Source organism: Haliotis rubra, unplaced genomic scaffold, assembly GCF_003918875.1.
Source record: "Haliotis rubra isolate DU_JTF1 unplaced genomic scaffold, ASM391887v1 Scf911, whole genome shotgun sequence".
Classification (NCBI taxonomy): Eukaryota; Metazoa; Mollusca; class Gastropoda; order Lepetellida; family Haliotidae; genus Haliotis; species Haliotis rubra.
Genome location: NW_025767648.1, coordinates 299,501 through 371,589, shown reverse-complemented (window position 1 = coordinate 371,589; position 72,089 = coordinate 299,501). Strand labels below are relative to the sequence as shown.

At 40.2% G+C, this 72,089-nt stretch overlaps 1 protein-coding gene across 3 annotated transcripts; it reads right to left on the bottom strand.

The window, feature by feature from the left end:
• Nucleotides 1–13,632: 13,632 nt before the first annotated feature.
• LOC124264180 lies at nucleotides 13,633–70,518 on the bottom strand. 3 transcript variants are annotated; one of them, XM_046698921.1, is made up of 9 exons: nucleotides 70,262–70,518; nucleotides 56,451–56,537; nucleotides 56,053–56,221; nucleotides 54,971–55,072; nucleotides 44,911–44,928; nucleotides 34,243–34,380; nucleotides 32,526–32,646; nucleotides 14,899–15,028; nucleotides 13,633–14,044 (listed from the first exon to the last, which is right to left on the bottom strand). In XM_046698921.1, the coding sequence occupies exons 2-9, from the start codon at nucleotides 56,520–56,522 to the stop codon at nucleotides 13,949–13,951; spliced, it is 846 nt and encodes a 281-aa protein (XP_046554877.1). In that variant the 5' UTR covers nucleotides 56,523–56,537; nucleotides 70,262–70,518; the 3' UTR covers nucleotides 13,633–13,948. The 3 variants fall into 3 exon arrangements, with proteins under 3 accessions (XP_046554877.1, XP_046554879.1, XP_046554878.1); XM_046698923.1 differs by lacking the exons at nucleotides 34,243–34,380; nucleotides 44,911–44,928; nucleotides 70,262–70,518 and adding an exon at nucleotides 60,010–60,089 and having other exon boundaries at nucleotides 32,526–32,622; nucleotides 54,935–55,072; XM_046698922.1 differs by lacking the exons at nucleotides 44,911–44,928; nucleotides 54,971–55,072; nucleotides 70,262–70,518 and adding an exon at nucleotides 60,010–60,089.
• Between the last annotated feature and the right edge of the window lie 1,571 nt (nucleotides 70,519–72,089).

The window sequence follows — 72,089 nt, the reverse complement described above, 5'->3', positions numbered from 1 at the left end:
TCATGTTCATCAATGAACTTGCAGGTGAATTATGTAAGTCATGGAATCATGGGATATTCGTCACCCCAGAAATACAGGATCTTTTTTTCCTTATGTTTGCTGGCGACATCGTTTTATTTTCAAGCAGCGTCACTCCAAGTAGCAGGTCCCCAACGTCAATTTAATGTCCTGAACAGTCCTGTGCCAAATGGGGACTGGAAGTGAATCTGATTTAATCCAATATCGTCGTGTTTCGTAACGGAGGAATCCTGGCCCAGTTTTGAAAATGGACGTATCGCAAACAGCCAAGTTGTAACATATTACAAATACCCCCAGATAGTGTTCAAGTCATATTTGGACAAAACTGTGAAACCCTTGCCCAGCAAGCTAACAAAGCCTGCGTCTGTATGTTCAGACTATTTAGTAAAAATAAAGAACTAGCACTAGTACGGATCGGAAATATGGGGCTTCAGATACATAGAGGTCATTGAACGGATCCAAACAACGAATTTCAATAGGTTCATAAAACTTGGAAAATACGCGTCAAACAAGGCCACCCTTGGTGAACTAGGACCCATTCTTATCTTCGTGCTCACACAGGCTAAAGTAATAAAATTCTGGTTCAAATTACTACACATGGAGAATAATCGTTACCCTTTACACTGCTATAAGATGTTTAAAACATATATCCAATATGGTGGATGTCAAATGTAAAATCATTCTGTTCCAGAACGGCTTTTCACACGAATGGTTCAACCAGGGAGTTGTACATTCTGCAATTCTAAACAAATTGAAGACGAAAAACATGTTTTCTTTTTCTATAAACAGTACCAACACTTCCGTGAAAGATGGCACCTGTGAAGAGCCACCTCCTCATGGTGGGTGATGGGTAACGCTAAACGCTCTTCAATCCCCCGTTGTTGACCTGGGGGTATATTTGGTCCACCAACCCGTTTGCCGTGGGTTGCGCCCCTTTATCCAGCCTCATGTAAGAATGTCGAGTTTTGATTGATTCACGTGACTCTGATAAAATACCATGTACACCCGTCACGATCCGCGAGCAGGGAGTACAAAAGTCGTATCATCCCGATACGCCTCGGTGACCACGGGAAGTGAGAAAAGCGTGCATCGCCAAGCCTTTAGCGACGTGCGCTGCATTGAGGTCAATCGATCACCTGTTGTCAACATGGCAGCAAGGAAACGTTTTTCCACAACAACTGAGAATGAAATTGAAGCAAAACGTTGTTTGATTTAGTAAAAACATTTGGCTAGATAAATGCGTTATCACATCGTGACGAGGGAAATACAGGATTTTATCAGTCCCTTGTAAGGTTGTATTCCCCAAGCCGGAGTAATACAACCTTACTCGGGACTGATAAAACCCTGTATTTCCCTCGACACGATGTGATAACTTATAGTGTCGGTGGAGGATGGAGTCTGGTAGGTTGAGGGCACTGGTTCCGGGAACAGTGTTCCTTTGCCCATCACACCGCTTCGCCCCTTACCTCACCTAGACGGGTGGTTGAATTGGCCCGGTTCTACCAATCGGCTGGTCACGCCAAGGCCTGTGTGTGCTACATTTATGAATTGTTACACAAACTTTTGAAATTTATAAAATGATATTTTTAAGTCTTGGCGAATTTTTTATCTCAGAATTTCAAATACACTATTTCATGTATGTTTTTGCCTAGAGTCGTATACCCAGAAGGCGCTGGCTCATGGGCCAATCTAGTGGAAGAATTAATCTTTCACTTTCTTCTGCTGGAGTCTATCATCCGAGTATCCTTGGTGCTGGAAGTTGGAGACCCGCTTGTTTTTAGCATTGTCCTTGTGATACTCCGTGATGGGTGGGGAACTCGGATGATGAACCTCTAAACACTTACCATGGCTTACGAAACCCCTATTGCAAAGAAAAAACGTCCTCTTGACATAGATGTTAATGACCAACGACCGTCCACATCTATTGCATACTGGCCACGTTTTATGGTGCTTGAGACCGTTGACAAGACTCCTTTAAAGCTGAACCCTTTTGCCATTTCAAAAGGCATACAAGGCATTGCAGGAGATGTAAAAAAACGTTAAACGTTTGCAGACAGGCTCTCTACTTGTTGAATGCAGTAAAAGACAACAGGCAACCAACCTCTTGTCAACTAAATCTTTTGTCGGCATTCCCGTATCAGTCTCGGCTCACTGAACACTTAACACTAGCAAAGGTATTGTGAGAGACCGTGACCGACGTTTTGCTGATATGCTAGAAATAGATATTACATCAGAGATGAAAAAACAAGGTGTGCTATACGTGAAACGTTTCACTACCCGAAAAAAAACAATGAGATCCAACAAACGAACACCTATTTGTTTTCATTCTCCACTCCAACTTCCATAAAGGCTGGTTACTGTCACATCAAAGTGGATACGTACATTCCGAATCCAGTGAGATGTTTCAAGTGCCAGAAATATGGCCATGGTGTAAATACTTGCACATTGTCTGTTGTGTGTGCTCACTGTGGTGAGAAGACACACACAACTGAAGATTGTGAAAGTAATTATAGGAAATGCACAAATTGTTCTGGAGACCATTCCTCTTTTTCTAAAGATTTCCCAATTTGGAAGCTACAGATGGAGTAAACAAGATCAAATTCTCTCAAAATATTAGTTTCGCCGAAGCCAAACAGCTTGTCCAAAGATCTGAAGTATAAGAAACGTATGCTTCCAAAACCAGGACACCATCTGAGGCAACTCCTAAAGTAACTAAATCATCTTCAAGCTGCCAAACAAATTTGACGTTGGTGAAAACCGCTTCTCCGCAGATTTTCTCAACTGTAATATCAGTAGAGTCACTTCCTGGCATGTCAGAAAGTCAACCAGTGCCAGATCATGATCATGATACTTCATCTCAGACTACCACAAGGTCTCAAACACAATCTAATGTACATCACATTACTAAAGGCAAAAATAAACCTAAGCCTGATTATTCCAAAAAACAAAGTGGCAGAGCCCCAAAAGGGTCGGAAAATAAAATGAACCTTTACAACAAATATGGATCTCTTGAGGACATGGACGTGTCCGAAAATGTCCATTCTAGGGCACAAAGCTTGTCGCCCCCCCAAAAAAGTGTGGGGTAGATCCCCAATAAATCCCCCTAAAAGATAGTTTATCCCAATAACCTCGTACAGTGGACTTGCAGAGGACTACGGCATAATTACAATGAGTTACAGTTATTAGTCCAGGATTGTATGCCCTCTGCATTTTGTCTGCAGAAGACTTATTTAAAGCAGACAGATCCTTTTGACCTACGTCATTTCAATGCTTATCATTATTTCTCACCTCCGGGTGACAGGGCCACTGGAGGATCTTCAATCCTAGTCAATAAGAATGTTATCCATAGCCCTATTACACTTACTTCTAATCTTTCAGCAGTTGCAGTGCGACTCACTTTACACGTTGCATTTACATTATGCTCTTTGCATATCTCACCGTCTGCAGTCTATCAGAAGACTAATCTTCAAACTCTTTATGACCAGCTACCAAAACCCTGTATTATAATGGGGGATTTAAATGGCCACAGCCCACTTTGGGGTGGTACAACTACTAATGCTAAAGGTAAACTGTCAGAAGAGTTCTGTTCAGATAATGATTTATGCATATACAATGACGGTTCCAACACCTATTTACATCCTGACACTGGAACTTATTCGGCGCTTGATATATCAATCACGGATTCAAACCTACTGAATGAATTTGAATGGTCAGTTCACGATGACCTCTGTGGAAGTGAGCCTTATTTTCTTACAATTCTTACACCTGTGAACCCATCTGATATTACCCCATCTTCAAGACGGAACTTTAAAAAGGCTAACTGGCCTTTGTATCAAGCTCTGTGTTGTAGCAGACTTAAACCTGAACTTGTTATAGAAAGTGCTGATCCTATAAAAGATCTTTCTGATGAACTACTTAACATTGCTCATGAGTGTATCCCCAAATCCTCTGCAATTCCACACATACGAAAACCATGGTTCAACAATGAGTGCAAACATGCTAGGAAGGCACGGAAGAAACCTGAGAATTATTTCTGTCACCATCCTATGGTCCATAATTTGAATCCTGGCGAAATTATGTCTGCAGGAGAATTATGTACCAAATATATATTCACGAACGCTGATATCAAGGTTTTGGAATATGATCCAGAAAATAAAAGGTAAGGGCGCTCAATCTAGCATTAAGCATCTTAAAGATGGAGACGAATTATTAACTGGTAATTCTGATATTACAAATAAACTTTGGCCAAACATTCTTCATCATCGAATTATTTACCACAATTCAAAAATTATAAAAAAACAACAGGAAAAGAAAACTATTAATTTCAATTCAGATAATGGGGAAAATTACAATGAACTATTTTCTATTCATGAGGTTCATACTGCTCTTGACCAGGCACACGATACTGCTACAGGTGCTAATAACATACATTATCAGCTTCTGAAGCACTTACCGGAATCATGTTTAGGGACCCTCTAAAACATTTTTGGTGATATATGGACATTTTCCTTCCTCATGGCACGATGCTATTGTTGTTTTCATCCCTAAGCCTGGACGTGACCATACTGATCCTTCGAATTATCGACCGATCTCACTAACTAGCTGTGTTTGCAAGACCATGGAACGCATGATAAATAATCGACTTGTTTGGTACTTGGAAACCAATAACCTTATAAGATGTTGCTGCTGGCATGAACCACATGATTTTAATGTTTCTTGTCGTGGTACAAATATGCATACTATTGAACGGCAGCTGCAATTGTGTTTAAACAAAATAAATAAATGGTGTCTTGAAAACGGCTTAACATTTTCTAAGTCAAAAACTAATTGTAAACTCTACTGTAGAAAATATAAGCCACATAAGGATCCAGAACTAAATTTAAGTGGCACTCCCATCAAAGTTGTCAAAGAGGATCACTAGTCCGCTCCAAACTTGATTATGGCTCCATTGTATATGGCGGAGCCTGCAACAGCAACCTAAAACTATTAGATTCTATTCACCACCAAGGCCTAAGACTTGTCTTGGGTCTTTTAGAAATTTCTCCTGTTGACAGTCTCTACGTCGAGGCTGCTGAGCCATCCCTTACACAACGCCGTATAAAATGTTCCCTGCAGTATATAACAAAACTTTATTCTAACGAGTCTAACCCTGCATTTAGCTGTGTCTTTACTCCTCTTTATGCGGATTTGTACAAAAAAGCCTTCTCTTGTTCCGCCTCTTGGTTTAAGAAATAAACCATTAATTTCTCCTGCCGGCATTGAGCTGGAAAATATATCTCCTTCCCGTCTTCTTTCTTCTCCTCTTGACCCGTGAAGATCCGGGATAAAATAGGTCTTCAGCAACCCATGTGCTTGCCATAAAAGGCGACTATGCTTGTCGTAAGAGGCGACTAACGGGATCGGGTGGTCAGTTTCGCTGACTTGGTTGACACATGTTCCCAATTGCGCAGATCGATGCTCATGCTGTTGATCACTGGATTGTCTGGTCAAGACTCGATTATTTACAGACCACCGCCATATAGCTGGGATATTGCGGAGTGCGGAGTAAAACTAAACTCACTCACTCACTCACTCACTCTTCTCATTTTTGGCAACTGGTCAGGCCTAAAGTTGACCTAACTCTGACAAAGTTTAAGAAATCTGAAACTAATGAATTAAAATAGAAACAAGAATATAATCAATTAAAAAATAAATATACTACACACAAATCCCTATTTACAGATGGGTCCAAAGACGGTGTTATTGGATCCGGAACAATATGTTCTCGACTTCCAAATAACATCTCTATTTTCACAGCAGAAGCTAACGCCATATTAACAGCTCTTAAATATATTAATAAACACCGTAAATATAAACAATGCATAATCTTTTACGATTCTCTTTCGTGTCTTCAGGTTATTAAAAATCTTTCTTGTAAACATCGACTTTTATTCAAACTTATTGAATAGTATTATGAGCTTGCGACTGGCCAATGCGGCATCGTCATGCATGACCTGCTTGACAGTGTTGAAATCTCCATCATAAGGGATATTTTAATGTTTTAATGTAAAAACAATGAAGGATTTTTTTTACAAATGTTAGTTTTCATTTAATTATTGGTTTGTTAAAAGAAATTCATTTATTTGATGAATTCTGATTAATGTGTTTTGTAAACAGATACATTTTAAAGATTGGTAATTTAGATTAGTAACTCAGATTGTTAGTGGCTGTACCCTCAAAGGGGGTTAAAGTACTGTAAAATTATTGTCCTCCAGAGAGGGTCCCAAACTAAGTCCCACACCCTTCAAAGTAGAATGTAAATTTATCATATTTTAAACGTAGTATCCTTGTTCTTTCAACTGCCGGCTAAATTTTCATACAATCGCCAGTGGCTGAAGGGATAGTGTAAATCCAGCTAGGGTCCATGCAGGTAGCAAAGTAATGTAAATCCCCATGGTCCCTAGTTTGGTGATCTACCTTCAGTTGTTATATTGTATTGTCCAAATAGTGCTGTTAGTTTTACTTTTCCACACTAGTTTTAATTGTAATTGTGATATTCTAGTTGTTTTACTGTCCCTCGTCGACAGGTTTTTATAATATACATCTATTTCATTTCAATGTCACATATGTTCTCGTCACGATATGGCTGAAATATTGCCGATGTGACGTTGAATAATAACTCACTCACTCCGTGAAAGATATCTCACCCAACGTAGAAATGTATACAAGGGCCCACTCTCACTCAATAATATTTTAATATTTTAAGTTCTAAACATCCACCTGTTATATTTGTTACTGCTTTATTCATACACCAAATATTCTCTTTCAGATATAAAGCCAGTTAATGTGAATGATCACTGTCTGATATTATGTAACTGTATTATGGGCCATTAGGCCGACGTTACAAAATACAATCTGTCTACTCGTTCCTCTGCTCGGATTCTTATGACCGCCATTTGTGTGACGTCATAGGGTGGTCAGCTCATGACCGTCTCCGTGACGTCATGGTGGTGGTAAGTCAGCACCTTTTCCCTACGTCATAGAGTCGTCATCGTCTCCGTGACGTCATATACGCTTTACCTACGTCATAGGGTGGTCAGCTCATGATCGTCTCCGTGATGTCATGGTGGGCTCTTTTCCGACGTCATTGGTCACGACGTCATGATGTTTCCCGAGGGCATATTACATCACCTCGGAAAAGCGTTGATCCCTTATTACTTCGTCGACTTGGGCTTGCTCTGTGAAATATTCATTAAACACATTAGCAATGTCATCTGCATCATCTCGAACAGTGCCGTTATGGGTGATAGGTGGAAACTGTTTACCTGAATTTCTATTTTTCTTAATATGCTTATTAACTAACCGCCACCATGATTTAGTTCCTCTCTCGGTGTAAATTATATCATCAAGTTTCAAATCATATGCGCGTTTAGCTTTTCTAACTTGCGAAATGACTTTATTTTTAGCGACTTTAAAACATTTTAAATGATAGGTACAGTCGTGCCCCGTTTATCCGAACCTCAGATATCCGGAAAACTCGCCTCCGAACGAAAATTCATTAAAACGAATTCACAACGTTGTAAAACTACTCACTTAACCGGAAATCCGGTTTCCGTAACCGGATGGTCATTTTCACATACCAAATGCTAAATCATATGCATTTTTTTCTCGTATATCCGGATGGCTGAGCACCTGTCAGTATGTTTACACGCGCATTTTACCGAGTGGCCTTGCGTGCCCTAACATGAAACAAGGGTTACAAGCCGGCATTTTTTGAAGGGTGAGAGGATTAACTGCCCTTAATTAGCAAGGTGACACTGAGTTAATCTTGAGGCCTGTCAATTTTTATTGGCAAGGCTAGACGTCCCCGTTGTTTACTCACGGAAGAGATGAAAAACACATCAGTTCCGAATTCTGACGATCTGACGAATTAACTTCTACTGTATATGAAGCTCTTTGTGATTTCAAATAAGCCGGGTTGTTGTGAATAAGATGATTGAGTGTTAAGTGACTATTCGCTTCATGATGTACTGCGACAGTTAAGTATGATTCTTTATGCTACTATCAGTCGTCAATTTTAAGATTCCCGTACATTTCTGTCTTCAAAAGCGCGAAAATAAAACCTGCTCGAAATATAATACGTTTACAGTATTTGTTATTTGTTGATCAATCAATCAAGAATACGTCTGAGGCTTATTATGTTCGTTTGTTTGTCTGTCTTTTTTCCATATGGTCCTCGGTTCAGATATCCGAAAATTCGTTTATCCGAACAATTTCAAGAAAAACACAAGTGTTCGCAAAAACGGGGCACGACTGTATCAATTTTTCGTTTGGCAACTCTATAGATCGTGCCAATTAGAAATTTACTATTGTTTGTAATCACTTCTACCCAAATAACTTCTAAGCCTGAAACATCAAGATCTGCTGCACGTATTTAGAACAGGTTATCCTTCACTTATATCGCTACCCCTCCTCCCATTGTCGGTCTATCTTTACGAAGTGGCGGGTGATACCCGGATATAAGTATAAAATCATTTCTTACGTTATGACTTAACCAGGCTCAGATAAACAAATGACACCATAATGACTGTATTTGGCAACAAGTAGATCAACTTTATCTCTTAAGCTACATATGTTTAAATGGATAATACTATGATCTGGGCCCGGATGTGGATGTACATCTCCACATCATATTAGTAATAAAGAAATCAATACAAAGTAGCGTGCACCTGAACATATGCATAAGACTATGCAGCAACATGTAAACCAATCAAAACGGTTTGCCGTTTGCCGTTTCTACTGGAGGTAATAGCAGCAACAACCCAAACTGCCATCTTATACCGAGTTTTATCAACCCCCGTCGATCTGTCTTGCATACAATATGAAGTTGGAGGCAGTGGGAAGTGCTGCTTGAGAAATATGCTTCATGAAGTAAGATAAAACATTTTGTGAAACATTTGAGATACGAGAAGAGTAAACAGTAAATAACTTCAGCACGACCTTAGCCATTGGAAGAAATGTATAAATAAGTCGAAGTACTAGAACGTTATTTACAATTTAATTTGTATCCTAAGACATTATGAAAATCCCCCGAGACATCTACTGACTACTGTACAAGATATTAGAGATAAATAAGTACAAAATAAACCAGTCCAAAACGAAAATACTAGAAAACAGACAACAAACAAACACACTGAAACAACAACATGTAAGTAACGGTGTGTCAAAAGTATTTAGGACCAGTAAAACAGATACAATCAGATGAGTGTTTTCACTATTCATATTGTCTGTTGTAAACAGCTGCTATGTATGCATGTTCTGAGTGAAGAGCCCGTGTGGGTGGTGTGGCATGTTATGCTTGCTCAGCTAACACTCAATGTGGGCACCTGGTGTACCTGGATAATGTTTTTGATTGGAAACCACGGGCCTGTAGTTTTATTATTACAGTGGAAGCCCTCTAAACGGGCAGCCCTCGAATCCGGCATGCTCTCAATATCGGCACTAAAATTTGGTCCCGGTAGAAACTAGTTCATTTAAGAAAAGTTCTCCAAACCGACACGTTCTCTGTACAGGCATTTTTGGCGGTCCCAACCAATGCCGGTTTAGAGGGCTTTCACTGTATATCAATTTAAGGTTACTTCAGATGTTGCATGTAGAGATAGAATATTCATAGTAGGCGATATGCATCATCAGGACAGTCTGCAAAGTTGCCCAACGAGCAGGGAACGTTGATGTTCGTATGATTAATTTGTTTGATACGAATATATACACTTGTATTTCAGGGATTTTTTATCTATCACTTTAAGGTTCATTTGCATGTATGTTGAGTGAAAATATCGGTTGTGCTTTCACCAGGTTTTCAGCATCAGAGTGATGATGTGTTTATCGTAACACTGGGTTTATCACCATACTGTACACATGCAGGCACAAACATATACTGAACAGCAAAAGACACGCAAGTTACTATTTTCAAAACATACGTTCCAAATGCATTCCTTTTAGGACAACAAAGTATACCATTATAGAACCAAGCATTCGAAGATGGTTTTGCCGTTGTTGCCGCTTATTCTTGACCATATCGCCCAAACGCAATCATTTTCAAGTTTTTCGGTTTTTTTGCATGAAGTTTTTGTGCTTCACACAAAAATGCGTGCATTTCACTCCAATTTGAAGCTTTATAAGGCAGGTCATTCAAAAAACACCATAAAACACAAAATTGACTGTGTCAACACGGAGAAAACATGCCACGTCTAACTAAACAGCAACGAGGAATCGCTGTTGGAATGTTGCAGACCGGATCCACACCAACTGCAGTGGCCAGGCACTTCAGATGTCACGTGACAACAATCACAAGACTATCTGCAAGGTATCGTCAAACCGGTAATGTTCGAGACCGACCACGTTCAGGACGTCCCAGGGTAACAACGCCAGCGCAAGATCGTGACATCCGGGTTACTCATCTGCGTAACCGACAGCAACGAGCAACACTGACAGCTGCAACCATTCAAGGGCCACAACGTCACATCTCTGCAGACACTGTTAGTCGTCGTCTGAGGGCAGCAGGGATCAAATGTCGCCGTCCTGACGTCGGACCGATTCTGACGCAACGTCACCTCCGAAATCGTTTACAGTGGGCGCGACAACACCAGCGTAGGCGACGTCAACAATGGCAACAAGTGTTGTTTTCTGATGAGTCCAGATTCAACTTGTCCCACGCCGATGGCCGATTACGTTTATGGAGACGACGTAATGAACGTTACGCCAACTGTTGTGTTGTGGAAGCTGACCGCTGGGGAGGTGGAAGTCTCATGGTATAGGGTGGCTTCAGCTACCACCACAGAACACGTTTACACGTGTTTCGTCAACTTGTGACTGCTCGTCCTCACACTGCACGGGTCTCTATGGACTTCCTCAGAGGGAACAACATTGCTGTACTGCCCTGGCCCTCTCTGTCCCCGGATATGACACCAATCGAGCATGTGTGGGATGAAATTGATAGACGGATACAGACAGCTGCTCAACCTCAAAACCTTAGAGATTTGGAAGCCAGATAGGTCAGGGAATGGAATCAAATTCCCCAAGCCTTCTTTCAGACACTTGTTGACTCGATGAGACGTCGTTGTGCTGCCTGCATTGCAGCCAATGGTGGTCACACGCGCTACTGATTGACACACTGTTTCGTGACATTTTTGGTGTGTGAGGGTGGAGTGATAACATATGCTTTTACAGTAAACTTGAGTGTTGTTTTCACCAGAGATCACGACTCATTTCTTCAACAATCACTTTTCTGTTGTTCTTTCGTAGTGTTAAGATTGTTTGTTCCACAGATTCAGAAATATTGACATTTCTAAATCAACTTACGTTTCTTTGGCGGTTCAGTATATTATGCGCCCAAATTAGGCTATTTCCCTTTGAAAGAGAATATGGACATTTAAATTTCCTGCTAAAGACTGTAATTTGTTTAAAAGGAAGAGTTTGCTTCTAGTAAGTTTTCAATGTTGCAGTTGTGTTAACCAGTCAGTTTTCAGCGGTGAAAACAAAGGGGGGAATGGTGGTGTGTATGGACATGTATGGTAGATATATATATATATATACATATATATAGGAGACAACTCCTGTAGCCTTATGTGACGGTAGCGGCAAGCTGAATGGAGTTGTGTCCCTTAGGGACCCCCACTTTCTGAGTAAACGCTCAACGTAGAAGCCACGGTATTTTGTGTTCTGTTCGGCCACGGCCTCCAAATTCACAAAAATACCCATGTCGCATCGAAGCTTAGCTTGGAGATATGAAGTCTATAATCCAAAGTAGACCCCTCTCCCCTCGAAGCTTAGCTTGGAGATATGCAGTCTATGGTCCACACTATACCCCTATCTCCACGAAGCTTAGCTTGGAGGCATGCAGTCTATGGTCCACACTATACCCCTCTCCCCACGAAGCTTAGCTTGGAGATATGCAGTCTATGGTCCACACTATACCCCTCTCCCCTCAAGGTAGCTTGGAGATAGGCAGTCTATGGGCCACACTATACCCCTCTCCCTTCAAAGTTTAGCTTGGAGATATGCAGTCTATGGTCCACACTATACCCCCCTCGCCTCAAGGTAGCTTGGCGATATGCGAGTGAGTGAGTGAGTTAACATTTAACGTCACATCGGCATATCATGACTGGAGATATGCAGTCTATGGTCCCCATAATAATCCTCTCTCCTCAACTAAGCTTGGAGATATATAGTCCACACTATTCCCATCTCGCCTCAAGGTAGCTTGGAGATATGCAGTCTATGGTCCACACTTTACCTCTCTTGCCTCAAGGTAGCTTGGAGATATGCAGTCTACGGTCCACACTTTACCTCTCTTGCCTCAAGGTAGCTTGGAGATATGCAGTCTATGGTCCACACTTTACCTCTCTTGCCCCAAGGTTTAGCTTGGAGATATGCAGTCTATGGTCCACACTATACCCCTCTCGCCTCAAGGTAGCTTGGAGATATGCAGTGAGTGGTTAACATTTAACCTGACATCACCATATCGTGACTGGAGATATGCAGTCTATGGTCCCAATAATAATCCTCTTGCCTCAAGGGTTAAGCTTGGAGATATAGTCCACACAATATGGATCCATCTCGCCTCAAGGTAGCTTTGAGATATGCAGTCTATGATCCACACTATACCCATCTCGCCTCGAACCTTAGCTTGCAGATATGCAGTCTATAGTCCACACAATATGGATCCATCTCGCCTCAAAGCTTACTTTGGAGATACGCAGTCTATGATCCACTTAACACTATACACATGTCGCCTCAAAGCTTAGCTTGTAGTGTAAAGGTAAACACAATATGGTCGACCAGAAAACTGGGTTGTCCAAAGGTGAGTAGAGTCCATGTTTCGTTTACAGTCAGAACTCGGTCAGCAGAGCGACCCCATGAATAATGGGGTAAAAATTCAAAAAACCTTTATTGCTATATTGCAAACAGTATATTTTGTTGCAACTTGTTAGCTACCTTTAAACAGAGAAATTTTCTTCCAACTTCATCTTATCACTCACTCACTCACTCTACTTCAATAACAGATTAAGCGGACAAACTATTAACAATCACTTGAGTCATCAAATGAAATATAGACAAGGATTATTCACAAAAGAATATCACAAGAAGCATGGTAGTATGTACGAATGAGATACATACACCAATAATTCCCTATTGCATTGTTTCGTTTTGTGATATCAAATATATCGTAAGGGATGGGTGGGGATTCAGGCAAACTGCACTTTCACGTGTGGGTGTGTGCTCTTGTCTGTGTGTGTTTGTACACAAAGACAATGCTAGCTTCATATACAGTGCCATCCAACTCGGATATCATGGCGCCATTAAGACACAAATCGTGTCTCATCCTCTAACAAACTAATGTATAGCACAAGGCAGTAAATTAACTAAATCTCTTTACGACATTTGGTGTGAACAACCGACCTTCCGCTCTCGGCCAACACTACATCCATTTGACTACGGGAGCGATCTGCATCAAACTAGATCAGACAACAGATTTCTGTACACGAAAATATATTGAATCCATATGGATACTGAATAGATGGGACACGAATAATAAACGATATTTACAAATTAATGAAACAGAAAACAAACCATCATTTTAATAATTTAATAGACGAGCTGATTGAGGGTTTTACATTGTTTACTTGACATGGCACGCACTTATGTAGACGTCAAGCATGCATCAGTGAACCAGAATTAGATTTATATATATATATATTAAAACACACAGTAGAGAAATTCAATCAGCTAAAAACACCCAACTTGAAATTACATGCTAGAAACACCAGCCAAATGTTTGAAATACACCTTCATTGTGTATCAGATACAATGCTTCATTCTTTATAAGTCTCATTCACAGGAGATCATCAGTCGGCGAGTTGTAGTGTGATCAATGGTCAGGCATTGTCTGTCAATTGGTCGGGAACGGAACTGAGTGGGCGGCATTCAGACTTCGTAGACGCACAATTTCAGGATTTGTGGCGTGTACTTCATTGCATACGACCCACTGAAACAGAGGACACATGTTTTTTGGTAAGCGCCGACAGTAACAGCATCATGCTAAACAGATATATCAAGGAGGTAGGAGAACAAAAGTTGTATGCTGTCTTCACGACACAACGTGCTACAACGCAGTGAGGTATCATTCAAATACCATACCGTTACTCTCGAAATGGGCCTTGAAATTACACTAGAAATTCTCATCGTACTGACGAAAATGAGCACATTCTTGCTCTTTTGGAGAGACTGAATGAGTGAAAATTTATTACACATAGCATAAGTATTTCTTCGGGTCTGGAACATGAACTTTATCTACTGAAATGTAGAACATAGCTGGGTTTCAATCATTCGTTCAGAACGTAAAGCAGAGATGAACGGAATGAGCTTTAGACCATCAATATAGTCTGTGTCCCAGTCTACCCAGCTGTGAATGGGTACCTCGTTAGGATGAGAAAGCCACAATAACTCGGTGCGCCTAGTGGCTGCAAGAGTTGTATACTCCCCAGGGAGTTGAGATTGATAATGCGATGTGCCGTTGAGATTGACATCCAATGATCGAGGGAAAAAATACCAGCGCCTTGAGCATGCACTAGTGCGTGGATATGTGCGCTATATAAATATCCTATAATCATAATAATAATAATAATAGTACATGTCGTTTCTAAACAGGTAGAGCGGAGACACGATTGGAACAAATATACATTTGTATATAAAGATAGGGATACAGGTAGAGCAGTGGTGACATTGATGAAACATACTGACCAACACCATCCACGCCATGACCACTCTCGATCGATAAGGTAAGAAGGTCAGTGTACGGTCAGCTCTTATTAGGATCAGAGGGTCTCAATATCCACCTACCTCGTCCAATGTCATGTCTGTGCAGCACCAGAACACAATGTCCACCGGTCCATCAGGATTCCTGGGACCGACAATGGACTTGGCTCTCTCTACAATCTCCATGGGGCTGAATTTAGGACTCATGTTCAGACTGAAATAAAGTACAGAGTGTGTACATACACCCACCTAGTTTAATGGTATTTTCTCCTCCATTTTATGTGCCCTCCATGTGAGAGTTGTGTCTTTGCTATCAAAACAACACACATGTCGACTGATTATCCGTAAATATGTGTAGCCTGTATTTTAGTTGTAGATAAACATGTCATTAACTTTATTACCCACGTGTTCATATGGGTAGGTGCATATTATTCTCGTACGTCACACGAGTTTCGTATTGCGTTGACCCGTGTCGTAATGATTTGACCTGGCATTATAACGATTTGACTGGATAACCGATGACCACTCAATTAGGTCATGTTGTGACGGAACTACTTTCTTATTCATAACAAACACGTGAATTCATTCATTCTACAATTTTTACTTCGTCAATTACTCCGTCAATCACATGATCGTGATTGCTGGAAAATATTACAAAAACACAAATGTTGAATATTAAATCTACAAGAACATGAGTATACCTTTCAATCACAAATTCTAGATACTTTACAGTTTTTGCTAATAAATAAAAGTTCGTCTGCTGTGTGAATGACTCCGTCAAAATCGATGGAACAATCCGATGGAGAGTCACTACCATCGTTAAACCTCTCGGTACATTCATTGTTTTCAATGTCAAAATTTGGATGGCGAAATAAGTCAAGTACACAGACACAGACTTACTGTGGTTCCTGAAACTGTATCATTGGCCCCTCCGACTAACTATGATTAGCTTTCCCTACCGGAGGATATTTTGGAAGTATTGATGAAAGATATTACTTCTTTGAGGAGGTAAATGATGAAAGTTCTTTCAACTATGATTGCTCAACCATTGAACATTGAAGTTCATGAAGTCAAATGGCGACACAAGACCAGTTGAAACAATACCCCCGCCAGAACTGTATGACATTTTGTGCACCTTTTTCATTGAAGTAAAGAAATCTTACGGCGAGGGTTATGAGTCCATCTCACTTACATCAAAACTGTCGAGTTTTGACAGATATTTGAAAGCTAGGGGTTGGGAAAGGTCGTTACTGAATGACAGGGAATTCTCCAAACTACGCGAGGTTCTACCAACTACAGATCCTGAAGCGTGAGGGGCTCGGCAACGTACCTAATAGGGCTGGAAGTCTGCCACCAGGGGGAAATCCAAACACTCTAGACGATTTCGGAAAATTAGGTCCTAGTAATCCAGAGGCGATATAAAACACATTGTGGTGGAACAATACCAGGCATTTTGGCATCCGAAGTGTTAAACCACATCACTTGATGAGATGAGGAGACATTCAAGTGAAAACAAATTCTGATTGAGAGGAGTTTTTGGAGTATAATGAACGCCAAACCAAAACCCGCACCAGCAATGACATCCGCAACGTCGGAGACGTCGCTCCCCGTGCATGGGCCATTAACGACGCTAGCTGTCCCGTATCCCTGTTCAAGCATTCGTCACCACTCGCCCCTTTCCGTAACCTGCAAGAAGACTTGTCCCCCTCTCGATGCTTGTTATGTGCGAAAATACGACAAACCAATCAGAACGCGCGTAAATGATCGCTGTGCTTTGGTAAAAATAATCCTGAGTACTTAAATCGTTAATGACATTATGTCATTGTTTAAAAAATCATGAAAAATATATATATTGAAAGTACAAAGAACTTAGCTAACAGGATTTCGCTGCCTATTATGGTGTTTTTGTTAAGAATCATGCGATTGACGGCGAGAGATTCAAATACACGCACGTGCGTTTGTTGACATAACGGCTCTCATTGGTCCAAATGAGGGTGTTTATGACGATCTTGCGGGCTTGCTATGAAAATTGTACGTGCGCTTCCAACAATTTTAGGAAATGTAATTTTAAATCGCTACGTGTTTCAAAACAATAATATTATATCTGTATGTAACTAATCAACTTTAATGTTTAACATTCGGCACATATTTCACATCTCTGGGAATATTTTAGTCTGACCTTCTTGTGGTCATTCATATATTTTTCAGAGAATTCAGTTAAAAGTCCACTTGTGGTATGACAGCAAGGTTACAGGTATGTTCAGTTTGAGAAATATTATAAAAGTCATTTTTTGAGTTTCTGCTTTGGGATTTAATGTTGCGGGGTTTTGTTTACAAATTTTATTTGCATATTCAATAAAACAAATCCCTTTTGTGATTATTAAACCCTTTTCAGAAATATAATTGGGAATATAAGGCGAATATCTGGTAATAATTACGTCAGAATATGTCTTTAACTAATATGTTTTTTTCCCTATCTTTTAGTTGTACCAAGGAGGTTTAATTCTTTAGAATAAATAGCAAAACCAAAAACAGCAATACAATGTATGAGTACTTCGGTGAAATTAAGTACCATTGGAATGAAACAGGAATATATCGTTCCTGTTTGAAGTAGTTCTGATGTTCCTACGCCAATATGAAATTCTTCCAGAGGGGCACGATTCGCTAATCGGCTTGTCCCGGAATAACACGAGTTGGTCACGAATGCTGTTCAAGTTGTACGCCAGTCTTCGTCCTAGAGATTACTGCTCTCCTGACACGCCTTTCTATTTGGCCACAAATTCAAAGTTAGTTCCAAAAGATATTAACCATCCTTGGTTTAAACGCAGCCCCGTTGGCAAAAATAAACGTGGTTCTATAATGATGAGAATGGCTAGTTCAGTTGGCATTACTGGCAAATGTTTAACAAACCATTCAGCTAGAAAGACCATGATTCAATCTCTTCGCTCCGTTGGTGTTGCTGGGACTGAGATAATGCAGATTTCGGGACACAAAAACATGCAGAGCGTAAACAATCACTCTAGTATCACAACTGTACAACACCGTCAGCTGAGTAACGTCATTTCTTATGATGGTGACCTTGCCCTTCCGCAAACCATGCCGTCTCAATCCAATGCAGTCACTGCTAGCAGATCACTGACACCAACTTCTGCTCGTTCTGAGTTTGTAAACTCAATATTCTCTGCCCCAATCTATGGTGGAACAATTAACATTAACTTCTGTTGCAACCACTGTCCGGTCGAGGGAAAACCTGAAAATTCCACTTCTCGCCCAATCAACACGTCAAGTGACGGTTGATAGTATGTCGTGCGGGGTGATGTGACATAAGTTGCAAACTGATAGTTCGTTTTTACTCTATAATGAGAAATGTTTGATTCACATTCCTTAACATCTAAAATTATCTTTGATAAACATTTTGCTTGCAAAGTAACATTTTTCCATTTTCTATTTATACATAGCAACATCAATCGTCAAAACGCAGCAATATTCAAGCAGTATTTGCATCCATTTCACATGTAGAATGATTCTGTTGGGTATAAAGACAGCCTAGAATGGATGATACGATACACAAGTACAAGAAATATACCACGATTAACTGACTGACTGACTGAGTTTAGTTGTACGCCGCTTTTAGCAATATTCAAGCAATATCACAGCGTGGGACACCAGAAATAGGCTTCACACATTATGCCCATGTGGGGAATCGAACCCGGCTCTTCGGCGTGACGAGCCAGCGCTTTAACCACTAGGCTACCCCACCGCCCGCCACGATTAACAGCTGAAGAGAGCAAGAGCCATTGTAATGGTGCAGGTGAGGTCGACATACAATGCTGTTGGCAGGGCCCTCGGATGCCACCGTTTCATGGTTATAAGACTTGTTCAGGGCTTCAGACAGACTGGGATCACCGTTGACAGACCAAGAAATGGACGTCCACGCATCACAACGTCAGCTGAAGATAGGTACCTCCGTCTTTAAGGGAGGAGGGTAACGTTTCTTTTGGCGTTTAGTGTATTTTACTGGCGCTGCTAACATCCATGTCCTGCACTTCAAAATTGACAACAGCAGAGACAGGGATTGGATTAATTGATGATACACAACCTCTGAAAGTTATCTGTGTATATATTGAAACCTATTTACTGACAAAATTGATGCAATCTCCTGCTAGTTTTATATATTATTCATTTCTTTTATATGATATTATAAAGGGCATCAGTTATTTTATACATCGGAAGCATTTTTAGATATGTGACAGAAATACACTACTCGCAGAAAATCCATGCCAGAGCTTAACCCATGGCTTCGTCACACGGCCTTTCTTAGAAATCAGTGCTTAAAGTGTACCTGACCATTGATTTAACTTGGCATGTCAGTAGATATTTGAACTGAAAGTAGATTTATGCTTATTGGGAGCCGTGAGTTGATTATTTGCAAGTTGTAGGCGAAACGGTCAGCAGTACATTGGTGTTTTTTCATGGACAACATTCAGCATTATATTGTTATAGTTAACATGCATGATGTCAGAAACAAGAAGTGAATATCATCTTGCCTTTGTTAGGTACTCCACCAATGACGAAAACTAAAAAATATCAGTTTAAAGATATCTGAATATTGTCCTGCTTCTGTAAAAGAACCCAAAATTGATACATATAGATAACAGTCTGTTTCATTACAGACAAAATATATCTCACACATGTAACTGGTAAAATGCCAATCAATATTCTTATAAAAACAGGAAAAAATGGACGTTATTTTTACGATTCGGCACACCTCATATCTCCACAAATGTTATCATCCTTCCGGATGAGCCATTAAAGTCGTCTGGGTTCAAGAACGGACAGTGATATCACTATCTACTCGGAACTAACATGGAGCCACCCCGTCACGGTCATACTCTTATGCGCACATTATATAGCTGTTTTGTGTTTTAAACACACAATCTTTGTCATTAGTCAGAGAGAACCTGGTATTCGACTACATGAAGGAATTATCGGTATCATTAGGTGGACAGGGAGCACTTTCACTTGAAAACAAGAATGGCAAGCTTGTGAAAGGTAGGCCAACGCAGTTGTCCCGAATCAGGTGAGATAGGTTCATAATCAAGAGTTGATCTCATACAATCAGTTACGAATAATACCAGTTTCACCTTGCATATAACTCATGCAGTTTGTTTGTCGTATAACTCAACAAACAAAGGCCTGATCTAGCCAGCACAGAGTAGTAGAAATTCAAAGAAAACATTAAACATTACACACACTGAATGGAATGAGCATTAATCTGACGATCAAGGTTGGTTGATCATGTTAAGCCAGAACCTACAACCAGGTTGATTACACAACTGTTGCAAACAGCAAACATCATGTGAACATCATACTTACTCTTGTGGTGAACATGAAGTGAAAGGTTCCATCACATTTATTGATCGGTGGACGATCATCCGAGTCCTCGTGTCCAATCCGATGACCATCCCGTCTCCTGCAACAACGCCATCATACCCACCTACAGACACGTCATATATCTACACTCTGAAGACATGGACAGGCGACCAACTACCGTGAGAGTGAAAAACCACAAACTACAGATCTCGTACACATTTAGGGTAGAATAACTGGGTTTTGGTGGCATATTTACCTGTGTCTCGTTAATTCAGAAAGGCAATCATGATGTTACATATCGGAATATCAAACAGGGTTATCTTCAAATCACTGTGACTAGTGTATTCAAACCTTTGCCGCGAAGCAGAAGCCTTTACTGGTCATAGTGAGAGAGACTTAGCACCCTCAAACAGTATTTCAGAAATAGTTTCCATCCATAAGATTAAGTTTCACTATCTTTACTTAAGCGTAGAATGAACCTAAGACTTCGGTGTCAGTTTTATACCAAACTACCCAAAAGCTTCTCTGTATGCATTCAAGGCGAAGCTAAAACTAAAACAGAAGCTATGCATGTATTATCATCCGATAATCTGAGAAATACGCCAACACTTTGTCAAGGACGAATCCGTGACATCTCAACTCATCTCACCACAGGCTGGTGTTTCATTCAGTATCGACGGGAAGGTCGTGGTTAAATAATCGATCCATATGACATTGCTCCTTTTATAACTCAAGCTATGCATAATTCTAAATGTTTCTTTGGACGATCATTGGTAGTATGAATCCAACGTCAGAGTATCGTCAGAAATAGTTTTGTATCAACTTAAGATTCCATCAACTCCCTACTGTATAATGTATTGCAGTCATCTCACTGATGCAAAGATGGTTCAACTATATCGGCAAACACTGTGTATCAGACCAGTAACAAAGCTCTGCAAGCAGATGCTACTGAAAGTATCCTGGTTCATACCATGCTCTTCTACTAAATATCTATCAAAGATTATTTGTGATTTCCTATGCATTAACATCAGTGCATATATCTGTTGAAAATCAGTGGACAATACACATTACCTTGAGCGTAGTCTAAGCAAATGACATCAATGGACCATATCAAGCTGATAAACCGTCTGTCGGGAGATAGGAATATCGATGACCCCGCCATATGTAACTAGTGTACCCTGCCTGGTGCTCGGCATAACGGGGATAAAACATAAAACTGGTTACATCGGAGTCAGTTGACTGTGTATGGTTGGGGTATCCATGTTAACTGCGACATGATATGTCAATGAGCTAGAACAATAAGTCAGTCTCAAGTTGGAACTTCTACAAGCAGAAACACATGCATTCAAGCACGTCTCTGTATTAGTCAAATGTCAGTAGTAGTGAGTCACAACATGTTTGTTAAGGCAGAACCACAAGAGATACATGTATTTAAGTCTTATAACGTATCATTTCTCACCTGTATATAAAGACCATGGTATCATCCTGTCAGCAATCACTACATCCCCCCAGCCCAAGTTCTCTCCCCTCAGAATCAACATTGATGCACAAATATGTTCAAAACCAGTGGGCAAAACACATTACTTTGAGCGTCTGTCCGGAGAGAGGAATGTCAGTGGCCTCGTCACATCTAACTAGTGTACCTGGTTAGATTGGAGTCAGGAGACTGTGTCTTAGTAGGGTATCTGTGTTAATTGCGATATAAAATCTCAATAAAAGACATATGAAAGGCATAAGTTGGGACTTGTACACGATGACGCATTCAGGTATTTCTGTCCCATAACATCTTTTCTCACCTGCGTAGATAGCCACTTTTATATCTCCTTCAGCCTCCACTATCGTCCCTAGCTCCAGTTCTCCTGGTACGGTCAACAACCACCTCCCTGGTGGTCGTGTAAAGTACAGAGGAACTTGGGATCAGGTTACGTGGTGTATCTGGAGTCACACATGAACAAATGCAGCTACGTCACTGAAAGATCATCCAAATCTATCACTGTAGACGGTCATACTCCATACCCCCAGGAATCGCATTTTGGTAAACCTTTACTTACCCCTGGATGCATTACCCTGGTACTTATAATCTCAAATTACCCGTTCTACGGTCCCATTTACCATTCTGATTGACTAAGCTGCTAGGTCCTACATACCAATCAGAATGCGAGATCTAGACCAGCCTCAATGTTGGGGTGACAATGTAAACAACATGGCGGCTAGAACTATGAATAATGATGAGGTTTGCGAGAAATTCAATGATTGGCACGCAAAAGAAATCCTTAATATTATTTTGATGGAAGAACGTCTTCGTGTCCATTAACACTGGCTGTGGTGACAGGTGTCGCAATGTAACTCAAGTTACCTCCCTTACCCTTTCCTTTCAGTTATGCTGACGCGTGATTGCACCAACTCGTGTTATTCCGGGAGAAGCCGCATATCGACTCTTGCCCCTCTGGAAAGATTTCATATTGGCGCATGAACATCAGAACTGCTTTAGACAAGAACGATAACTCTATCCCTGTTTGATTCCAATGTTTCTAAAAATCACATGTACATTGTATTGCTAGGTTGTTGTTTTGGGGGTGTTTTTTACTTATTTGTTTTAAAGAATTAAACCTCTTTGATACAACTAAAAGAAGGAGAAAAAGATATTTGTTAAAGACATACTGTATTCTAATGTAATCATTACCAGCTGTTCGCCTTATATTTCCAATTATGTCAATTTTCTTAATAGGGTTTAATCATCACAAATGGGAATTGTTTTATTGAATATACAAGAAAAAAAAGAAAAAAAAGAAAAAATTCAGCTACATTACATCCCAAAGCAGATACTGGAATTCCAAATGATTTCGCTGAAAAAACATTGAATAACCAAAAAACAGACTAAAATATCCCCAGAGCTATGAAATATAAGCTCAATGTTAAAGATTAAGGTTGATTAGTTACATACAAATACGATATTATTGTTTTGAAACTCGTAGCGATTTATAATTACGTTTCCTACAATTGGTCGAAGCGCACGTACAATCTCCATAACAAGCCCGCAAGATCATCAGAAATACACTCAGTGGGACCCACGAGAGCAGTTATGTCAAAAAACGCACGTGCGTGTATTTGAATTTCTCAACGTCAATCGCATCATTCTTATTAAAAACTTCATAAAAGGCAGCAAAATCCTTTTAGCTTCCTTCTTTGTACCTTCAATATGACGAGATATATTTTTCATGATTCTTTAAACAATGACATAATGCCATAACCGATTTAAGTACTCGGGATTATTTTTATCAGAGCACCGCGCTCATTTACACGCGTTCTGAATGGTTTGTCGTATTTTCGCACATAAAAAGTATCGAGTTGGGGACGAGTCTTCTTGGACGTTACGGAAAGGGGCGAGTGGTGACGAATGCGCCAAATTTTCTAGCAGCCGAGACTCGTTTTGAGATTTCCACGATTTCCAGATTTCCGTTTGTCACAACACGCTCTACGATAGAGCACGCTGCACCACGTGTTGGCAAGGATTAGAAGAACCGTAGAGTTGCAATATACAAGTGAATAGATGTATCAAATAATACTGATTGATATTTGTATATCCAGTTGATTGAGTTGGTCTCACAATTCTGGACTGGTTATTGTACTAAGTTGTGCAATAGGACGGAACCCAGTCAACAGGAAATAAGGCTGTTGTGTACTCAATGTTTTGACTTGAGAGACTGCACCATAAAGCCCCTGTCTGCCACGATGATATCTCATGCCCTACATACACTTGACATGCATAAGTCAGGGTCAGAGAATATGGCGAACTAAACTTTTAACACAACTCAAGTGGTGAATCAAGCTCGGTCTAAAGTCCTACTTTTAATTTTTTATAACCATATTAAAATAACCTTAGATCTGCGGGTTTTTCATACTTTATTCACATACAACAACGTAAATTGACAAGCATCTGCACTTCCAAACAATCTTTGATTTGCAAGTTGCATGTTTAGTGTACATGTGACCATTCAACACCAGCTTCGAGCCACCCTTGTTGGTCTGAATGACTTCCATGATGAAATGGTTACTAATGTTTTTCGCTAGTTTTCAGGAATACATCTATATACCCCCAAAAAGCCAGTTTGTTTTTTAAAACATTCTTGTTGTGAACACTAATTATTCTTTGATTCATTCAGCTAAAATTGCATTATAATTGTCGAGTTCATTGATTCAATCACCTAAAATCACATTTTATTTGACTTACAGTACTCAAGCTATATCCTGGATTAGATCTGCTCAATTGAAATATCATTATTCTTGGGTAACTTAAGTATTTTAATCCATGTCTTTTATAGTCACTATACACAAGCACTTTATGTTTTCCTTACAGTAACTATGATGTCAACATCAATTTAATCTGTTTTTGCAATAACTATTTTTCTGGGGGACTTTTTGGCGGTACTTTTTTACCATGGACTTTTTTTCCTATAATCGATAAAACAGCTTCATAGATGTGTTTGAATGGACCTAGAAGAACCGAGAAGCGCCATCCTCGTGCTTTGCTTCGTAAAGAAACAATTTAAAGCATATCTTATAAAAGGTATGGCACTGTGACATAATATTCTGAGATATACCTCGATGCGTGTAAGTGTTATCATTGTAGAAGTTCACAGTTCAAAGTCTATTTATAGACACAACACAGAACTAACTTTAGGACTTCTTCATTATTGCGTCGTATTAAATACACATCATAATACACAATCTGTATGAGTTCTTTGATTCATTTAGTGGTGTTCGTCAAGGGTGTATTATTAGTCCATTGTTATTTTCCATGTTTATGTTAGAACTGCAGAGCATGATAGAATCTTGTACCTTAATAGGTATATCTGTTGGTCAAGAGTTTATGGAAATTAGTGGTGGTCCGATTAATTGAAATAATCGAAGATTGGTCGCAGTGACTAAACGACCAAGCAATCGATCATGTTTTAACATAATCGAACACAAACAATTCTGGAACACTTGTTTTCATCAACAATATTTTTCACAAGGTTGGTTTTGTCTGTTACATTTCATAAGCACTACAAGCTCGTTCCAAGCCATGATTGAATTTATCTTAAAGACACCAAGAAATTTATGTTCCTAACACACTAGTCATCCTTTAAAGATGTGAAATTTTGCCCAAAAAGCTCCAGAGTAACTACATGTTTGTTTCCTTATTTTTTTGTGCATAAACAAATTTCATAAATGACGCTAACCAATTATTTTAGATGATTGATCGGTGGTAATGAACCAATCATCAATTATGAGATTTTAACCAATTTCCAACATTAATGGAAATAATGTTATTATTATATCGCGGATGATGACTTGTGCTTAGTTGATGATAGGGTCATTGGTTTTGCAGTGGAAGGAATAGATATTCTTGATAGTTCTAATAATCAATTAGATTAGATAAAACAATTTTCAGGCTCAAAGATATCGTTCTAAGTCAATGTTCAAATAAATGAAAATAAAGACCATTCAAGTGTGTCAATAAATGTGTTGTGTGTCAGAATATCAGTGAGATCAAAATAATTCCTATTGCATACCAGTTTCGTTTTGTGATATCAAATATATCGTAAGGGGGAGGGTGGGGATTCAGGCAAACTGCACTTTCACGTGTGGGTGCGCTCTTGTCTATGTGTGTTTGTACACAAAGACAATGCCAGCTTCATATACAGTGCCACCCAACCCTCGGATACCATGGCGCCATTAAGATTAGTCCACAAATCGTGTCTCATCCTCTTAACAAACTAATGTATAGCACAAGGTAGTGAATTAACTAAATCTCTTCTCGACTTTTGCATATGATGCGACCTTCCGCTATCGGCCAACACTATATCCACTGGACTACGGGAGCGATCTTGCATCTAACTAAATCAGACAACAGATTTATGTACACGACAATATATTGAATTAACATGGATACTGAATAATGGGACACGAAAAATAAAACGATATTTACAAATTAATGAAACAGAAAACATACCACCATTTTAATAAATTTAATAGACGAGCTGATTGAGGGTTTTACATTGTTTACTCGACATGGCCACGCACCTATGTAGACGTCAAGCATGCATCAGTGAACCAGAATTAGATTGATACATAACCACACAGTGGGAGAAATTTAATCAGCTAAAAACACCTAACTTGAAATTACATGCTAGAAAACACCAGCCAAATGTTGAGGGTCTACACCTTCATTGTGTATCAGGATACAATGCTTCATTCTTTATAAGTCTCATTCACTGGAGATCATCAATCGGCGAGTTGCAGTGTGATCAATGGTTAGGCATTGTCTCGTCATTTTTGGCGGGAACGGAACTGAGTGGGCGTCATTCAGACTTCGTAGATACACCATTTCAGGATTTGTGGCCTGTACTTTCTATTGTATACGAGCCACTGAAACAGAGGACACATGTTTTTTGTGAGCACCGACAGTAACAGCATCATGCCAAAAGATGTATCAAGGAGAGGACAAAAATTATATGCTGTCTTCACGACACAACGTGCTACAACGCAGTGAAGCATCATTCAAATACCATACCGTTACTTTGAAATGGGCCTTGAAATTACACTAGAAATTCTCATCATACTGACGAAAATGAGCACATTCTTGCTCTTTGAGAGACTGAATGAGTGAAAATGTATTACACATAGCATAAGTATTTCTTCGAGTCTGAACATGAACTTTATCTACTGAAATACAGTACATTGCTGGTATCAACCATTCGTCTCAGAATTTAAAGCAGAGATGAACGGAATGAGTTTTAGACTATCAATATAGTAATAGTACATGTAGTTTCTAAACAGGTAGAGTGGAGACATCGATTGAAACAAAATATATACATTTGTATATAAAGATAGGGATAAATGTAGAGTAGTGGTGGCATAGATGAAACATACTGACCAACACCATCCACGCCATGACCACTCTCGATCGATAAGGTAATCAAGGTCAGTGTACAGTCAGCTCTTATTAAGATCAGAGGGTCTCAATATCCTCCTACCTCATCCAATGTCATGGTCTGTGCAGCACCAGAACATTGGAAAGTCCACCGGTCCATCAGTATCCCTGAACCGACAATGAACTCTGCTCTCTGTACACCTCATGCTGGGCTGCATTTAGGAAATCATGATCAGTCTGAAATGAAGTACAGAGCGTGTACATTCACCCACCTATTTTAATGGTGTTTTCTCCTCCACTTTATGTGCCCCTCCATGTGAGAGTTGTGTCTTCGCCATCAAAAACAACACACATGCTCAGACTGGAATATCCGTAAATATGTGTAGCCTGTATTTTAGTTGTAGATAAACATGTCATAACTTTTATTACCCACGTGTTCAACGTATGGGTAGGTGCATTCTATTCTCGTACGTCACACGAGTTTCGTATCGCGTTGACCTGTGTCGTAATGATTTGACCTGGCATTATAACGATTTGATTGATAACCGATGACCACTCAGTTAGGTCATGTTGTGACGGAACTACTTTCTTAGTCATAACAAACACGTGAATTCATTCATTCTACAATATTTACTTCTGTCATCATCATTCGGTCAATCACATGATCGTGATTGCTGGAAACTATTACCAAAAACACAAATGTTGAATATTAAATCTACAAGAACATGAGTATACCTTTCAATCACAATCTCTAATATACTTTTACAGTTTTGCCTAATAAATAAAAAGTTCGTCTGTTGTGTTAATGGACTCCGTCAAAATCGATGGAACAAATCCGATGGAGAGTCACTACCATCAAAGTTAAACCTCTCGGTACATTCATTTTTTTCAATGTCAAAAATTTGATGGCGAAATAAGTCAAGAGTACACAGACACAGACTTACTGTGGTTCCTGAAACTGTATCATTGGCCCCTCCGACTAACTATGATTAGCTTTCCCTACCGAGGATATTTGGAAGTATTGATGAAGATGATACTTTGAGGAGGAGGTAAATGATGAAAGTTCTTCAACTATGATTGCTCAACCATTGAACATTGAAGTTCATGAAGTCAAATGTACGACACAAGACCAGTTGAAACAATATACCCCGCCAGAACTGTACATGACATTTTGTGCACCTTTTTCATTGAAGTAAAGAAATCTTACGGCGAGGGTTATGCGGAGTCCATCTCACTTTACATCAAAACTGTCGAGTTTTGACAGATATTTGAAAGCTAGGGTTGGAAAGGTCCCGTTTACTGAATGACAGGGAATTCTCCAAACTACGCGAGGTTCTTCTACCAACTACAGATCCTGAAGCGTGAGGGGCTCGGCAACGTACCTAATTAGGGCTGGAAGTCTGTCACCAGGGTGAAATCCAAACACTCTGGGTAGACGATTTCGAAAAATTAGGTCCCAGTAATCCAGAGGCGATATAAAACACATTGTGGTGGAACAATACCAGAGCATTTTGGCATCCGAAGTGTTAAACCACATCCTTGATGAGATGAGAGGACATTCCAAGTGAAAACAAAATTCTGATTGAGAGGAGTTTTGGAGTATAATGAACGCCAAACCAAAACCCGCACCAGCAATGACATCCGCAACGTCGGAGACGTCGCTCCCGCGTGCATGGGCCATTAACGACGCTAGCTGTCCCGTATCCCTGTTCAAGCATTCGTCACCACCTTCCGCCCCTTTCCGTAACCTGTAAGAAGACTTGTGTCCCTCTCGATGCTTGTTATGTTGCGAAAATACGACAAACCCAACCAGGAAACGCAAAATGATCAAGCTGCTGGTAAAAATAATCCTGAGTACTTAAATCGTTAAATTACATTATGTCACGGCTTAAAAAATCATGAAAAATATATATATTGAAAATTACAAAGAACTTAGCTAACAAGATTTCGCTGCCTATTATGGTATTTTTGTTAAGAATCATGCGATTGACGGCGAGAGATTCAAACACAATGCACGTGCGTTTTGTTGACATAACGGCTCTTAATAATCCAAAATGAGGGTGTTTATGACGATATTGCGGAGAAACTTGCTATGAAAAATTGTGTAATGTGCTTCAACAATTTTAGGAAATGCAATTTTTAAATCGCCACGTGTTTCAAAACAATAATATTATATCCGTATGTAACTAATCAACTTCAATGTTTAACATCTGGCACACATATCACATATCTGGGATTATTGTAGTCTCGACCTTCTTGCGGTCATTCATATATTTTCAGAGAAATTCAGTTAAAAGTCCACTTATTGGTACGAGACACAGAGCAAGGCTACAGGTATGTTCAGCTTCTGAGAAATATTATAAAAGTCATTTTTGAGTTTCTGCTTTGAAGTTTAATGTTGCGAGGTTTTGTTTACGAAATTTTATTTGCATATTCAATAAAACAAATCCCTTTTGTGATTATTAAACCCTTTTCAAATAATATAATTGAGAATATAAGGCGAATATCTGGTAATAGTTACGTCGTAGAATATGTCTTTAACTTCAATATGTTTTTTCCCCATCTTTTTTAGTTGTACCAAGGAGGTTTCATTCTTTAAGAATAAATAGCAAACACAAAACAGCCATACAATGTATGAGTAAGCACACTTCGCTTAAGTACCATTGGAGATGAAACAAGGAATATATCGTTAAGGTTTGCTGTTCAAGTTGTACGCCAGTCTTCGTCCTAGAGATTACTGCTCTCCTGACACGCCTTTCTATTTGGCCACAAATTCAAAGTTAGTTCCAAAAGATATTAACCATCCTTGGTTTAAACGCGGCCCCGTAGGCAAAAATAAACTTTGATCTATAATGATGAGAATGGCTAGTTCAGTTGGCATTACAGGCAAATGTTTAACAAACCATTCAGCTAGAAAGACCGTGATTCAATGTCTACGCTCCGTTGGTGTTGCTGGGACTGAGATAATACAGATTTCGGGACACAAAAACATGCAGAGTGTAAACAATCACTCTAGTATCACAACTGTACAGCACCGTCAGCTGAGTAACGTCATTTCTTATGATGGTGACCTTGCCCTTCCGCAAACCATGCCGTCTCAATCCAATGCAGTCACTGCTAGCAGATCACTGACACCAACTTCTGCTCGTTCTGAGTTTGTAAACTCAATATTCTCTGCCCCAATCTATGGTGGAACAATTAACATTAACTTCTGTAGCAAACCACTGTCAGGTCGAGGGAAACCTGAAAATTCCACTGCTCGCCCAATCAACATGTCAAGTGACGGTTGATAGTATGTCGTGCGGGGTGATGTGACATAAGTTGCAAATTGATAGTTCGTATTTATTCTATAATGAGAAATGTTTGATTCACATTCCTTATCATTCCTATGATTTCATTCAGTCTTTTAAAACATTTTCAGCTGATTTGCATTAGTGAAAACAAGTAAACGTGTCTTTATGAAAAATGTTTAGCAACATCAAAATTATCTTTGTTAAAATTTTGCTTGCAAAGTAACATTTTTCCATTTTCTATTTATACATGCATCCATTTCCAAAACGCAGTAGAATGATTCTGTTGGGTATAAAGACAGCCTAGAATGGATGATACGATACACAAGTACGAGAAATATACCACGATTAACTGACTGACTGACTGAGTTTAGTTGTACGCCGCTTTTAGCAATATTCTAGCAATATCACGGCGGGGACACCAGAAATAGGCTTCACACATTGTGCCCATGTGGGAAATCGAACCCGTTCTTCGGCGTGACGAGCCAACGCTTTAACCATCAGGCTACCCCCACCGCCCCGCCACGATTAACAGCTGAAGAGAGCAAGAGCCATTGTAATGGTGCAGGTGGGGTCGACATACAATGCTGTTGGCAGGGCCCTCGGATGCCACCGTATCATGGTTATAAGACTTGTTCAGGGCTTCAGACAGACTGGGATCACCGTTGACAGACCAAGAAGTGGACGTCCATGCATCACAACGCCAGCTGAAGATAGGTACCTCCGTCTTTAAGGAAGGAGGGTAACGTTTCTTTGGCGTTTAGTGTATTTTACTGGCGCTGCTAACATCCGTGTCCTGCACTTCAAAATGGACAACAGCAGAGAGAGGGATTGGATTAATTGATGATACACAACCTCTGAAAGTCATCTGTGTATATATTGAAACCTATTTACTGACAAAATTGATGCAATCTCCCGCTAGTTTTATATATTATTCATTTCTTTTATATGATATTATAAAGGGCATCAGTTATTTTATACATCGGAAGCATTTTTAGATATGTGACAGAAATACACTACTGGCCGAAAATCCATGCCAGAGCTTAACCCATGGCTTCGTCACACGGCCTTTCTTAGAAATCAGTGCTTAAAGTGTACCTGACCATTGATTTAACTTTGCACGTCAGTAGATATTTGAACCGAAAGTAGATTTATGCTCATTGGGAGCCATGATTTGATTATTTGCAAGTTGTAGGCGAAACAGTCAGCAGTACATTGGTTTTTTCATGGACAACATTCAGCATTATATTGTTATAGTTAACATGCATGATGTCAGAAACAAGAACTGAATATCATCTTGCCTTTGTTAGGTACTCCACCAATGACAAAAACTCAACAATATCAGTTTAAAGATATCTGAATATTGTCCTGCTTCTTCAAAAAGAACCCAAAATCGATACATATAGATAACAGTCTCTTTCATTACAGACAAAATATATCTCACACATTTAACTGGTAAAACGCCAATCAATATTCTTATAAAACGGGAAAAATGGGCGATATTTATACGATTGGGCACACCTTGTATCTCCTCACATTTTATCATCCTTCCGGATGAGCCATTAAAGTCATCTGGGTTCAAGAACTGACAGTGATATCACTATCTACTCGAAACTAACATGGAGCCACCCCGTCACGGTCATACCCTTATGCGCACATTGAATAGCTGTTTTGTATTTTAAACACACAATCTTTGTCATTAGTCAGAGAGTACCTGGTATTCGACTACGTGAAGGAATTATCTGTATCATTAGGTGGACAGGGAGCACTTTCACATGAAAACAAGAATGGCAAGCTTGTGAAAGGTAGGCAAACGCAGTTGTCCTGAATCACGTGAGATAGGTTCATAATTATCAAGAGTTGATCTCATACAATCAGTTACGAATAACACCAGTTTCACCTTGTATATAACTCATGCAGTTTGTTTGTCGTAAAACTCAACAAACACAGACCTGATCTACCCAGCACAGAGTAGTAGAAATTCAAAGAAAACATTAAACATTACACACACTGAATGGAATGAGCATGAATCTGACGACCAAGGTTGGTTGATCTTGTTAAACCAGAACCTACAACCAGGTTGATTACACAACTGTTGCAAACAGCAAACATCATGTGAACATCATACTTACTCTTGTGGTGAACGTGAAGTGAAAGGTTCCACCACATTTATTGGTTCGTGGACGATCTTCCGAGTCTTCGTGTCCAATCCGATGACCATCCCGTCTCCTGCAACAACGCCATCATACCCACCTACAGACAGGTCATATATCTGCACTCTGAAGACATGGAGTGGCGACCAACCACCATGAGAGAGAAAAACCACAAACTACATATCTCGTACACATTTAGGGTAGAATAACTGGGTATTGGTGGCATATTTACCTCCTGTCTCGTTAATTCAGAAAGGCAATCATGAATATCAAACAGGGGTTATCTTAAAATCACTGTGACTAGTGTATTCAAACCTTTGCCACAAAACCAGAAGCCTTCACTGGTCATAGTGAGAGAGACTTAGCACCCTCAAACAGTATTTCAGAAATAGTTTCCAATCACTAAGTTGAAGTTTCACTATCTTTAATTAAGCGTAGAATGAACCTAAGACTTCGGTGTCAGTTTTATACCAAACTACCCAAAAGCTTCTCTGTATGCATTCAAGGCGAAGCTAAAACTAAAACAGAAGCTATGCATGTATTATCATCCGATAATCTGAGAAATACGCCAACACTTTGTCAAGGACGAATCCGTGACATCTCAACTCATCTCACCACAGGCTGGTGTTTCATTCAGTATCGACGGGAAGGTCGTGGTTAAATAATCGATACATATGACATTGCTCCTTTTTATAACTCAAGCTATGCATAATTCTAAATGTTTCTTTGGACGATCATTTTGCAGCTGGGTAGTATGCATCCAACGTCAGAGTTTCGTCAGAAATACTTTTGTATCAACATAAGATTCCATCAACTCCCTACTGTATAATGTATTGCAGTCATCTCACTGATGAAAGATGGTTCAACTATATCGGCAAACACTGTGTATCAGACCAGTAACAAAGCTCTGCAAGCAGATGCTACTGACAGTATCCTGGTTCATACCTTGCTCTTCTACTAAATATCGATCAAAAGATTATTTGTGATTTCCTATGCATTAACATCAGTGCATATATCTGTTGAAAATCAGTGGACAATACACATTGGGAGATAGGAATGTCGATGACCCCGTCATACGTAACTGCCTGGCGCTCGGAATAACGGGGATAAAGATAACACTGGTTACATCGGAGTCAGTTGACTGTGTCTGATTGTGGTGTCCATGTTAACTGCGACATGATATGTCAGGAGCTAGAACAATAAGTCAGTCTCAAGTTGGAACTTCTACAAGCAGAAACACATGCATTCAAGCACGTCTCTGTATTAGTCAAATGTCAGTAGTAGTGAGTCACAACATGTTTGTTAAGGCAGAACCACAAGAGATACATGTATTTAAGTCTTATAACGTATCATTTCCCACGTGTATATAAAGACCATAGTGTGCTTCTGTCAGCAATCACTACATCCCCCAGCCCCAGTTCTCTGCCCACAGTGTCAACATTGATGCGCAAATATGTTCAAAACCAGTGGGCAAAACACATTACTTTGAGCGTCTGTCCGGAGAGAGGAATGTCAGTGGCCTCGTCACATCTAACTAGTGTACCTGGTTAGATTGGAGTCAGGAGACTGTGTCTTAGTAGGGTATCTGTGTTAATTGCGATATAAAATCTCAATAAAAGACATATGAAAGGCATAAGTTGGGACTTGTACACGATGACGCATTCAGGTATTTCTGTCCCATAACATCTTTTCTCACCTGCGTAGATAGCCACTTTTATATCTCCTTCAGCCTCCACCACATCCCCCAGCTCCAGTTCTCTCCCCGTACGGTCAACAACCATCTCCCTGGTGGTCGTGTGTACAGAGGAACTTGGGATCAGGTTACGTGGTGTATCTGGAGTCACACATGAACAAATGCAGCTACGTCACTGAAAGATCATCCAAATCTATCACTGTAGACGGTCATACTCCATACCCCCAGGAATCGCATTTTGGTAAACCTTTACTTACCCCTGGATGCATTACCCTGGTACTTATAATCTCAAATTACCCATTCTACGGTCCAATTTACTCATTCTGATTGACTAAGCTGCTAGGTCCTACATACCAATCAGAATGCGATATATAGACCAGCCTCAATGTTGGGGTGGCAATGTAAACAACATTGCGTCTAGAACTATGAATTATGATGAGGTTTGCGAGAAATTCAATGATTGGCACGCAAAAAAGAAATCCTTAATATTATTTTGATGTAAGAATGTCTTCGTGTCCTTTAACACTGGCTGTGGTGACAGTTGTCGCAATGTAGCACAAGTTACCTCCCTTACCCTTTCGTTTCAGTTGTGTTGACGTGTGATTGCATTCGTGACTCAACTCGTGTTATTCCAGTAGAAGCCGAATAGCCACTGGTGCCTCTCTGGAAGGATTTCATATTGGCGCATGAACATCAGAACTACTTTAGACAAGAACGATAACTCTATCCCTCTTTGATTCCAATGTTTCTAAAAATCACATGTACATTGTATTGCTAGGTTGTTGTTTTGGGTTTTTTTTACTTATCTATTTTAAAGAATTAAACGTCTTTGATACAACTAAAAGAAGGAGAAAACGTATTTGTTAAAGACATACTGTATTCTATTGTAATCATTACCAGCTGTTCACCTTTATATTTCCAATTATGTTAATTTTCTTAATAGGGTTTAATTATCACAAAAGGGAATTGTTTTATTGAATAGACAAAAAAAAAGACAAAAAAAAGAATTCAACTACATTAAATCCCAAAGCAGATACTGGAATTTCAAATGATTTCGCTGAAAAAAATTGAATGACCAAAAAACAGTCAGACTAAAATATCCCCAGAGCTATGAAATATAAGCCCAATGTTAAAGATTAAGGTTGATTAGTTACATACAAATACGATATTATTGTTTTGAAACTCGTAGCGATTTATAATTACATTTCCTAAAATTGGTCGAAGCGCACGTACAATCTCCATAACAAGCCCGCAAGATCATCAGAAATACACCAAGTGGGACCCATGAGAGTAGTTATGTGAAAAACGCACGTGCGTGTATTTGAATCTCTCTCCGTCAATCGCATGATTCTTATTAAAATTCTTCATAAAGGCAGCAAAATCCTTTTAGCTTCCTTCTTTGTACTCTTCAATATGACGATATATTTTTCATGATTCTTTAAACAATGACCGCATAATGCCATAACCGATTTAAGTACTCGGGATTATTTTTATCAGAGCACCGCGCTCATTTACACGCGTTCTGGAATGGTTTGTCGTATTTTCGCACATAAAAGTATCGAGTTGGGGACGAGTCTTCTTGGACGATTACGGAAGAGGGTGAGCAATGACGAATGCGCCAAATTTTCTGGTAGCAGCCGAGACCCGTTTTGAGATTTCCACGATTTCCAGATTTCCGTTTGTCACAACACGCTCTACGATAGAGCACGCTGCACCACGTGTTGGCAAGGATTAGAAGAACCGTAGAGTTGCAATATACAAGTGAATAGATGTATCAAATAATACTGATTGATATTTGTATATCCAGTTGATTGAGTTGGTCTCACAATTCTGGACTGGTTATTGTACTAAGTTGTGCAATAGGACGGAACCCAGTCAACAGGAAATAAGGCTGTTGTGTACTCAATGTTTTGACTTGAGAGACTGCACCATAAAGCCCCTGTCTGCCACGATGATATCTCATGCCCTACATACACTTGACATGCATAAGTCAGGGTCAGAGAATATGGCGAACTAAACTTTTAACACAACTCAAGTGGTGAATCAAGCTCGGTCTAAAGTCCTACTTTTAATTTTTTATAACCATATTAAAATAACCTTAGATCTGCGGGTTTTTCATACTTTATTCACATACAACAACGTAAATTGACAAGCATCTGCACTTCCAAACAATCTTTGATTTGCAAGTTGCATGTTTAGTGTACATGTGACCATTCAACACCAGCTTCGAGCCACCCTTGTTGGTCTGAATGACTTCCATGATGAAATGGTTACTAATGTTTTTCGCTAGTTTTCAGGAATACATCTATATACCCCCAAAAAGCCAGTTTGTTTTTTAAAACATTCTTGTTGTGAACACTAATTATTCTTTGATTCATTCAGCTAAAATTGTATTATAATTGTCGAGTTCATTGATTCAATCACCTAAAATCACATTATATTTGACTAACAGTACTCAAGCTAAATCCTGGATTAGATCTGCTCAATTGAAATATCATTGTTCTTGGGTAACTTAAGTTATTTTAATCCATGTCTTTATAGTCACTATACACAAGCACTTTTATGTTTCTTTACAGTAACTTTGATGTCAACATCAATTTAATCTGTTTTTTGCAATAACTATTTTTCTGGAGGACTTTTTGTCGGTACTTTTGACCAAGGACTTTTTTTCCGAGGACTTTTTTTTCCTATCATCGATATAAACAGCTTCACAGATGTGTTTGAATGGACCTAGAAGTACCGAGAAGAACCATCTTCGTGCCTTTGCTTCGTAAAGAAACAATTTAAAAGTATAGCTTATAAAAAGGTATGACACTGTGACATAATATTCTGAGATATACCTCGATGCGTGCAAGTGTTATCATTGTAGAAGTTCACAGTTCAAAGTCTATTTATAGACACAACAAAGAACTAACTTTAGGACTTCTTCATTATTGCGTCGTATTAAATACACATCATAATACACAATATGTATTCTAAAATTCAGTGTGCAGTTAAAGTTTCTAATACTTCAGTGTCAGAGTTCTTTGATTCATTTAGTGGTGTTCGTCAAGGGTGTATTATTACCCTCATTATTATTGTTATTTTCCATGTTTATGTTAGAACTGCAAAGCATGATAGAATCATTTGTACCTTAAGAGGTATATCTGTTGGTCAAGAGTTTATGGAAATTAGTGGTGGTCCGATTAATTGAAATAATCGAAGATTGGTCGCAGTGACTAAACGACCAAGCAATTGATCATGTTTTAACATAATCGAACACAAACAATTCTGGAACACTTGTTTTCATCAACGAATATTTTTCACAAGGTTGGTTTTGTCTGTTACATTTCATAAGCACTACAAGCTCGTTCCAAGCCATGATTGAATTTATCTTAAAGACACCAAGAAATTTATGTTCCTAACACACTAGTCATCCTTTAAAGATGTGAAATTTTGCCCAAAAAGCTCCAGAGTAACTACATGTTTGTTTCCTTATTTTTTTGTGCATAAACAAATTTCATAAATGACGCTAACCAATTATTTTAGATGATTGATCGGTGGTAATGAACCAATCATCAATTATGAGATTTTAACCAATTTCCAACATTAATGGAAATAATGTTATTATTATATGCGGATGACTTGTGTTTAGTTGATGATAGGGTCATTGGTTTGCAGTGGAAGATAGATATTCTTGATAGTTTCTGCAATAAGTGGGTCTTCAGGTTAGTTTAGATAAAACAAAAGTTATGGTTTTCAGAAATGGTGGTTATATTAAGACATTATGAAAAATGGTTCTTTAGTGGCTCTCAGATAAAGGTTACTACTTATTACAATTATTTAGGTATTTTGTTTTCAAATAGATTGTCTTGGTCAAAGCGTGTAGATACGTTAGCTGTCAAAGGTAATAAGGCTCTACTTTTCTTCAAAAAGTTACTTTTTAAGTTCCAAGGATTGCCAGCTAATATTTCATTCAAATTGTTTGACATTAAAATTAAACCTGTGTTATTGTATGGTGCCGAAGTTGGGGAGACAGATATCCAGTGATAGAATCAGTTTAAGCTAATTTCTGTAAGTTTGTGCTAGGGGTTAGCAAATATAATTGTAGTAATACTGTTTTGGCGGAGTGGGGTAGACATCAATTGTATGTAGATTATCATGTTAAATGTGTTTAGTATTGGTGCATTTGGTGTATTTGAGGATGGATAATAGTAGGTATCCCAGGCAGAGTTATCTTTTAATGAAACAACTCGATGAATCTGGCAGGACAACATGGTCAAGTGGTGTAAGGCAATTACTTTTCAGTTTCGGACTTGGTGATGTGTGGCTGTTTCAGGATATTGGTAATGTGGATATGTTTTTAATGCTATTTAAGCAACGCATATGTGAATGTAATATACAGGTAATTTTTAATATCATAAGTACATCTGATAGGTTAAAATATTATCTCCAGTTAAAGTCATATTTTGATACAGAATGTTATATCATGATTATTAGAAACTCGGAGTTGAGGAGATATTTATGTTTGCTTGATCAGACGAGAGTTACCTATTCAAACAACTATTGGTCGTAGGCAGGGTATAAATAAATGTTTGTGCTTCTGTAAGAATTGTAATGATAATGTAGTTGAAGATGTTATACACTTTTGTTTGAGTGCCCAATGTATAATTTGATAAGGAGAAAATACATACCATCTAGATTTTCTGATAACCCTACTATTTATTCTTATAAGTTACTAGTATGCAGTAAAGATCATGAAATTATTCTAAATGTAGCAAAATATGTTAACCATTGTTTGCCTCTCCGCAATGTATAATCATTGTCACTTTCACTATATCATCATATATTATTGATCAATGATGGTCATGGGCCGATGGACTAAAAAACGAATAAACAATATACTATGTATGTATGTTGAGGTACAGTAATTCAACAAGTGTACTTTATATACTGAATACGAACACTTGGGTAATCATCGTTAAGTGTAGTAATTTTCGAATGCCAAATGTTCTGTCAAGGACAGTGGAGAGTGCCAAGGAGACACAGCTATCACAACTGGGTTTATAGATTGATAATATATTCACCAGTAAATGGGACCCTTTTTACATCTGAAATACACAATAAATCAACAAATAATGTAACTTGATATAAACAATAACATTATCAAGGTAATTCAACCTCTCTCGTCTCCACAGACAGGGACAGTCTCCATGTAACGCAAGTGTATTACAACAGCAACACTGGAGGTTGCTGGAACACGATGGGTAGGAAGACAGGGAAACAGGATACAGCGAGTATGGAGATTGATGTAAAGAGGTGATGCTACTTACTCAGCTGTAAGTATACGGGTTTCTTCGCAAGCAAATGTGTCTGCGGTCTGTGCTTGATACCAGAAATATACGTAAGGGGAACCCACTGCACACGATTGTGTAACACACGTCTTGCAGCCTGACTGGTGCATAGATCAGATCACAAGATCAATGCGTTCCTGCGTTGATAAGGGCTGTAACTGACTGGGAGACAGCGTGTCTGTGTCGTGTTTACCAAGTAAAGTCAGGTCACATCACAGAAAGATCGCTTCGTTGCTGTTATGAAATTCACCACCACTATCAGTGATATATTACCAGTGACTCATACGTGATTGTCAGTTTCTATACAAGTACATTTGAGTCACAATGGCAGTCTCAGTAACGGATATGACCTCACGTTAACGGATATGACCCCACAAATTACTTTTTATTTCATTACGTCATTCTTTCCTTACCTCACCATGACGTCATTCATTACTTTTTCTTCATTCCTTCATTCATTCCTTCATTCATTACTTCATTCCTTCATTCATTACTTCATTCCTTCATTCATTACTTTATTCCCTTCATTCTTCATTCATTACTTCATTCATTCATTCATTACTTCACTCCTTCATTCATTACTTCATTCCTTCATTTATTACTTCATTCCTTCATTCATTACTTCATTCATTACTTCATTCATTACTTCACTCATTACTTCATTCCTTCATTCATTACTTCATTTCCTTCATTCCTTTTTTCATTACTCTATCCCTTCATTCATTTACTTCATTCCTTCATTCATTACTTCATTCCTTCATTCATTCCTTCATTCATTACTTCATTCATTACTTCATTCATTCCTTCATTCAGCCATTCATCCATTCACGCATTACTTCATTCCTTCATTCATTACTTCATTCACTACTTTTACTTATTATTTCAATCATTGTTTCATTCTTTCATTACTTCATTCATGCGTGGTGTAAGGTTTAGTGTTTGAACCCATCATACTCATCGACATAATTAAGCATGGCCCTGGTATTTCTCATATACAACATGTATATATATTGGTATCATATCTGTAGAAGCACGCACGAATGCACACACACACACACACTACATGTAGTGTGTAGAAACGCACACAAAAGCAGACACGCATAACACAGATACTCATACAAACACAGACACATATACCAACAAGCAGTTACGACCACACATACTCAGTCTGACTCTACCAGTTCTCTGTGGTTAGCACCCCCAATCAATAATATTTCAATAATGATGTCAGTGTTGTCTGGTATTATAAGATGAAATGTGTCCTTCCTCACAGCACTAGTGCACCTCTAGTTTCCAGCATCACTGTTTCATCTGATGGCCTTTCATCTTCGTGTTCCAGCTCCTCCCTCAGAGCTCGTCACGGGAAATGTTCTCCGGGTTACCTGGTATGATGGGTTTTCTTCTCACAGACTTCCTGTTCGTCCATTTATCCCCAGCTTTGAGCTCTTCTCCATCATCTCCTTGTCTTCATCAGCAACCTCTTCAGCATCGTGAATCATGTTCTCAATATTCAGGAGAAGGTCGGATGAGATTGTCTTCCACCAACCCAACAGTGCTGGGAATACCTCTACCTGTACTCATTACCTGAACCACATTAGATGGCCAGTGTACGGACGGATGAGACTCCTTGGAACTGGTCTTGACCTTCAGGTTTTATTCTACCAACCCAATTCTGTCAACTCTAACTGTAAACAGGTATCTCTTCTCCTATCCTGAACCTGTGTATCGAACACAGCTAAAGCACGCCCAGTCTTGCAAGTCAGTGAACATGAATGTTAAATTTCACAATACAGTGCTATGTTATTGAATTTAACTGACACTGAAGTAGTTCTTATATCCCCGAGGTCGACTAACCTTCCCATCAAGGAACCCCTTCACCATTTGCTGAATCTTGGGTATCTCACTTGATTCTCCGACCATAACAATCTCATGTATATCCGTCCTGTTCAAATATGCCTCATCCAAAGCTGACTGCACATAATTCAAAGTTGATTGAAAAAGGTGAGTGAGTGAGTTATTATTTAACGTCACATCGGCAATATTTCAGCTATATCGTGACGAGAACACTTGACATTGAAATAATATATATATAAAGATCATAAAACCTGCCGACAAAGGACAGTAAAGCAACTAGAGTATCACAGATATATATGTAAAACTAGTAATTGAATCTAAAACATTTTAACTATAGGGGACAACACAATATAAAAATGGGCTATAGATCGCCACCAACTGAAGGTAGATCACCATACTAGGAGCCATGGGGACTTACATTACTTTTGCTACCTGCATGGATCCTAGCTGGATTTACACCATCCCTTCAGCTGCTGGCGATTATAGGAAAATTTAGCCAACAGTTAAAATAACAAAAATACTACGTTTAAAATGTGATAATTTATACTTTACTTTGAAAGTTTTGGGACTTACGTACCCTCTCAGGAGGACAATAATTTTACGCTACTTCAACCCCCTTTGAGGGTACAGCCACTAACAATCTCAGTTACTAATTTAAATTACCAATAATAAAATATTTATCTATTTACAAATCACTTAACAAATCTAATTCTTTTAAAAATGCAATAATTAAATGAGAACTAACATTATTAAAAAGATCCTTCATAGTGTTTACTTTGAAATAGATATCCCTTGTGATGGAATATTCGATGCAGTCAAGCAAGACATGCTTGACTGTGATTCTTTCATCACAAGGGATGCAAAACGGAGGATCTTCGCCTTTAAGCAAATATTCATGGGTATATCTAGTATGGCCAATGCGACATCGCCGCATAATGACCTCTTCAAATCTGGACTGACAACCCAAGTAGGTGTAACCAATGTAGGGTTTTATTGCATGTAATTTATTAATACCTACTTGGGTGTCCCACTTCTTCTGCATTAGATCGCGGATGTATGTTCTAATGCTGGCTTTATAATCAGAGCATGGGATAAGAAGTGGTGTCACAGATTTGTTGAGTGCTGCCTTAGCAGCAATATCAGCCAGTGTGTTCCCAGAAATGCCAACGTGGCTGGGTAACCAACAAAAGACGATGTCGCATTGGCCAGTAGCAAGTTCATTGTACAATTCAAGAATTTCTAATAAAAGTGGATGTTTGCAAGAAAGATTTCTAATCGCCTGAAGGCAAGAAAGAGAGTCAGAAAAGATTATATATTGTTTATATTTACGGTGTGAGTTAATATATTTTAAAGCTGTTAATATGGCGTTAGCTTCCGCCGTGAAAATAGAGCTGTTATCAGGCAATCGAGATGATATTGTTCTGGACCCAATGACAGTGGCACAAGCTACAGCGCCACCATCCTTGGATCCATCTGTAAATAAGGATTTATAAGTAGTATATTTATTTCTTAACTGACTAAATTCTTGTTTATACTGTAATTCATTAGTTTCTGATTTTTTAAATGTGGTCAAAGTTAGGTCAACTTGGGGCCTAACCAACTGCCAAGGAGGAGAAGAAAGAAGACGGGAAGGAGCTATATTTTCCAGCTCAATGCCGGCAGCAGATATGAAGGGCTTAATTCTGTGCCCAAGAGGCCGAACAAGAGAAGGTTTTTTGTTGTATAAATCCTCATAGAGGGGATTGAAAACACAGTTAAATGCAGGGTTAGACTCGCTAGAATATAGTTTAGTAATGTATTGTAAAGATAATTTTATACGACGTTGTGTAAGAGAAGGCTCATCTGCTTCAACATATAGACTATCAATAGGAGAGGTTCTAAAGGAGCAAAGACAAAGTCTTAGGCCTTGGTGGTGGCCCCGCTGTCTTCCAGTAGGTCCTGTCCCGGCCTCCTTTTGTATTGTTTGATAAAATACTCTATCATTCTATCTCCATGTCTTGACTACCTGACAGAATATATGGAAGGCGGGTAATAGCATAAGTACTATACGACACTGTGTGGTCTTTATTATTTTTGCTTTTTCAAAAGTGATGAAAGTAATTGATCCATTAATTTATGAAACACAATGTGGAAAGAATACACCATGAGAAGGTATGGACAACATGTAATAACAAAAGCCAAATACGACACTAAATGCTGTGTACATTCTTTCTTCAAAAGGGGTGGTATTTAGTTATGGAATAAGAAAGAGAACCATTAATGGTATGGTAGCATACATTACTTAGTAATCGATCCGAACCGTGTAAACCCATTGTGTTACTGGTATGTTCTACTCCAGTACATTTAGTGTATTTGAAAACATTTCCGGGAAGAATAAAGAAGGCAATATGCAAGACCATAGCAGTTTCAGCAATTTACGAATATGTGTGTCTCCATTGGTGGCCACAACCTCAAACACGCCGCTGTCGATGGTGATGACTGACACGTCAAACGTTCCAAAGTCAAAGACCAGGCCGTTCTTTTCTCCAGCTGACTTGTCCAGACCGTATGCAACAGCGGCAGCAGTTCTACAATATACAGATTATGTAAGGATAACGTTTTCCTCCTCCACATCATCATCATCATCATCATCATCATCATCAGCGTCATGTCCATCATTGTTGCCGTCATCTATATGATGCAATCCCTATACAACTTGATTCTTGTAACATATGTTATATTTGGGAGTAATCAGTTTCAGTTAAGAACAGGTTCTAGTACGTTTGGGATTTAGTATCTTCCGGGATCCGAACACAAACTCTCAGAGTCAAGGTCCTAATAGCCAGCACACAAAAACAGCGATCTGACCCTCTCAGCCATCGCGGTTTCCACAAAAATGGAAGTCGGACAAGTGTTAGTCTTGATCACCTAATAAGCAAGTGGGGTGGCGGATATTGAAGATGGGGTATCATATTATCAGCAGTTTGATCTGTACATTTGTTTCTCTGAAAACACCAAAAGCTGGTTATAGAGAATCAAGATACTGAAGGCTCGTTGTACAGACAAAGAACATTCAGCCCAACAATGGCGCCGGCGTCTTTGGTTGCTCTTCTCTGGGCGTCTTTGAAGGAGGCAGGGGCGGTGATGAAAGCCTTGGTGACGTTTTCTCCCAGGTACGGCTTCTATGTACAGCTCGTATTCCTTATGTATTACCTGATCAGTAAATTAATTAACAAATTCTTTGTTCCTTGTACTCGCGTGTAAAGAAACACGATTTGTGAATACAACTTTTATTTGTACAGTTTTAAACAAAAGTGCTTGTTAATTACCTAAAATATAAACACCTTATATTAGTGTGTCCATTAACGAGAAACACCCTTAACTAATACATCAGTGAATATTTTTTCACTGATTGCCTGCACATAGAAAACATTAAAAGCTTTAATTAGATGTTTAAAGAACTCCCAAAATAACCAACAAAGACAGAGATGTACATTACACACACCTTCTAACCACGCCAACACTGAAAACACAAAACGTTACATTCAAATGTTTTTCACTTCGATGTATACTTTGTCCTTGTTAGGGCCGGTGAGGTAGCCTTGTGGTTAGAGCGTTCGCTCGTCACGCCGAAGATACGGGTTCGATTCCCCACATGGGTACAATCTGTGAAGCCATTTCGGTTGTCCCCCGCCGTGACATTGCTGGAATATTGCTAAAAGTGGCGTAAAACTAAACTCACTCTTTGTGATGAAGAATTACCCTGTGTCTTCTGTATGTTGTGTGTGTGTTTGTATCCATTCGTATATGTATGTGTGTTTGTATGCATGTCTGTAGGTGCACGTGTGCTTGTATTTGTCGCAAGTGTTGAAAATAAACGAATATTACTGGGAACAGTGGTGACCCTTTCGGGTCTTCACTCATACAGAAGTATGCTTCTTCACTGTATATAGTTTAGAGTGTATATACATGTATATTTAATTTCAACAAGAAGCGCCGTGTTGGGGCACGGTATATGGTCCACACTGTGCCCATTTCGCCTCTTACCGTGAAGATCTACGTTAGATCTAGGTTTTCAGTAACCCATGCTTGTCGTAAACGGGATCGGGTTGTCAGTCTCGCTGATTTGGTTGACACATGTTATCGTATCCCAGTTGCATAGAACGATGTTCAGTTGGTCACTGGCGTTTCTGGTCTAGACTCGATTATTTACAGACTGCCGCTATATAGCTGGAATATTGCTGAGTGCGGGGTTAAACAACACACCAACCAGCCAACCAACCTTTCGCATGATATGTATGGTTCACACTATATCCTTCTCGTTTCGAGGCTTAGCTTGGGGATATGCAGTCTATGGTCCACACTATATCCCTATCGTTTCAAGTCTTAGCTAGGAGATATGCAGTCTATGGTCCACACTATAGTCCTCTAGCCTCAAGGCTTAGCTTGGTGATATGCAGTCTATGGTCCTCACTATATCACTGTCGTTTCAAGGTTTAGCTTGGAGATATGCAGTCTATGGTGCATACTATACCCCTCTCGCCTCAAGGTTTAGCTTGGAGAAATGCAGTCTATGGTCCACACTATATCCCTCTCGTTTCAAGTCTTAGCTTGGATATATGCAGTCTATGATCCACACTATACCCCTCTCGCCTCAAGGCTTAGTTTGGAGATATGCAGTCTATAGTCCACACTATATCCCTCTCGTTTCGAGTCTTAGCTTGGAGATATGCAGTCTATGGTCCACACTATATCCCTCTCGTTTCAAGGCTTAGCTTAGAGAAATGCAGTCTATGATCCACACTATGCCTCTCTTGCATCAAGGCTTAGCTTGGAGATATGCAATCTATGGTCAACAATATACCTCTCTCGCATCAAGGCTTAACTTGGAGATATGGAATCTATAGTCCACACTATATCCCTCTCGCCTCAAGGCTTAGCTTGGAGACAATGCAGTCTATGGTCCACACTATACCTCTCTCGCCTCAAAGCTTAACTTGGAGACAATGCAGTCCATGGTCAACACTATACCTCCCTCGCCTCAAAGCTTAACGGCTGATGGTTAAAGCATTCGCTCGTCATGCCGAAGACCCGGGTTCAATTCCCCACGTGGGCACAATGAGTGAAGCCCATTTGTGATGTACCCCGCGGTGATATTGCTGGAATATTGCTGAAAGCGGCGTAAAACTAAACTCACTCACTCAAAGCTTAACTTGGAGATGCAATCTATGGTCCACACTATACCCATGTGGCATCAAGGCTTAACTTGGGGATATGCAGTCTATGGTTCACACTATGCCTTTCTCGCCTCAAAGCTTAACTTGCAGATATGGAATCTATAGTCCACACTATACCTCTCTGGCCTCAAGGCTTAGCTTCGAGATATGCAGTCTATGGTCCAGCTTATACATCTCTCGCCTCAAGGCTTAGCTTGGAGATATGAAGTCTATGGTCCAACCTATACCTCTCTCGCATCAAGGCTTAACTTGGAGATATGCAATCTATGGTCCACATTATACCTCTCTCGCATTAAATCTTAACTTGGAGATATGGAATCTATAGTCCACACTATCCACCTCTCGCCTCAAAGCTTAACTTGGAGATGCAATCTATGGTCCACACTATACCCATGTGGCATCAAGGCTTAACTTGGGCATATACAGTCTATGGCCCACACTATACCTCTCTCGCTTCAAAGCTTAACTTGCAGATGCAATCTATGGTCCACACTATACCCATGTCGCATCAAGGCTTAACTTGGGGATATGCAGTCTATGGTCCACACTATACCCATGTCGCTTCAAAGCTAAGCTTGTAGTCTGAGAGCATGCGCAACATGGTTGACCAGAAAACTGGGTTGTCCAAAGGTGAGTCCAGTCCATGTTTCGTTTACATTCAGAACTCGGTCAGCAGAGCGACCCCATATGAATAATGGGAATAAAAATTCAAACTGGCAAACATTTTTATTTCTATATTGCATACAGTATATCTTATTACCGCTTGTTAGCTCTCTATAAACAGAAAAAAAATATTAGGCTACATCGTATCACTCTGACTCTTACTATACTATCTAAAAGAAAAAGCGCATAGGCGTTTCGTATTTTCAAAAATCGACTTATTACCTATTCTGTTCAAGCAGTCGGCAAAATATGTAAGTGAAGTGTTGATAACACGATTGTACGCAATTGCACAATTAAGAAAATCAACTTTACCCGAAAATATTGATTTTGATGAGATTTCTTACAAGGATTAAAAACGCATCGCCACAACGCAACAAAATTCTACTTGAAATTGTGCTGCAACGAGCAAGCGCTGTCTGTCTATAAAAATCCAGATTACTTTCACAAATCGGCATTCGTTTTGAAGGAGTTTCAAGGTCAAATCACTAAGCCACGCTGCGTCAAGGAACAACGCCATTGAAAGAATGCACGCTGGAGATTACCAATCTTCTGTTGCCAGGCGTCTGAATGTTAGTCTGTGCACGATATCACGGCTTACAGCTCGTTACAACCAAACAGGTATACCAAATGACCGTTCTCGTACAGGCAGACCTCGAGTCACCACTGCAGCCCAAGATCGGTACATCCGGGTACTACATTTACGTGATCGTACTGCCACTTGTGAGAGCAGAGCAGCCACGGTGCCTGGACTTCGGAGAATATCCAGTCAAACTGTAGGGAACAGGTTGACAGAGATTGGACTGAGAGCCAGGGGACCCGAAGTCGGGACCAGGCTAAGTGGTCACCATCGCGCACAGCGTATCCGTTATCTAAAATTATCCACTTGTGTGTATAGATATTTCCTTCTTGTAAACTGATGTCAAAATTCGAGTTAAATATGTTTAAAAATACAACATTTTCGCAACAGATTTCTGGCCTATGCGTTTCTTTTTTGGAATAGTATATATTAATAGCACAATGAGCGGACAAATCATTAACAAAAACTTGAGTAATCAGATGAACTATGGACACGGATTATTAACAAAAGATCACAAGATGATTGGTAGTATGTAGAAGATACAGACATATATTATTCTTATTGTGTAATGTTTCGTTTAGTGATAGCAAAGATATCGTGTGGGTGGGGATTCAGGCTGGGAATGGGAAGGTTAATCTTTGCTAATTGCACTTTCACAAAGACGTGTGGGTACATGCTCTTGTCTGTGTGTGTTTGTACACAATGGCAATGCTAGCTTCATATACATCGCGCCACTAAGATACAGTTCAAAGGTCATTTCTAATCCTCTAACACACTACTGACAATCAAAAGCAGTAAATTCGTAAATCTCTTTAAGACTTTTGGTATGAACAACCGACCTTCCGCCCTCGACCAACACTTTATCCACTGGACTACGGCGGCGGTCTGCATCAAACTAGATTACTTAACAGATTTCTGTACACGAAAATATATTGAATCCATATGGATACTGAATAATGGGACACGATTAATAGACAATATTAAAAATAAAATAGAAAATAAAACATCATTTGTATGATTTGATAGACGAGCTGATTGAGGGTTTTACATTGTTTACTCGACATGGCACGCACCTGTGTAGACGTCAAGCATGTATCAGTGACCCAGAATAAACAGTGATATATAATTATATTAAAACACACAGTGGAGAAATACAATCAGCTAAAAACACCCAACTTGAAATTACATGCCGGAAACATCAGCCAAATGTTTGAGATACACCTTCATTGTGTATCAGATAAAATGCTTCATTCTTGATTAGCCTCATTCACCGGGGATCCTCAATCGGCTAGTTTTTGTCAGGCATTGTTTGTGATTCGGAGGCATTCAGACGTCGTAGATGCACCATTTCGGGATTTGTGGCCGGTACTCCATTGTATACGAGCCACTGAAACAGAGGACACATGTTTTTTGTAAGCGCCGACAGTAACAACACCATACCCAAAAGATGTATCAAGGTGGTAGGAGAACAAAAGTTGTATGCTGTCTTCACGACACAACGTGCTACAACGCAGTGAAGCATCAATCAAATACCCTACCGTTGCTCTGGAAATGGGCCTTGAAGTTATACAGGAAATTCTCATCATATTGACGAAAATAAGCACATTCTTGCTCTTTTGGAGAGACTGAATGAGTGAAAATGTATTAAACATAGCATTTCTTCGGGTCTGGAACAGAACTGTATCTACTGAAATGTAGAACATAGCTGGGTTTCAATCATTCGTTCAGAATTTAAAGCAGAGATGAACGGAATGAGTTTTAGACCATCAATATAGTAATAGTACATCTAGTTTCTAAACAGGTAGAGTGGAGACACGATTGAAACAAATATACATTTGTATATAAAGATAGGGATAAATGTAGAGTAGTGGTGGCATAGATGAATCATACTGACCAACACCATCCACGCCATGACCACTCTCGATCGATAAGGTAACAACGTCAGTGTACGGTCAGCTCTTATTAAGATCAGAGGGCCTCAATATCCACCTACCTCTTCCAATGTCATGTCTGTGCAGCACCAGAACACAAAGTCCACCGGTCCATCAGGACTCCTCTGATCAGCAATGAACTTGGCTCTCTGTACAATCTCCATGGGGCTGTATGTAGAACTCAGTCTGAAATAAAGTACAGAGTGTGTACATACACCCACCTATTTTAATGGTGTTTTCTCCTCCACTTTATGTGCCCTCCATGTGAGAGTTGTGTCTTTGCCATCAAAACAACACACATGTCGACTGATTATCCGTAAATATGTGTAGCCTGTATTTTAGTTGTAGATAAACATGTCATTAACTTTATTACCCACGTGTTCAACGTATGGGTAGGTGCATACTATTCTCGTACGTCACACGAGTTTCGTATTGCGTTGACCCGTGTCGTAATGATTTGACCTGGCATTATATCGATTTGATTGGATAACCGATGACCACTCAGTTAGGTCATGTTGTGACGGAACTACTTTCTTATTCATAACAAACACGTGAATTCATTCATTCTACAATTTTTATTACGTCAATTACTCCGTCAATCACATGATCGTGAGTCCTGGAAAATAATACAAAAACACAAAAAAGTTAAATATTAAACTACAAGAACATGAGTATACCTTTCAATCACAAATTCTAATTAATTTACAGTTTTTGCAAATAAATAAAAGTTCGTCTGCTGTGTTAATGACTCCGTCAAAATCGATGGAACAGTCCGAGGGAGAGTCACTTCCACCGTTAAACCTCTCGGTACATTCATTGTTTTCAATGTCAAAACTTTGGATGGCGAAATAAGTCAAGTTCACAGACATAGACTTACTGTGGTTCCTGAAACTGTATCGATGGCCCCTCCCACTAACTATGATCAGCTTTCCCTTTTTGTGCACCTATTTCATTGAAGTGAATAAATCTAATGGCGAGGATTATAAGCCCATCTCACTTACATCAAAATTGTCGAGTTTTGACAAATATTTGAAAGCTAGGGGTTAGGAAAAATCGTTACTGAATGACAGGGAATTCTCCAAACTACGCAAGGTTCTACCAACTACAGATCCTGAAGAGTGAGAGGCTCGGCAACGTACCTAATAGGGCTGAAAGTCTGTCACCAGAGGAAATCCAAACACTCTACGATTCCTGAGAATTAGGTCCTAGTACTCCAGAGGCGATATTAAACACATTGTGGTGGAACAATACCAGGCATTTTGGCATCCGAAGTGTTAAACCACATCACTTGATGAGATGAGGAGACATTCAGGTGAAAACAGATTCTGATGGAGGGGAGTTCTTGGAGTATAATGAACGCCAAACTAAAACCCGCATCGGCAGTGACATCCGCAACGTCGGAGACGTCGCTCCCCGTGCATGGGCCACTAACGACGCTCGCTGTCCCGTATCCCTGTTCAAGTTGTACGCCAGTCTCCGTCCTAGAGATTACTGCTCTCCTGACACGCCTTTCTATTTGGCCAAAAATTCAAAGTTAGTTCCAAAAGATATTAACCATTCTTGGTTTAAACGCGGCCCCGTTGGCAAAAATAAACTTGGATCTATAATGATGAGAATGGCTAGTTCAGTTGGCATTAGCGGCAAATGTTTAACAAACCATTCAGCTAGAAAGACCATGATTCAATCTCTTCGCTCCGTTGGTGTTGCTGGGACTGAGATAATACAGATTTCGCGACACAAAAACATGCAGAGCGTAAACAATCACTCATACTTTCTTTACTCACACTAATTTCAACATATATAAACCTAACTGGCAGATATGTTTTAAGTGAATATCTGTGAATAATTTCATCTGAAAATGTCCAGTCAACAACAACTTCAGTGACGCAACAACGACATCAAACACAGGAGGGGTCACTTGCAGTCAATATCGTGTGTGTCCACCGTGCGCTGCAAGACATGCTCGCAGTCTTTGGGGCATTGAAAGACACACATTCCTCAGGAACAGCTGTTGGATGGTCTGCAGCCTCTGATGGTCTGTGGTCTGATCATGACACCGCCCCCTCCAAAACGATCATTTTCAAGGACACAGTTTGGCGCAAGTCTTTCTTTTTTACGTAGATAAATCTGCAAAGAATAAGTTAAACCTGGATTCATCTGAAAAAATGACATCTGGCCATGTCCTGTTGCCAAGATTGGCCCCATTTGCTGCCCATCGCTGTCTGGCAAGTCTGTGGTGATGCAATAAGGTTGGACCACCGTACGGGTGACGACATCGGATGTTGAAGGCAGCAAGGCGTCCTTGCACCTTTTGGGCGCTGAAATGACGTTGACTTGTCTAAATAGTCCTCCTTGCCTAATCATCAGCTGTTTGGAACCGATTTCGCAAGTGTGAAACTCGGATATTGCGGTTTTGTCGAGCTGTTATCACAGGTGGCGCACCAGGTCGCGGACGATCAGCAACACTTCCGGTAGCCCGAAAACGTTGTCTGAGTCGACTTACAGTGGATGGATGCACATTAAAGTGCCTGATAATCATCACATCTGAAGCACCTTGGCTGACCATACCGATAACCTGATTCCTTTCGTCTTGTGTCAAGTGTGGCATTTTCTCAAAGTGATTGAGTTCAACAATTCCTCGTGCTTTTACAGGGCCTGGGTGCAGGTAATGCATGTGCACATCGTGTTTCATGAATGTGGTTGTGTTTACGAGAAATGTCAAAGGTTCAGTTTTAAGTATCAAAGTTCATGAGAGAGGAATGCTCCGGGACTCAAACTCGAAATGGGCCAGAATAACAGCCTTTTATCCCTACATCCTCTGTATCGCAGGAACAAATCTTCAATAGAACTTTTGTAAGTTTCAGGACAACAAATACCAATGGCGTTTAAATGGCTTACAGTATAGATAACAGTCTCTTTCATTACAGACAAAATGCATCTCACACATGTAACTGGTAAAACGCCAATCAATATTCTTATAAAAACAGGAAAAAATGGGCGATATTTATACGATTGGGCACACCTCATATCTCAAAACATATTATCATCCTTCCGGATGAGCCATTAAAGTCATCTGGGGTCAAGAACGGACAGTGATATCACTATCTACTCGAAACTAACATGGAGCCACCTCGTCACGGTCATACTCTTATGCGCACATTGTATAGCTGTTTTGTGTTTTAAACACACAATCTTTGTCATTAGTCAGAGAGTACCTGGTATTCGACTACGTGAAGGAATTATCGGTATCATAAGGTGGACAGGGAGATATTTCACTTGAAAACAAGAATGGCAAGCTTGTGAAAGGAAGGCTAACGCAGTTGTCCCGAATCACGTGAGATAGGTTCATAATTATCAAGAGTTGATATCATACAATCAGTTACGAATAACACCAATTTCACCTTGCATATAACGGATGCAGTTTGTTTTTCTTATAACTCAACAAACAAAGGCCTGATCTAGCCAGCACAGAGTAGTAGAAATTCAAAGAAAACATTAAACATTACACACACTGAATGGAATGAGCATTTATCTGACGACCAAGGTTAGTTGATCTTGTTAAACCAGAACCTACAACCAGGTTGATTACACAACTGTTGCAAACAGCAACCATCATGTGAACATCATACTTACTCTTGTGATGAACATGATGTGAAAGGTTCCTCAACATTTATTAGTTCGTGGACGATCATCCGAGTCCTCGTGTCCAATCCGATGACCTTCCCGTCTCCTGCAACAACGCCATCATACCCACCTTGAGACAGGTCATATATCTACACTCTGAAGACATGGAGTGGCGACCAACTACCGTGAGAGTGAAAAACCACAAACTACATATCTAGTACACATTTAGGGTATAATAACTGGGTTTTGCTGGCATATTTACCTGTGTCTCGTTAATTCTGAAAGGCAATCATGATGTTACATATCGGAATATCAAACAGGGTTATCTTCAAATCACTGTGACCAGTGTATTCAAACCTTTGCCACAAAGCAGAAGCCTTTACTGGTCATAGTGAGAGAGACTTAGCACCCTGAAACAGTATTTCAGAAAAAATTTCAATCACTAAGTTTAAGTTTCACTTTATTCACTTAAGCGTATAATGAACCTAAGACTTCGGTGTCATTTTTATACCAAACTACCAAAAACCTTTTCTGTATGCATTCAAGGCGAAGCTAAAACTAAATCAGAAGCTATGCATGTATTATCATTTGATAATCTGAGAAATACGCCAACACTTTGTCAAGGATGAATCCGTGACATCTCAACTCATCTCACCACAGCCTTGTGTTTCATTCAGTATCGACGGGAAGGTCGTGGTTAAATAATCGATCCATATGACATTGCTCCGTTTATACCTCAAGCCCTGCATAATTCTAAATGTTTCTTTGGACGGTCATTGGCAGCTTGGTAGTATGCATCCAACGTCAAGCTATCTTCAGAAATACATTTGTATCAGCATTATAGATTCCATCAACACCCTACAGTATAATGTATTACAAAAGATGCCTCAACTATATCGGCAAACACTGTGTTATGTATCTGAACAGTAACAAAGCTCTGCAAGCAGAAGCTACTGAAAGTATCCTGGTTCATATCATGCTCTTCTACTAAATATCGATCAAAGATTATTTGTGATTTCCTATGCATTAACATCAGTGCATATATCTGTTTAAAATCAGTGGATAATACACATTACCTTGAGCGTAGTCGAAGCAAATGACATTTTCTATCAATGGACCATATCTATCCGATAAACCGTCTGCCGGGAGATGGGAATGTCTACGAACACCGACATATGTAACTAGTGTACCCTGCCTGGCGCTCAGCATAACGGGGATAACACATAAAACTGATCGGAGTCAGCTGACTGTGTCTGATTGGGGTATTCCTGTTAACTGCGATATGTCAATGAGCTAGAACGATAAGTCAGTCTCACGTTGGAACTTATACAAGCAGAAACTCATGAATTCAAGCACGTCTCTGTATTAGTGCAGTTTTCTTAGCTGATAAATTATAACTAGCCTCAGTCAGATGTCATCGGTGGGTCAAAACATGTAGGTTAATGCAGAACCACAAGAGATGAATGTATTTCAGTCTTGTAACGTATCATGTCTCACCTGCATATATAGACCATAGCATGCTTCTTTCAGCACTCACTACATCCCCCAGCTCCAGTTCTCTCCCCTGACAGTCAACAAGCCTCACACTGGTCGTCGTGTTTACAGGTGAACGTAACATGAGGTCACGTGGTGTATCTGCAGTCACACATGTACATATGAAGCAACGTCATTTAAAGATCAACAAAATCTATGACTGTAGACGGTCACCCTCTACACCTCCAGGAATCGCATTTCGGTAAGCCTTTACTGACCTCTGGATCCACTGCCCTGGTTATCACAATCTCAAATTACCCACTCTACAGTTCCATTTAACCGTTCTGATTGACTAAGCTGCTATGTCTAACATACCAACCAGAATGCGAGATCTAGACCAGCCTCAATGTTGGGGTGGCAATGTAAACAACATTGCGGCCAGAACTATGAATTAAGATGAGGTTTGCGAGAAATTCATTGACTGGCACGCAAAAGAAATCCCTAATAATATTTTGATGGAAAGGATGTCTTAGTGTCCATTAGCACTGACTATTGTGACTTTGGTGTCTCAAGGTAATACGAGTTACCTCCTTTACCCTTTCCTTTAAGTTATCCATTCGTCACCACTCGCCCCTTTCCCTAAACTCCACTATTCGGCTTGTCCAGGAATAACACGAGTTGGTCACGAATGTGAGTTATGTTGACGTGTGTTTGGTCGGTAAAATGTTATTGGAAATGGCGAGCGGGTAATTTGTGATCGCGAGAACCACGAGAGTGGGCCCAAGGGTTAGTGTAGGTATGCTGAAACGGGAGTCCTGGAGATACAGAGGATGCTACAGGAAATTCACAATTTTCAAAATGGAATATAAGAAAACAGTGTGAAAAGGAACATTCGGTGTTACTTTGATTTAATGACAGGTTGTTCAGTTTCACCGAAGTCATAAGAAATGATGACACTAAATAAAATTCATTCTGTTGGGGGACAGACCCATTTTCACATCGAGTTATCCTTGCGCAGAGTACATCATATTTGATACTTGCATGTTAAAACATTTACATAGGTCAATGCAATGCTTTGCCTGAGTGACCCCGGGTTAACGCTGTTTTTCAGTAACGTCATTGCGTAATGTTCTGAACATTACCTGCTGACACAACATGTTCCTCAGCTTGGTGACATTGTTTGCAGTTGTTGGTGATGTTCGTGATGTAAGTGATGGCGCAGCTTTTGTAAGTGATGCTGTTGTTGTTGCCGAGCTGCATTCCTCCGTGTTGATTGGTCGTCGGTCTGTCCTCCATGACGCAAGTTTCACGCTGATAAAGAGATTTTCAAAACTAGACTGAAACTATTTACTCACACATGAGACAGTCATCGCCTATATATACATTTACAACTTATTCACATTGGTAAACAACATCACAGTAAAGGAAAACATGGCTCCATAAGAAATTGACGTTTGTTTGTATGTAAGTATTTCAAGTTTTAATAATATCCTCCGTAACATCAGGGTCATGAGTCGGGTGAGGCAAGAATCAAACCTACATCATTTCCATCGTTGTTGTTGCCTCCCTGAACAGTAGTCGTTGCTGACGTTGTCGTCGGTCTATCCTCCATGACGTGAGTTTCACACTGATAAAGAGATATTCAAATCTAAACAGAAACTAATTACTCACACATGAGGCAGTTGCTACAAGGCTATCTTCCATTAAAATACAAAGTTGCAACTTGTACGCATTTTAAAAAACCCATCACAGCAGTTGTTTAGATTATTTTGTATACTCACCAGTCATAAACACTATTCCTCAAAGGCGTTGAAGGTTATCTGTTTGCAAATATATCAAGTTTTAGTAATACAGTGGAATCTGTCAAATCCGGACTCTTTGTAAACCGGATTTGTCCATAATCCGGACTACTCTCTGAGTCCAGGCAAAACTGTTCTTAATTTATCATTAAAGCTTGCTTTATAGTCAGACAGACAGGCAGACAAAATAGTTCATTTTTGTGTCACGTGAATGTACATTGCAGCTAAAAAGGCAGCGCTAAAAACATAAAATATACAAACAACAGGCCAGATGGCCAATGAGACACACTAGACAATATGTACATAAAATGTGCATTAAAATATATGGTTAAAACATGAAAGGAGTATCACAGGTACGAGAGATGTGAAAAAAAGTCCTGACTTTCTCAATTACGGATTACGGACAACAATAACAGTGTAATCCTGAATGTCAGTGTCATGCGGTGGACAAGGGCCAAACCTACACCATTGTTCAGAACCTGGAGAATTTCCATAGACCACGTCATTTCAGAACCTTCAGAACCTGCACCGGGTTTCCATATGTGTGTGCCTGTCTTCACATAGCATGCTTACGTTCAAGTCACTGTATCATTGAAAGTCAAGAAGACTACATTTATTCTCTGTGTCTACCAGACGGAACGAGAGGGAATATCTATGAATGCAAGACGAATGGACAGTCAGACTGACTCACAACTTTGAATTGAGGGGTAATTATAATTGAGTATACACTGCTCAATAGCATGATGGTGGACGACAAAAATAGGCTTCAAACATTTTACTCAAGCGGAGAACTTGACTGAAGTCTTTGAATTCACGAGTCAACGCTTTGTTCAACTGTGTTGTAAGGGTGCATGAGTGTGAAAAAAAAAACACCGTAGAGAACACTACTTAAAGTACGAATAAACTTTGGGAGTTTTGTACACTTTTAACCCTTACATATGAAAGATCTGTGGTTAGTTTTCAGCGGAACACCAAATTCATTCTTGAAAAATTTGTGGTTAATTAATACCGAGCGATTAAAAGGTGCCATAAAGCCGTCTGCTTCATTCGCGCCCGCCAACGACACCACAGAGAGGTTACGTACCTCTGTCTCCAGCGCACTGCTGCGAACAGGAAGTGACGGTATGTGAGGAACGATTTTCAGTCAGGATTTTTTTATATCAACACCCACCTCGCTTCCAAGAGAGAAATTGTTATGTTACAAGCTATGTCATGCAAAAAGCCATTAGCCATCAATCAAATGCATAGTTTACTACCAATACAAAATAGTTTTGATTTTGTAACTCGGTGAAAACAAACCTCAATGGATTTATTCCCAGACTGTCGGATGTTCGCGAAAGGACGCCGCCATTTTTAAAAATCGTACGTCACGGCCAAAAGTCGAAAATAAATGAGATTATAGTTTGTTTTCATCAAGTCAGAAAATCAAAACTACTTTCAACTCGTAGTTGAATATGTATTTGAATTATGACCAAACGGATTTTGCATGACACAACATGTAACATAACGTTTTTTTTCCACGGAAGCACGGTTGGGGTCGAAGTGACAATATTATGCAATAAATGTCTGGCTACATTCACGTGGTTAACGTCCACTCACCACTATGAGATACTAGTCGATCGTGATGTGCGAGGCTTATCATCATTTTCATTATCACTAACGTCTGGCTCGAACAAATAAGGCCTAGCGATTGTTTCTTCATTGAAGATTGAATGGAAAGATTGTGGCTGTCTGAATTACTTCCGGACATGTCAGAGTTTGTTTTTTACTGAAATGCCAACCTACTGAATTAACCATACTGAAATCACTTGACATAGATGGTTTAACACCCGAGTAAATTGGGGAACAAAAGCCAGACCTAGCCAACAGGTAAGCGTTATGACAACAAGCAATTTTGACAGAATCTTCTATGAAAACAAGTTGTAACTCGGAAGCTATGCAAAGCAGGTGGCAAGATTAAATGAAAGTAGATTGTGAAAACATAGAGCTTTAATTTTTCACAATTGTCACGATTTCAGGTTTAGACAAACTTGTAAGCAAGATAATTTACCCCCGGAAATGTACATGAATTCTACAGTGCCCCTCATATCAATACCTCTTATTACGTCCCGGAGACGCGTCCCTCTGATTCGTTAATATTTCGTTCGCGGGAGAGAATTCTGCAGTGTTGTCAAAAAGGTCGAGTTAAGTTAATTAAGGGTCGAAATGAGTAGTTGTAATGACGGAGTTTGATTTATAACGATGTCATTAAATGATTTATGCATTTGTACCCCCTCTCTCCCCACTCCACCCCCACCCCTAGAGTATATGTGATCTTTGCATAGTGAATCAAACTATGTCATTCTGCCAGATGAGACACACCTTTCACCACTAGGTATATGTATTTATTAGACATAATATTACACTCCCCGTCTCTGCTTCAGAGTTTGTGGTGTTATATCGCTCCTGCTGTTATCATTATTAGTCGGATATAATAAATTCTGGTTCAGACAAGCCGGTGACAGAAACATGGCAGCTGACAACATGAAGGACTGTAGAATACTTTGTGGATTATTGAAACTTCCCAATATATGTAACAGAAATATTTATATACACACATATTCACATCTACACATATAGACGCACACACAAAGATACACGTACTGTCTCACACAGAGAGACACATACACACGAACACACGCACCTGAATCCATAATTGCCTATAAAAGGTCTGGTCCTGTGACATAATACCCTGAGCGTTAAAGCGTTATCTCCCTGGCACAAGTCAATATTTCACAGTCTATTTATAGACGCAGCACAGACCCACCTTTTGAACTTTCGTCACTATTGCGTCGTATGAAATGCACCTCACAATTCCACAGTAAATCATGTCTACTATATATATCACAAGTGGATCCAGGAAGGGGGGTGCAGGCGTGCACTACCCCCTCCCCCAAACAACCCCCTGTTTTGTCCAGATAGTGTATTAATTCACCATTGAATAATTTAGTGTGCACCCCCACTTTCTCAAGAGAGTGCATCCCCAACCCACCCCACCACCACCACCGCCCTCTTTCTCAAAAACCTGTATCCACCCCCTGTATACTGAATACTGATACAAACACTTGGGTAATCATCGTTGATTTATCGAATCTGTAAGTCCACCTAATCTCTGCGGACGAGGGTAGACGCCATTCACCCGTGTGTTTCACAACAAACGTGCAGGGCCTTCCTTGCATCGATATGGTAGCCTATGGCATCTCTAGATGGTGTTGCATATATGTATGGAATATGGTGACGTAAAATTATGACATTACTAACTTAGTTGATGTAATTAACTGCAGCAAGACCTCAGCAGAAATTCTACCTGTCTCACTTGTGTTCGGTACCCGGACAACAAGATCGAACGGGAATCCCCTGTACACCTGATCACGTGGTGCGTTTCCTGATCTTGGTGATCTGTCACACAATGAAACATTCGTCACCACTCGTCCCTTTCCGTAGACTGGTCCCCCGGTTTTCCAAGTAAATACCTTTGGACTCGTCTGTTGTAAGAAGCGTAATCCATTACAATAGTGACAATACGTCTACTTTCACAATGAATGGATACAGAGGGCAATTCTTGTAACACAAATAGAACGGTTTAAAGCAGGTGCAGTTCCAGTGTTCAGATAACACGTTCGAATCACAATATGACATGTTGTTCACAGTTTCAATAAATTATATAATAGATATTTCTTTGGTTTCTTTTCATTATTGTATGAAATATATGTAAAAAAACCCAACCGAAATAGAAATAATACTTTCAAATTTAAGGGTACGGTAGTTGGCCATAAGTGAGGCATCATTAGCGAAATTTGCATAGACTTAGATATCGTTATCTAATACACAGACACTTAAATGTTAGACATTCGTAATTTGAAATACAGAGTTTGCATAGACTGAATAAATATAGATTCACTCTTCAATACTCGCTTCTATCTATTACCTTTTTATATGTTATGACAGTAGATTGCCGATTTAACTGTTTATATAATTTCATTTGTCTATTTCACCACACATTCCTCTTACCGAGTCACTTTCTCAGTTCACTATACTCGGTAAGAGGAACGTGTGGTGAAATAGACAAATGATGGAATATCAACAAACCCCTACTTGTGTTAAAGGTACCACAACATCTAAGTAATAATGGTTTGCAGCCCACAAGATCCAGGCCAAAAGCACTAATGTGCTCAGCCCACCTAAGACCATGAACCAGGAATCAAAATTCCTTCCCTCACCAGCCATTTAAAAAATGGAAATGTAATACTTACGCTAATGCTGTTATTAGTTAGGATGCATTACAGATAGGGCACAAGGGCTTCGCGGATGGCCAGAGAAAACTTACACAGGCCTGCATAGGAGAGGTGGACACCGTCCCAACAATACATATTAGGACTACTGGGTGTAATGTCCGGGTGTTTCTCGACTACACCCCCCATCTCAAGCACTCTGTTAGAGATCCTCCTGTTGAGCTTCTTTTTTGACATTTCCACCGCGTAGAAGCAGCGTGCCCTGTGCCAATACCTCCTCGGCAGCATGTTAGACCACACGATTGTGGTCTTTGGCATCAATAATTTGACGCGCAACAGATCAGCATGGATGTCAAGGTAGAGCTGGCTGGCCTTTACCGATCCCAGGTTGTTCGATCCAAGGTGGAATAGGATGGCCCTGGGATGCTGCGCAGACTTAAGTTGTTGCTCTACGATGGGAACAAGTTCCTCCCACTTCATTCCTCCCCTGGCCAGCCACAAACAGGATGTCCACCCCTCCCTTGAGACAAACTGCTGAACCCTCGCCAGCTAGCTTGACCCCACAAGCCACACTGAAACATAATTGTACAAAGCAGAAAATTTTGATTGAAGTCAAATAGATATTTGTGGCAAACGTATATATGACTTAAATGAATCTGACCCCCATCTACCACATTTTTGAATAACTTGCTGACTAGGTTGCGGAACCTATCCTGAAAGAATGAGATGCATAATTATTGGTGGATAAGCCACTGAAGGCCAAAGCCTTCTTAATGACTGCCTGAAATTGATATCTGGTCAGATTAGATTTGTCAAAATGAACAAAAGCTGACTCTGCCTGTGCGGGATGTATGTTGAGATATTGCTCCATACCGCTGACAGGACACAATGGATGCTGTGGAATTGCCGTAAGTGTAACCGCTACCCCCTGTTGGGCTCTGTCTCCTTTTGAGTGTCGCCGCATCAAGGTTACTTGGCCAAGCTCTTTCCGTAATATGACATCTTTCCTTGCAATACCTGCTTGGCCTGTCTTACTCTGTACTAATTCACCTACCCTGAAAAATCCAAAGAAGGCAACGCGGAAAACTGCGGAGAAAAGGTATGCTTCAAAGGATGATGTACAGACAAATGGCAAATTTGAAATGACGACTTGTAAAAATCAAGTGTAATTGGCTGGCGAATATCTGTTGTGGTGTTTCCTTTACTCATGCCAGCAAGGAGCTTATGTATCAGGAAATGCTCTGTACAATGTGCTATCCCCTTGAGTGTATGATATGTGGATAAAGCTGATATATATGTCTTTACAGTACGTACTGAAAATTGCATCAAAGAGATGTAAGCAATGAAGTGTACCATGTGGTCAATTGGTACCGGCCAAACCTGATCCAGATTATGCGCTGCCCGGAAGGTGTGCAAGGTGTTTATGGCAGTTTCATAAGTTGCCCATGTGCTGCTGGAAAGTGACCACTGAAGAAGCCTTTTTCCCTCTTCTCTAGATCTGCACATTTTCATTTGTGCTTATGTACTTAGCTTTGAAGAGGATGTTATAATTGAGGCACAACAGGACTAGTTTTCTCACCAGAGCCATCACACTCGGGGGTCTGCAAGACTGTTTGTTAATAATGTTAACTACAGCCTGATTGTCACAGTTGAAAAGCACCTTCCTATTTGCAATGGACCTGCCCCATAGTCTGATTGATAAAACAATAGGAAACAACTCCAGAAATGTTAGATCCCTGGTCACGCTTGACTCCACCCACTCTTTTGGCCAGGGACTATATACCCAGTGGCCCTGAAAGTATGCTCCGAAACCTGCACTGCCTGCTGCATCTGTGAAAAGCTGCAATGTACTATCGTCATCCCAATGTGATCTCTGAAAGATCGAAATTCCATTAAAATTAGAAATAAATTCCAACCAGATGTTAAGATCTTCTTTCACTGATTTGGTGAGCCGAATGCGATCAAAGGCTGATTTCACTGTACTAATTTGGTCAATCAATCTATGGCAAAATGCCCGTCCCATAGGAATGGCTCTGCAAATGAAGTTGAGTCTACCTACAAGTGACTGCAATTCTCGATTTGTTACCTTCTTTGCGTCTGAGGCCAAAATCTCCAATATCTGTTGCCTCACTTCCTGAATCTTGTTGCGAGGTACTCTCACCTCCCCCGCCACTGTGTCGATAACCAACCCCAATAACGTAATGCAAGTTGTTGGTTGGACAGTATTTTCAGACGCTACTGGTACACCTAAGTCTTGAAGGAGGTGTAAACAGTGTGACAGACTGTCACTGCACTCTTGTGTATCCGCTCGGCCACTCGTAAGAAAATCATCTAGATAGTGCATCATTTGTTTGTTTGCAAGTGTCTGCAATAAGCACCACTGCAGAAATGTACTGAACATTTAAAAAATGGAACATGAAATTGAGCAACCAAAAGGTAAACATTTGTCAACATAATACTTTCCTTGGAAATAGATACCAAGTAATTAAAAATCAGCAGGATGTACAGGAATGATGTGAAAAGCTGACTTGATGTCAAACTTGGACAGTAATGCACCTGCACCTAGTCTCTGTGCCATTTGCACCGCTTCGTCGAATCGTGCATAGGTAATGCTGGAATCCTGTTGAGAAATATGATCATTAATGGATTTCCCCTGTGGATAAGAGAGATGGTGAATTAATCTAAAGTCATCAGGTGATTTTTCCATTGTTACTTTAGAGGTTGCCAACTGCTGTTTCTTCGGCACAAGCCCAATAGGTGATACTTGTATGTTCTTAAAGGGTTGGTTGATAAATGGCCCTGCAATTCTTCCCAAATTCAACTCCTTATCCAGTTTTGCTTGAACAACATGTAGACCATCTGGAGCCTTGGCTGATTTTAAGCTGTCTGCCCACCTGTATGAACGACAACCCTGGTACCTTAAACGAAAACCTGATCCAAAACCTGAAAACAATAACCTTGCATGATGTTTATGCACACTATCACTGGCAAAACGAAGCAAATATGGGCATATTTTTTTCAAATTTTACTGGAGTTGGTGCCATTGAAGTTAAGCTTTGATGCATTTGGCCGCTTGTTTTGGGGTCGTGAGACCCCGTCCTGTCGAAAGCAATGTGAAGCCCCGTGTGAGGTGCTGCCACATTTTCCACACTTATGCGGATATCTACATGACAACCTTGAACATGACCCCTTATTGAAATCCCAACAAATATTACTTGGGAATGATCTATTGCCAGCATTGGTGCCGTTAACCTGTGTACCTACCATACCCGACGCACTTTTGACCCGGTTTGGTTGTGGTATCATGTAGCATAGCCACAACTCACCATCAATTCTGCCCCATTTTCTCAGTGGATCACGAGCCATTTTGCAATGAAACTGCTTATCATACATGATCCAGCCGTCACCAGCCGCATTTCGTACTACTTCCATATACGACAGCATTCCCTGCACTGTGGAAGGCGAAGAATGTTTTTCAAGGTAAATAGACATGTAAACATGAAAGCCGGAAGTCCAAGCCCCAATGCCGAGTGGCTTTCGTGATGACAATTTTGCCTGCATCGGAGTAAGTACTACGTTACCTGTGTTGTCAGTCACCATTCGAAAACCTTCCTCCTCACCGTCGATGTGTTTGTCTGTCAGTAGAGCCAGGTCCACGTATTCACCATTCCATACCCTCTCCTTCAGTGACTGTTTCACGTGGACGCCAATGTTGTCGGCAGCATAGGAGAGGGGATTCCCAAATTGACCAACGGGCGAACCCATGACGTTACAGGGAACTCCGGCATTGCCAACCAAAATAAGACTAGAGCTAGTAGCATGGTTAGAATTGGCGGGAGTACGAAATGCCTGGGAGGAAGACGTTTGAGGCTATATACTGAGTCAAAAAAGAAACTTCACATTCTTTCTTCAGGGCACTATAAAGGAACAAGAGATGGTAAGATGGTTAAATTGTTATCATTTCATTGCTGAGATCTGTGTGATGTACTCGATACACTGACAGTGCCATAATCAGTTCCATTAGGCTACACCGCCGTTCCAAAACATGGGTATACAGAATGTCAAGTCACAAGAATAAAAATGCGAAATTTCTCAGTTCAATATCGTGTATGGCCGCCCCGCTCATTCACCACTGCCAAACACCGTCTCCTCATCGACTGCCTGATGCTTGTGAACACGTTGTTGGGGATTCTGCGCCATTGCTCTTGCAAGGCAGCGCCAAGTTCCTGCAAATTCTGAGGTTGGTTCCTAAGACCACGAAGCCTTCTCCCAAGTGCATCCCAAACGTGCTCTATTGGATTAAGGTCAGGGGACCTCGATGGCCAGTCCATGACGTTGATTCCAGCGTTTTGAAGGAAATTTCGTGTCAACATCGCGGTATGCGGCCGAGCATTATCATGCTGGAACTGTAGACCTGGGCCATGAGCCGCCATGAAAGGAACGAGTTCAGGGGTGAGCACCTGGTCGCGGTAAGCAGCAGCTGTGAGGTTTCCACGGATGACCAGAAGTCAGGAACGGTTGTTCCCACAGAAAGCACCCACACCATGCAACTTCCGCCCCCGAATCTGTCGACTTCCTGTACACAACATTGGGCATACCGTTCACGACGTCGTCTCCAGACTCTATGCCTGCCGTCCGCGAATCTGAGGGTAAACCTGGATTCATCGCTAAAGACGACTCGATTCCAGTCTCTCTGGGTCCATCGGAGGTGACGTTGGGCCCACAGCAGACGTTGACGTTGATGAAACGGCGTCAATATTGGCCCATGATATGGACGTCGAGAATGGAGATTGGCAGCCCGCAACCGATTTCGAATGGTCTGTGAGGACAGTCGACCTCTAAACATCTCAGCCCTGGTTCGTGTAGCCGGCAGAAATCTGTCACGTAGGTGACGTAGGACGATTTGACGGTCTTCTGCTCGTGACGTCACACGTGGACGACCCGACCTTGGGCGATCAGAAGTGGTGCCAGTTTGTTGTAGACGACCTCGCAAGTCATACACAGTACGACGGCTGCATCCCATTGCTCTTGCGACGTCAATAACTGATCTTCCCGCTTGCAACATGCCAACGGCACGTTCACGTTGCACATTTGACAATCGTGGCATTTCAAGTACCGTTAGAACTGTGGTTTAAAAGTGTTTTCAATTCTTGAGGCCAATGCAAACACGTGCATATGAAGAAAACTTCGATGCGAAGATCACGTGATCGACTGCACGTGCAAAACCTGATTTGGCACTAACGTCATTTGCACGACAAATGGATGGGTTTGAGTGGGTTTTGCTAACGTTTTTCTAGAGTCGAAAGATAGGGATCCCATTTGGGATACATAGATGTTTCATCAGAGAAAAATTATTCATTATTTTTCAAATTACATTTTGTGAAGTTTCTTTTTTGACTCAGTACATCTAAAAATCAATGGATGAACAATCATCAGGCAGTCGATGAGGTGACGGTGTTTGGCAGTGGTGAATGTGCGGGGCGGCCATACACGATATTGAACTGAGAAATTTCGCATTTTTATTCTTGTGACTTGACATTCTGTATACCCATGTTTTGTTCGAACGGCGATGTAGCCTAATGGAACTGATTATGGCACTGTCAGTGTACATCACACAGATCTCAGCAATGAAATGATAACAATTTAACCATCTACCATGTCTTACTCTTTTATAGTGCCCTGAAGAAAGAATGTGAAGTTTCTTTTTTGACTCGTAAATATTTGAATGTATAAAACAAAACAAAATAACTTTGTAGAAATGTACTCTATGTCATTTGTACTTTTGGTCATATGGCGTTTCTACAAACAAATTTCTTAAATATTTAATCTTAAATATTCACTCATTCAGTTATAAACATAGACATGAAAAGTGTCCACTCATCATTTATGAGTCACAGCAGAGCTTGGATCACAACTCATCTTTACTGTGAACAGACTATGACTGAAAACTACTCGTGGGCGACCGTTAATCCCTTGTTAAATCCCTAAAACAACATTTAGGGAGCGGGCACAGTGAGGTTAAACCCTTTGGAGTGACGAGTCAACGCTTTGTTCAACAGTGTTGTAAGGATGAGTGAGTATGAATAAAAAAACGTTGAGAACACTACTCAGGTAGACACACCTGTCACCACTAGGTATATATGTTTATAGGACATAATATTACCCTCCCCGTCTCTGCTTTGGAATTTGTGGTGTTGTCTCCTGCTGTTATCATTATTAGCCGGAAATAATCAATTTCGGTTCAGACAAGCGGGTGACAGGAGTATGACAGTATGCAAACCGACAACATGAAGAACTGTAGAGAACTATGTGGATAATTGAAACTTCCCAGTACATGCAATAGCAATATTTATAAACACACATATACACGCACACGCAAACGCACACGCACTCAAACACACGCAAGCACACACGCATGCACACGCCTGAAACCATAATTGCTTATAAAAGGTTTGGTCCTGTGACACAAGCGTGTAAGGGTTATCTCCCTTGCACAAGTCATTATTTCAGTCTATCTATAGACACAGCACAGACCATCTTTCGTCAGATTTTTTGTCATTATTGGGTCGTTTGAAATGCACCTCACAAATTCACAGTAAATCAGGTCTAATTTATATACTGAATACTGATACAAACACTTGGGTTATCATCGTTGATTTATGAATCAGTGCGTCCACCTAATCTCTGCAGACGAGGGCAGACGCTATTCACCCGTGTATTTCACAACAAACAGACCTGCCTTAGAATCGATATGGTGGCCAATGACATTTCAACTAAATTGTAAGGGTGAGTGAGTATGATTAAAAAACGTAGAGAACACTACTCAAGTAGTGAATCAAACTACACTGGCCCAAAAAAGAAACGCATAGGTGAAAATCCAGTGTTATCAGTGATGCTTTAATAACTTAAATTACACACAAAGTAATGATAATAGAGCAATAAAAATTCACACAGGTATTGGGACATATGTATCCAAAAACATACAGTCATTCACAGTGGTATTGAGAGTCTCTGTTTTTGATGGCACGGTAACAAAGTCAGTATCTGGTGTGAGCACCTCGAGCCTCAATCACTGCTCTGCATCGCCTGGGCATAGACTGTATAAGACGTTGGATCCGCCGTTGTGGGATTTTTCTCCATTCATCCTGCAACGCATCGACAAGCTGTTGACGTGTCTGTGGTTGCGGCTTTCAGCGTTGGACCCGTTGATCCAATTGGTCCAACAAAATGTTCAATTGGTTTAAGATCCGGAGATTTTGAAGGCAATGGAAGAACTGTAATGTTGTTGATGGCAAGGAAATCTGTTGTAATGCGTGCTGTATGCGGTCTTGCGTTGTCATGCTGGAAAATTTTTCTTCTAGCTTCAATTATGGGAATAACATGACGTACCAGGATTCCATCACGATAGCGCACAGCATTCAAAATCCCTTGGACATGCACCAGCTCTGTTCTGTCATTCACAGATATGCCTGTCCACATCATTACACCTTTCGCCGCCGTGTCTGTCGACATATCTTTCATTTTGACGTCTGTAAATCTGCATCCTGCCATCATGTCGATACAGCAGAAACCGCGACTCGTCGCTGAACCAGATCCTCCTCCAGTTCAAGAGGGTCCATGGATGAACGTTCCTGCTCCATTGAAGACGTGCACGACGATGGTGCTGTCGCAGAACAGGTCCTGTATGTGGTCGCATCGGTGGGATTCCGTGCTCTCTTAGGAGATTCCTGATGGTTTGTGCAGATACTCGACGCAGCCCAGGAACATTGTCGGCGGTGTACGCTGCAATGACGGTCCGATTTCGCAGATGAAACACCCTGATAAAGCGGTCTTGCGCTGGAGTTGTCACCCTTGGTCTCCCTCTCCTAGGACGATAACTGGTCGAGTTGTGCAGCGCGTAGCGCTGCCAGAGACGGGAAAACGTACTCTGCCTCACGTCAAGATGCCTGGCAACTGATGACTGGCTTTCTCCAGCTTCCAAGTGTCCAAATGGCTCTGTTTCTGCTTTCTTCGTTTAGTCGTGGCATCTTGAGTGTCGCATATACAGAATTTCGGGAGAATGAATCGCAAACACGACTGCTGGCATTTTATACCCATTAGTATCAAGATTCAGATCCCGTATTTGCACGTGCATCATGCTTTCAGATTTTTCTACATGCAGATTATACGGGGCTTTTTTCAAGGTGCTGTGTTTTGGCGAATAATCAACAAAGGTTGTGTTTGCGTGTGTTGGATAATTGTATGGGCTATATTCACACTTAATATTAACATTGACAGTCATTCCATGCCATATTTGTCGAAACAATCTACTTTGAAGATCAGAATTCAGCTATGCGTTTCCTTTTTGGGCCAGTGTATGTCGTTCTGCCAGATGCGACACTCCTTTCACCACTAGGTATATATATTTATAGGACATGATATTACACTCCCCGTCTCTGCTTCAGAGTTTGTGGTGCTATATCGCTCCTGCTGTTATCATTATTAGTCGGAAATAATAAATTCTGGTTCAGACAAGCCGGTGACAGAAACATGGCAGCTGTCAACATGAAGAATTGTAGAATACTTTGTGGATAATTGAAACTTCCCAATATATGCAATAGTTTTTTTTTTAATCAACACACACATGCACTCAGTCACTTACACACACACACACACACACACACACACACACACACGCACCTAAAACCATAATTGCCTATAAAAGGTGTGGTCCTGTGACATAATATCCTGAGATATACCTCGATGTGTGTAAGTGTTATCTCCCTACAAGTCAATATTTCACAGTCTATTTATAGACACAGAACAGACCCACCTTTAGCACTTTCGTCATTATTGCGTCGTATGAAATGCACCTCACAATTCCACAGTAAATCATGTCTACTATCACAGGTGGATTCAGGAGGGTGGCGGGTGTGGGGATGTGCGCAGGCGTGCACTTACCCAACACCACTCTACCCCCAGAGATAGTGTATTTATAGACCACTGAATAATGAAGTGTACATCCCCAACCCAACCCACCCCCGCCCCACCCCTTTCTCAAAACCTGTATCCACCCCTGTACACTGAATACTGATACAATCACTTGGGTAATCATCGTTGATTTATCGAATCAGTACGTCTATTTAGTCTCTGCAGACGAGGGCAGACGCTGTTCACCCGTGTGTTTCACAACAAACGTGCAAGGACTTCCTTAGAATCTATATATGGTGGCCTAGGGCAACTCCAGATGATATTACATGCATACAGGGAATATGATGATGTAAAATGAAGACATTACTTACTTAGTTAACTGTAATTAACTGCAGAAGTTCTCCCTGTCTCAACTGGGTTTTGTGCCTGGAAATCACGTATAGGGAATCACCTATACACCAGATCACGTGGTGCGTTTCCTGATCACCCATTGGCACATTTCTCACACAATGAAACATTCGTTACCATTCGTCCCTTTCCGTAACCTCAAAGAGACTGGTCCCCCGGTTTTCCAAGTAAATACCTTTGGACTCGTCTGTTGTAAAAAGTGTAATCCATTGCAATATTGACAATACGTCTACTTTCACTATGAATGCATAAAGGGGGGTAATCCTTGTAACACAAATAGAACGGTTCAAAGCAGGTGCAGTTGCAGTGTTCAGATAACACGTTCGAATCAAACTGTGACATGTTGTTCGCAGTTTCAATAAATTATTTAATATATATTTCTTTGGTTTCTTGTCACTGTTGTATAAAATATCTGTAAAAAAACAACCAAAACAGAAATAATACTTTCAAATTTAAGGGTACGGTAGTTGGCCATAGGTGAGTCATCATTAGTGAAATTTCCATAGACTTAGATATCGTTATCTAATACACAGACACTTAAATGTTAGACAATAGTAATTTGAAAAACAGAGTTTCCATAGACTGAATTAATATAGATTCACTCGTCAACACTCGCCCCTTTCTGTTACCTTCAAGAAGATTCGTCCCCTACTGATGGAATTATTTGCAAAAACGACCAACCAATCAGATTGCGTGTAATGACGACACGTACTTCCGTCAAAAAACATCCCATAGGAATATGTTTGTTTTATTTGTCTTAAAATAGACCTAACTGTGTTGAATCATAATGTTTATCAACAAAGTCATACTTGTGTTAAAGGCACCGCAACAATTGACATTCAGACTCCTACTGACTGAAGTGCACCAATTTAGTATTTTCGGAGGACTGTTGGCATAGTAACGAAAGTAGATTTGGATACGCTGAATATATATCTAACACACCAACGGACCGTCTAATTTCTGATACTATGAACCTCCCAGACTTAATTATATTTTCTGGTTCCCTTGGATGAAGGCAAATAAAAATCAACCAGATGATATTAACAACAGAACGCCATTTAGTTAAACACTGAAATCTATCAGGACAGTTAAGACAAATGTATCATACAGAGATTAGTGAGTGAGTCAGTTCAGTTTTACGCCGCACTCAGCAATATTCCAGCTATATGGCGGCGGTCTGTAAATAATCGAGCAGACAACCCAGTGATCAACAGCATGAGCATCGACCTGCGCAATTTGGAACCGATGGCACGTATCTACCAGTCAGCGCGTCTGACTACCCGATCCCGTTAGTCGCCTCTTACGACAAGCATAGGTTACTGAAGATCAGTTCTAACCCGGAACTATAGAGATTAACCCAGTCAGCATACTGACAAGGATAAGATGTCTTCTGTGGGTTGACTTGACGCCCTGCTTCACCTGCAACTAATACAATTCAGTATAAAGCAAGGACACGTGGAACATTTTGTATGTTCTGTTAAAATGTTTCGTGTGTCGGGGATGCACACACAACAGACACACAGATGGAGATACATACAAACACTGACACATGTACCCGAATCACGATCATACACACTCTAACAGTTCCCTGTAGTTTCCAACTCCCCAAGATATTTAAATCTCATCACTTAAACGCTCTCAGCGTTGTCTGATATTATAAGATGCAGTGGTTCCTTCCGCACGACATCCATGTGTCTTTAGTTTCCAGTATTATTGTCTCATCTTCCTGTTCCGATTCTTCCCTCAGAGCTCATCACGGGACACGATCTCGGGGTTACCTGATATGATGGG

Excerpts from the sequence above, each read along its gene's own strand:
- LOC124264180 (XM_046698921.1), bottom strand. The coding sequence starts at position 56,522 with ATGGAGGATAGACCGACGACAACGTCAGCAACGACTACTGTTCAGGGA. Across the intron at positions 56,222-56,450 it reads ACAACAACGATGGAAATGAT|CGTGAAACTTGCGTCATGGA; the intron begins GTAGGTTTGATT and ends TCTCTTTATCAG. Across the intron at positions 55,073-56,052 it reads GGAACATGTTGTGTCAGCAG|ATACACCACGTGACCTCATG; the intron begins GTAATGTTCAGA and ends GTGTGACTGCAG.